General features: G+C 36.8%; 6 protein-coding genes, 1 non-coding gene and 1 pseudogene across 10 annotated transcripts in view; 4 read left to right on the forward strand and 4 right to left on the reverse strand.

Annotated features, from left to right (window-relative positions):
* Positions 1–1,564, reverse strand: part of LOC133851786 (UDP-glycosyltransferase 91A1-like) — a 1,736-nt gene extending 172 nt beyond the window's left edge. Inside the window, exon 1 of the mRNA XM_062288362.1 lies at positions 1–1,564. This exon is cut by the window's left edge and continues 172 nt beyond it. Within this exon, the coding sequence (XP_062144346.1) occupies positions 62–1,465 (1,404 nt within the window). The 5' untranslated portion in view covers positions 1,466–1,564 and the 3' untranslated portion in view covers positions 1–61.
* Positions 1,565–13,184: 11,620 nt separating this feature from the next.
* LOC133852224 (putative UDP-rhamnose:rhamnosyltransferase 1) lies at positions 13,185–14,726 on the forward strand. The gene has a single exon (XM_062288926.1). It carries the CDS (start codon positions 13,206–13,208, stop codon positions 14,610–14,612), a length of 1,407 nt encoding a protein of 468 aa, XP_062144910.1. The 5' UTR covers positions 13,185–13,205; the 3' UTR covers positions 14,613–14,726.
* A 3,361-nt stretch (positions 14,727–18,087) lies between these two features.
* On the forward strand, positions 18,088–24,211 carry LOC133852706 (putative UDP-rhamnose:rhamnosyltransferase 1; annotated as a pseudogene).
* A 762-nt stretch (positions 24,212–24,973) lies between these two features.
* Positions 24,974–30,965, reverse strand: LOC133851702 (uncharacterized). Its single transcript, XM_062288249.1, has 6 exons — positions 30,581–30,965; positions 30,397–30,503; positions 28,000–28,820; positions 26,120–26,249; positions 25,319–25,653; positions 24,974–25,228 (listed from the first exon to the last, which is right to left on the reverse strand). The coding sequence occupies exons 1-6, from the start codon at positions 30,888–30,890 to the stop codon at positions 25,105–25,107; spliced, it is 1,827 nt and encodes a 608-aa protein (XP_062144233.1). The 5' UTR covers positions 30,891–30,965; the 3' UTR covers positions 24,974–25,104.
* Positions 30,966–39,721: 8,756 nt separating this feature from the next.
* TRNAR-CCU (transfer RNA arginine (anticodon CCU)) lies at positions 39,722–39,794 on the reverse strand. The gene has a single exon. It is a non-coding gene; the product is annotated as a tRNA-Arg (tRNA).
* Positions 39,795–47,750: 7,956 nt separating this feature from the next.
* Positions 47,751–52,518, forward strand: LOC133851752 (receptor-like cytosolic serine/threonine-protein kinase RBK1). 4 transcript variants are annotated; one of them, XM_062288316.1, is made up of 10 exons: positions 47,751–47,909; positions 48,033–48,117; positions 48,318–48,845; positions 50,438–50,695; positions 50,936–51,090; positions 51,169–51,248; positions 51,340–51,475; positions 51,581–51,730; positions 51,821–51,988; positions 52,019–52,518. In XM_062288316.1, exons 1-9 carry the CDS (start codon positions 47,904–47,906, stop codon positions 51,977–51,979), a joined length of 1,557 nt encoding a protein of 518 aa, XP_062144300.1. In that variant the 5' UTR covers positions 47,751–47,903; the 3' UTR covers positions 51,980–51,988; positions 52,019–52,518. The 4 variants fall into 4 exon arrangements, with proteins under 4 accessions (XP_062144300.1, XP_062144301.1, XP_062144302.1 ...); XM_062288317.1 differs by having other exon boundaries at positions 48,318–48,368; positions 48,399–48,845; positions 51,821–52,518; XM_062288318.1 differs by having other exon boundaries at positions 48,025–48,117; positions 51,821–52,518.
* Positions 52,519–53,331: 813 nt separating this feature from the next.
* On the forward strand, positions 53,332–54,239 carry LOC133851722 (uncharacterized). Its single transcript, XM_062288275.1, has one exon. The coding sequence runs from the start codon at positions 53,416–53,418 to the stop codon at positions 54,052–54,054; it is 639 nt and encodes a 212-aa protein (XP_062144259.1). The 5' UTR covers positions 53,332–53,415; the 3' UTR covers positions 54,055–54,239.
* Positions 54,240–55,209: 970 nt separating this feature from the next.
* LOC133851853 (AP2-like ethylene-responsive transcription factor AIL6) lies at positions 55,210–60,559 on the reverse strand. The gene is made up of 10 exons (XM_062288447.1): positions 60,186–60,559; positions 59,884–60,077; positions 58,747–59,290; positions 58,244–58,326; positions 57,079–57,087; positions 56,856–56,944; positions 56,559–56,632; positions 56,375–56,425; positions 56,156–56,232; positions 55,210–56,003 (listed from the first exon to the last, which is right to left on the reverse strand). The coding sequence occupies exons 2-10, from the start codon at positions 60,020–60,022 to the stop codon at positions 55,540–55,542; spliced, it is 1,530 nt and encodes a 509-aa protein (XP_062144431.1). The 5' UTR covers positions 60,023–60,077; positions 60,186–60,559; the 3' UTR covers positions 55,210–55,539.
* Between the last annotated feature and the right edge of the window lie 3,309 nt (positions 60,560–63,868).

Below are 63,868 nucleotides of genomic sequence, written 5' to 3' on the forward strand. Positions count from 1 at the left end.
ACAAAAAAAAAACAGGTGTCACTGGCAGCAGGTACGTAGATTGACCATCCGGTGATTAGGTTTATTCAACCTTCTGAGGTTGTCGATGGGTTTCCAGGTAACCAAGGAAACTATCCACGTACCGGTCCTGAGCTTCCCTGTCTCCAAACAACCCCTTCATCTCCTTGGCCTTCTCCCTGTACTTCTTGCCCTCTTCCTCCACTATCACCAGCCTCAGCGACTCGGCCACCGAATCCCTCGTAAACGACCCATCCTGCTCGTTTCTCGGTATCAAATACCCAATCTTTTTCTCATCCAAAACCTTAGCGTTAATCCCTTGGTCTGCAAAGAAGGTCAACAGTATGAGAGGTCTCTCAAACAGAAGAGCCTCCACCACCGAGCTCCACCCGGAGTGAGTCAAGAATCCACCTACCGAGTCGTGAGCCAAAATCTTCAGCTGCGGTGCCCAACTCGTGCACACAACCCCTCGTTCTTTGGTTCGTTCCTCGAACCCCTCCGGTAACTCGATCACCTCAGTATCAGCTGGCCCCTTTCGAGTTCTTAGCACCCAGAAGAACGGTACCTCGGACTGTTCCAACCCAAGAGCTATCTCCGTGAGTTCGGTTTGACTCGGTTTCGCCTCGCTCCCGAACGCTACGTACACTACGGACCCCTTGGATTGCCTGTCCAACCAAGCTTTCATCCACCGCCACGTGTCGGTGTCGTCTCCGCTGTCGTATGCCGTGGTGGGAAGTTGACCCACTGGGAGAACCGGTTTTCCGTTGAGATCCTCCAAAAGGCGTAGCCACTCTGGCTCAAACTCCACGCAGCTTCTCACAGCCACTACGTCGCAGCCTTGAAGCGATTCTGTGAAACGATAAAAATCCGAAACGGTTTCCTCGACGCCGGTCACGCCATGGTCAAAGATTTTCAAAACCTCGAAGAGCCGAAACGACACCGTTGTATGGAATGGGACCCACCGGGGTGGGACAGTAAAGTCCTCGGGGCTCTTGCGCTCAGCCATACGTGCTTTCGTCCCTACGAAGCACAAACAGGCCGCAGTGACTATACTGAAGAAGGCGGTCGGGATGCCGAGGTTACGCGCTATAGCCGGTAACCAGTAAGGAGCAAAGTCGTGGAGAAGCCAGTCTGGACGTGAATCTTGGAGGAAGCGAGTCATGGACGCTTGGAGAGCATCGTAAGCCTTCTTGAGGAACGGGACCACGTTTAACGGGACATCTATGGTGGCCTCGGCATTTTCCGGGAGGTTGTCCACGCGGGGTAGTGGAAGCTTGACGAAGTTAATGAGGGAAGCTAAACTTGGGGGAAGTTTCGGGAGGCGATCGATGTTTCGCGGGGTGGATACGAAGGAGATGCGATGACCCTTTGAAGCAATGAGCTTGGCGAGCTCTAGGTACGGGATCATGTGGCCAAAGGCTAGCCATGGAAACATGGCTATGTGAAGCTTTTTCTCATCGTTGGCCATGGACACGACAGGCAATATTTTTTTTTTTTGGAAATCGACAGGCAATATTGGTTTGGAGTCGATAGTTAAGAGAATAAGAATCACTCAGTACTTGGTCCATATACAGAGAGAGAGAGAGAGAGAGGGAAAATTATTTGTTATTAATCATGGTTCTTTTTTTTTTTTTTCGATCAAGTTAATCATGGTTCTTAGTTCTTACTACTTCTTTCTCCCTTCAAAAATAAAAATAAAAATTACACATAAGTGTAGAATATTTGTTTAAATAATAATAAAAGTGATTGATGTGAAATAAAATATAAAAAAAATATTAAAAGTATTTTATATAAAAATGAAAATGTTTTGTTTTATAGTAAATTTTTTTATTTGATTAATAATAAAAAATTATTAATGTGATATAAAAAATAAAAATATAAAAATATTTTTGATTTGACTTTTTTGACTCACCAGACGGAATCTCCCTAAACCAACCAATTTTGTCGATCTACTGCTAAACTACTAAAACAAATTAAATGTCAATATCTCTCATTGACAAAAATATTTTTTATAAAAATAAAATAAAATAAAATTCTTAAAATTACAATAAAAATCATAAAAAAAATATATAAAAACAAAAAAGGAAAAAAAAAATCAAGGCAATTATTTTTGTTTAGTTTTTTTAATTTTTTTTTCTAAAACTGATTTTTTTAAACAAATAAAAAAAATAAAAACAAAAACAAAAGAAAATGAAAAACTAAGGCGATCATTTTATTTTTATTTTTATTTTTTTAAAAAAAAATTATCTTTTTAATTTTAATTTTTAAAACAATTAATTTTTATTTTTGAAAAAATAATCATCTATTTTTTTTAGTTTTTTCTTTTAATTTTATAAGAATAATTTTTCCTTTTTAAAAATTGTTAAGGTCATTTTTATCTTTTCATTGACTTTGAGAGGAATATTGACATTATTTTAATAATTTAAGAAGGAGATTAACCAAATTTATGGCATGTTTAAGTGTTCGATTTTTTAAAATTTGAACCTAACTATAATTTATTTAGTGTGTCAATTTTGAGATAAATAAAGTTTTAAAAAATATTTAAATAATTTAATTTTGTAAGATAAAATTAAAAAATTAAGATAAAGTCTTATTTATTTTTGAAAAACCTAAACATAGAATCAAAATTCTTCTTCTTTTTTTTTTTCCGAACATAAACAGCTTAAGAAGACATTGATAATGGACCCACAGTTTGATGGATATAAGTACTTAAAAAAAAAAAAAAAAAAGTAAAAAAAGTAAAAGAGCGAACTAATTAAATAAATGGAATGATGGTAGTTGGAGTACCATATGAGTCATATGACACTACTGCGTGCAGTAGCAGTACTGCACATGTGCGCAGGTCGGAGCCAGCCTTTTTAACTTAGGAGGTTAAATTAAATTTTTAAAAAAAAATATTGAACGGTCAACATTAAAAAAAAAAAAAGTGCGGTAAAATTTATTTATTTAATTTTTTTTTTTTTTTGTTAAATAATCCATTGGTAACCGAGTTTTAAACAATTTTAAATTTAATACATAAATTTTAATTTGTATCATAGATGGTATCTAAGTTATGGGTAAAAACTCGTTTGATACTCCTATTAAATTTTTCGTCCTAAAATTAACGGTTTGTAGCTGCGGTCGACACGTGGCAGACATAAATATATATAAATATATATATAAAATAATAATAATAATATTTTTTAAAAAAAAAAAAAAAAAAAAAAAGGAAAAACAAGATGAGGGGTGGCTCTTGGCCGGTCTGGGGGGTGGTTTGGCCACCCCATGGCAAAAAAAAATATGGGTTTTGGCCCATGACCCCATGGGCAAACCCTTCAAATTTTTTTTTATAGGGAAACCACCATCAAAGGCCAAAACCCAAAAACTTTTTTTTTATTATTTTTTTGCGATGGGGTGGCTCAGCCATCCCTCGGCCAAAATAGGGGTGGCCAGCCACCCCCCTCTTCTTCTTCTTTTTAAATTTTTTTTTAAAAAAATTTTATTATTTTATTATTTTTATATAATTTTTTTAAAGATTTTTATTTTTTTTATATAATGCAACGGTTGACACGTGGCAGACTGTTAATTTTAGGACGGAAAATCTAACAGAAGTACCAAATAGTTTTTTACCCCTAACTTAGGTACCACCTATGATACAAATGAAAACTCAGGTACTAAATTTAAAAGCTCTTAAAACTTAGACACCAATAAAGTATGTAACCCTTTTTTTTGGGGGGGGAGAGAACCTTAGGGCTTGGGAGGGCCAGCCCCCCAAGCTCCTTAGTAGCTCCGCCACTGGACACTCATATGAAAATGATTGATACAGTGACAACATGAAAATACCCGATAGAGAACGTCTGTAACTATAAGCAGTGGCCGAGGCACATAGAGCCTTTAGGCTGGTCTTCAAAGGTTCAAAGTTTTCTCAAGAAAAAAAAAATTAAAATTTTTTCTTTAAATTTTTTTTTTAAAAAAATTTGCCCTCCCAATTTCTTTTTTCAATCCTGCCCCTCAAATTTGACATCTTAACTCGCCTTATAATTGAGCCGGCCCTGGGCTATGTACGCTTATTAAATTTTTTTTTTTCAAAAAATGATTCTTAAATGATGTGTCAATTATGGATAAGATATACTATTTTGGAAAATGTGTCACCATCTTATAAGGCCATCTCCAGCAGAAGCTTCATTTTAACCAAAAAGTCAAATTTGACTATTTTTACCACTTTTTCTTCATCCAGCAGAATAGTCATCTTAATTTTTTTCTTAACTTCAGCAACAGTGAATAGCCACTACTGGCTATTCACTGTTCACATGTTTACTATTTTTTTATTGTTTTTTTCACTTCCCTCTTTCTCTCACTCCTCTCTCTCGCGTCTCGCCCACCGAAGAGTCTCTCGCCCACCGGAGATGACGATAGCCGACGCCGACGCCGACGCCTCTCTCTCTGTACTGACGCCGCTCGGAATAGGCACCGGTCTCCTCTCTAAGTGCCGACGCCGAGGTCCGACCGAGCCTTCCAAAGCTCCAAAGCCGAACGAGACCGTCCTTGACGACCCAGATGTCGCCGCCGTCTACGTTCGTTGCTGGCCGACTCCACTGTCTTCGTCTCCAGGAACTCCACAATCTCCAGCTTCCCCACCGTCAGATCGCCCACCACATGGTACAAAAACACCGTTCTCAATCCCCCGTTTGTCTGTCGAGAAACACCAAGGAGAAGTAAAGAAAAATGTTGAATCCGGCTTCCCCACCGACAATCGACCGCTCTAGCCACCATCGACCGCACCAGCAACCATCGACTGTTCTGAGTCTTGGGTGTGGGTGGGCAAGGCTGGTTTGGTTCTGGGTCTTGGGCGTGGGTGGGCAAGCTTGGTTTCAGTGGTTTGGTTGTGGGTTTGATGGGGTTGGCCGGTTGGGGCTGAGGACGGAAGAGAGAAAAAAATAAAATAAAACAATAAAAAAATATTATTTAAAAAAAATAAAGAGTGGGATAGATATTATTGTTGGAGTGTTTTTAAGATAACCAGTAGTTAAAATAGAGATTGTCACTTTTTGAGTAGCTACTTTAACTCCAACTGCTGGAGATAGCCTAAGATGGTAACACATCATTTGGGAACCACTTTTAAGAAAGAAAGAAAAAAAAATTGAGAAGTAAAGCATTTTCCAGTGCGAAATATTCTTGTTGATACTGAAACATATTACTAAGAAAATTAATAATAAAATAAATAAAATAAAATTAGAGTAAATAAATATCTCATAATACTATAGAATCATGTCAGAGTGTTGTCTTTAAAGGTTGATTCATGCTCTCCAAAGTATATAACTCGGATGCGATCGAATTATTTGACATATAATCTCTGAAGATTAGATTACAGTGTTTACCTTCATTAAGAAAGCATTTACCTTCGTTAAGGACACTCTTTAGAACGAATTGATTTGCTTAAAAGATTTTGGTATTAATTATTGTGTTATTGGACTTCTAACGATTTATTTTTATATTGAAGATAAAGAGTCCCCAAAGAGGGAAATAATAAACGGGAGTCTTTTGACCGGCCCTCAACCGTCCCTTTTCAAGTTGGAAAGGGACTAATTTTAAAACAATTAATGTTTTCAAGTGAAAACATAATTTTTTTAATAAAATTGTAGAGATGAGATGGGCAGGGGACGTTCAATATTTCCTCCAAAGAAGAGATTTTTTTTGTTTTTTTTCAAAACAATTATAGATTATGATTGGGCTTTTTTTTTCTTCAAACAAACCTATCTTTGGGGGCCTTATTCCATTGAAAAAAAATCGTTTTAGTTTATGATTAGGCATTTTTTTCTTTTTCTTTTTTCAAACAAACTTGTCTTTGGAGACTTATTCCACTAAAAAAAAAAAAAAAAAAACATTTTCAAATTATGATTATGCCTTTTTTTTTTTTTTTTTCTTTTTTTCGAACAAACCTATCTTTGGGGGCCTTAGGCGACCTCCTAACTCGCCTTATGAGGTTGAGCCGTCCCTAGGTTACGTACACTTATTAATTTAATTTTTTTTTCAAAAAATAATTCTCAAATAATGTGTCAATTATGGATAAGATATACTATTTTGAAAAATGTGTCACCATCTTACGAGATGGTAACATATCATTTGGAAACAACTTTTAAAAAAAAATTGAGAAGTAAAGCATTTTTCAATGCGAAATATTCTCGTTGATATTAAAACATATTACTCAGAAAATTAATAATAAAATGAATAGAATAAAATTAGAGTAAATAAATATCCCATAATACTATAGAATCACGCTAGAGTATTGTCTTTAAATGTTGATTTGTGCTTTCTAAAGTATATAACTCAGGTGCGATCAAATTATTTAACATATAATCTCTCAATATTAGATTACAACATTTACCTTCATTAAAGAAGAGTTTACCTTCGTTAAGGACACTCTTTCAAGATTTTCTTAAAAGATTTTTAGTACAAAGACGATGGAAAATTGAGCGCAAAACGTAAAAACCAATCTGTATCCTCAGTATCGGGGAACCATTCTAAAAGCAAACTTAAAAAGTACCTGTCTTTAGCAAAAGTGGAAAACTATATACGTTTTTTTTATTATTATTTTTTATGCTATTCTTGTGTTAACCGAATCTTCTGCTTTATAGAAGAAGTTAAGCTCATTTTTCTTTAAAAAAACTCATGACCATGAAATAAAGATAAAAAAATAAAATAAAATAAAATATTTGTAACAAATAATACATATGACAAATTACAACAGTAATTTCCAAAACAGGACAGGGGAGGTCATGGCCGGGATGGCCTACGCCTGCTCTGATTCACATCTTTCTTTTCTTTCAATCATCTACTTTTCCAATTGTCCGAGCTGACGGCTGGCATGTGCCCCAACAAATAAATAACAATGTCGGGGCATGATCCCACACTATAATGGTTTGTCTCACTAAAATATATTTTTAACTATTTTGATAAATTAATTTGTTGAAATTGTTAAAAAATAAAAAATTCAAGCAGTTTTTTTTTTTTTTTTTAATAAATAGTACTCACCAATAATAAGCATTGTTCATTCACAAAAGAATAAACAAATATTAAAATTATTCTTTCCTCTATCCTCTCTCTCTTCTCTCAATTTCTCTCTCAACTCACGCCCCCGGCACGATGATACAGAGGCTGGATGGGTTCTACTCATCGTCGTCTTCTTCCCCATCGTGGGAATCCCGGGACGAGCTCTGCATGTAGTCTTGTTGATTGATTCAATACTCCCTTGTGTTTTCCTTGTATTCTTCATTCTTCATAAAATATTTTGACAAGATCTGCACGTAGACCAAGTCAAAGCCTTACCATAATTTCTCACCTTTCACATTGCCTCTTTTTCTCCCAGCTGTGAAAGGGTTTTGTCCAATGGAGATCTTCTATTTACAAAGCTTTGCACTGTGAATGGGTTTCGTCCAAATATGATTTTTTTAGCAGCAATAAGCTTAATTTGAGCTTCTTCTGCAACGCATGTGGTTTTTTTTCACTGTTACCTATGGTGATCTACTATTACATACGAAAGCTTTGTATTGTTACCTATTGTGATATTTCCTCTCTCATGAGATGAGATTTTCATCTAATTAAAGAAATCGTCTTAATGGTCTGATTTCTGGTGATGATGGGTTGGGGATGATAAAAAATCGTCTGATTTGTGATTCTTCCTCCTTTCTGCGACGTTTTATTTCTCTCGTCTACAGTATTCCTCTCATACAGCAGCTGATCATTTGATTCTTGGTGATTGTGAAATTTTCGATTTATGTTTCCAGCAAATGGGTTATGTCGGTGGAGATGGTTTTTAACAAAAATGAATAAAAAATATTAAAATAGATTTTTTTAATAAAATAATAAAAAGGTTTAGATAAACTGATCATGGATGAACATCTTGAAAAATGATTAGCTAATTTTTTTTTTTTTAAAAAAAAAGAAGTTTTGATTAGCCATTTTGCATAAAAACAGGCATAAGCCATTTGGAAGTGTTTCAAATAAGTGGACGGCTAAAATAGAGAAACTTCTAATTATTTTTGCTAATAAAATTTGGTAAGGCTATTAAGAATGTTTGTATAAAGAGTTTTGTTGCGTGATTTTGTTTGTCAATATGTTTGAAATGAGGTGAATTTTTTTTTTTTTTTAAATGTCTCATAAATTTCTGATCAATGCGATTTTTTTTTTTTTGATGAATTAAAAGCTTTATAACACTTCAAATTACACTCCAGTAAAACTGGCATCAATGTTTCAACAAATTCACCTTGTTGTTAGAAGTAGCAAACCAGCAAACTCAAGCTCAAAACAGAGCAACACCAACAAACAAACAAAAAACACAACCAGACCTAAACAAACCAGAGAAAAATAAAAAAACAGATCAGCGGCAGTAAACCATTCGACCTGGAAATTTGGCCATCACTCTGGCTCTAACCTCCCACCGAATTTTAGAGATGATTTGCTCTTCAGTTCTAGGAGTTTTACCATGAAGAATAGTATTCCTTTGAAGCCATAAATGATAAACAGCAGCCCCCAAGCATAGTTTTCGAACACTGCTCACCATATTATTGCCCTTCAAAGTTACAACACTCCAAACAACAATCTCATCCCAATTAGATGGATGGTTACTCACCAAACACTCACTCATAAGAGACCTCCAAATCCTTTTCCTGAAACTACATTCAAAGAAAAGATGGCTTTGACTCTCCATGGAAGCTCTGCAAAAAAGACATAAGCTATCACTAACAAGACCTCAACCACACATCTTCTCTCGGATAGTAATAGCTTTATGGAAAGCTAACCAAAGAAAGAAAGCATGCCTGGGAATAGCATAAGCAAACCAAACAATGTTATACCGATTAACCACAGGATATCTAATCCTCAGTTTTTCCCAAGTCTCTGCAATAGAAAACTGATCAGACTTTGAATCCCAAATGGCTTGATCAAGACCTCCCAACTCCACCTCAGGCAAGCGACTTTGGATAGCAACAATGGCATCAGACCTAGTACTAAGCCAAAACCAAGATCCATTTTTAATAATTGAATCCAATTTCGGTCCAATACCATGATCTGCGTCATAAACTGTTCTCTGCCCATAGACATTAATCAAACACCCAGCCGGATGCCAATTGTCATACCAAAGAAAAATCTTCCGGCCATCACCCACCTTATACCTAATAATCCTCTAGCAATATCCCTGAGTTTGAGGATTTTTCTCCAGCACCAACAAGCATTTTGAGGGATGGAAACTTGCCAAAAACTCCACCCTTTAAGCCAATTTTCATGTACCCCAAGCAACCCATAATGAACTAGATCTGGAAAAGAGAGACCAAATGTGGTTTAACATGGACACCTTATTCCATAAAGCTAAACTCCTAATCCCCAAACCACCTTCAGATTTTGGAGTACAAACACGATTCCAAGCAACTTTAGCATTGGCCTTTATTAAACTTCTGCTCTATAAGATGAATAATCTTCATAGGAAGAATAAACACTCTAGACCAAAAAATTTGGACGCTAAAGAGAATGGAAGTTAAGAGCTATAACCTCCCTGCAAAAGATAGGTGTTTAACAAGCCAGGAGTTCATCTTTGCTGTAATCCTTTCCACTAAGACAGCACAATCAGCAACTGAAAGTTGTTTAGTGGTCAAAGGAACCCCCAGGTACCTGACTGGGAGGCTGCCTTCTTTCATCCGAAGCAACTCCAAGAGACAATTCTTTTCTTCATAGTTCAGACCAGCACTAAAAAAGGAACTTTTCTCAAGGTTGGCTTTGAGACCCGAGAGGCATTCAAATTCATCAAGAACCTTCTTAACAACTCCAACATAAGAAGAATTTGCAGCAAATAAAATAAGAAGGTAGTCAGCAAAACACAAATGAGTCAAATTAATAGTTTGACATTTCGGATGAAAAGAGAAACCAATTGAACCATTAGCAACCTCATCCATTAAAAGAGAAAGGATTTCCATGGCAAGAACAAAAAGATAAGGAGAGAGAGGGTCTCCTTGTCTAAGCCCTTTCTTACCTTGGAAGAAACCAACAAGTGAACCATTAAGAGAAATGGAGAAACTAGGACCGGAAATACAAGCTTTAACCCAAGCAACATAGGTTGTAGGAGCACCAAAGCAATGTAAACAATGAAGGATGAAGTCCCAACTGACCGAGTCATAAGCTTTTATAAGATCACCAACTCACTTTTAAAAAATTAGTTTTTGATGCATGAGTTTCCGTGAAGTCAAAATAAGTCATTCCATGAGTTTTCCGTCTAGTATTTTTAGACCGTTAATGTTATGTAAGCTTTTTTTTAATTTTTCTAAATCTCCTTCGAATATATATATATATATATATATATATATTTCACTTTAATAAAAAATATATATATTTTTTTAAAAAAAAAAAATAAATTTATAAAGAAGTCACCCCACCGTTGGGCACTCCCAACGGTGGGGGTGCCCCTTTGGGTGGCCTGCAAGCATCAAAAGGCTAAGGTCATGAATGAATCAAATTTCTGCAAAACCAAGCAGAAAAAATACCCATGAAAATCTGTAAGACCCAAAGAAAAAGTAAAAAAATCATCAGATTTAACAGGTTTTTTTTTTTTTTTTAAAGATAACAAAAACAGATCGGCCCATATAAACATTGGACACCTCCCAAAGATTCCTCCAGATTTGTCGACCACCTTTGTTAACTTTCGTGAAGCTGCCCTTAGAGCACTTCTACTGAGCTCCTCAAAATTTCAGTAAATTTTGACGAAAAATATCATTTTTGTTATTTTAGCTATCTAATTTATAAAAGCTCTAAATATTAAACTCTCCAAATATTCTATACCTTATAATAAATACTATTTTTTATTTCCTTTTCAACTAACTTACTTTTTTTTTTTTTTTTTTATTTGGATTGTTCTAGAATTCATATCTCAATTTCCATTTTCTTTCTCTTCTATCACGCACACTTCTATTATTTTCTTCTTCTTTCTCTTATTTCCTTCTTTCTCTAATCCGATTCATCTTCCTTCTTCGCTTTCCACACCGAGAGACAGTGAGATAGTGAACGAGAGAGAGAGAGAGATTGAGATCAAGGGAGAGAGCACACCGGGAGAGATCAGACCTGAGAGATCGGGAGATAGAATTGGAGAAGATCCGACCGTCCAGAGCCGCCGATTTTCGGTGGGTTACATGGACTGTCGCCGGAAGAGCAGGAGGCACAACGATCGGTGGCCTGTGGAGTGATTTTCGGTGAAATCGCTCTGTAACCTGTGACCAATTGGAACCCATTTTCTAGGAGATCTAAGACTTGAGAGACCCAGCCCGATTGTGGAGGACTCGTAGCAATCCGACGAACCCAAAGACCCACGTCCATGGGTCGTCGGCCAGAACCCATCTCTGGTGGACGTGAGGTGATTTTCCAGTGAAAATCGTGGCATTCCAATGGGTTTCCGATGGGTGTTTTTCGGTGAATTGAGAGCTGACTTTTGGTGAATTTTTCTGTAATTAAACAGAAAATTCTTAATGTAATTTCTTGTGTTTTTTATTTGGATTATTATTAATTAATTTGGGCTATTATTGATTAATGGGTTTTAATGATCCGTGTGTATTTTTGGTGTTGATCTCCCTGTTCCGGCCGATCGTGTTTCTTGTGTGTTTGCTGTGATATTTCCGGTTGTCTCCCGTGTGATTTTCGGTTGCGTGTCTTCCCTGTGATATTTTTTGTGTTGATTTTCTGCTCATCAACGACCTTTCCAGCGAAAATGGAATAAACAAATGCAAAATAACAACAAACGATCGACTTTGCCCTCGTATCATTAGACGAGGGTTTTTGATAATCATCAATTTTACTGTAGAGGCGACGAGCTCGTTGGAGACGAGATTTTGAGCCAAATCATCTGATTTTGGTGATTTGTACAAAACCAAAAAACGCAAAAGCCACCACGGACGTACCACATCATTTACACTTTTTTTTCTTTTAAAAAAAAATTATATATATATAAAGTAAGTCTAAAAAAGAGATTTAAAGACAGCTCAACACTCAAAAATTAATTTAAAATGTCTAAATTTAAAAATGGTTATGCAATGTCATTATAATTTTAAATAATTGTATGACGATTATTTTATAACCGTAAATCTCCTTTGGCGGAACGGTTAGGGTTATAAAAATATAATAACTTTTCACAGAAAGATTGATCTTGTCTGAATAGAACTGTATTCAAGCCAAGCTTGACACTGAGTCACTGACAGATTCAGCTCGAATACATAGAATAGAGGCTTGAACTTGGCTCGAACTCAAGCCGAATTTTGAAGGATTGTTCGAACTTGGCTTGTTAATAGTCTAGCTGATCCTCCGATCGAGCTCAAGTGGCTCGAGCTCGATTGAAATTTTATAATAAATTTTACTTTTTAAAAAAAAAAAAAAATAGTAGTATTTTAACTTTGATCTATATTCCCGTTCTAAATAAAAAGTTTGTAGTATTACATATATTATGTTTACTATGTTAATATTTATAACATATTTATACACTATAATTATAGAATCTTTTATATATATATATATATATTTATATATACGAAGACCGTATATACACAAACGAGTTAACGAATTTATACAAGTCAACCTCACGAAGTTTTTTTGAGCTGAACCTATATCTTATTTAATATACGGACAAATTATTGTATTAGGAAATACTTATTTATTTTCCGAACAAAAATATATGAAATTTATGAGAGCGGAAATCAAACCGATTTGAAGAGTAGCCGTCTTCATCCGACAATAATCTGCTCTAGATCTTGCGGTCGTTGTTGAAAGACGAGTGCTTTGACTGATGAGACCCAAACGAAGTACTTTGTTAAATATGGGCCATTCAATATTAATTTTGGGGGTGTTTGGCAAAGGAAGGAAAAGAGGAATGAGTAGTGCATTGGTCAGTCTCGAACAGTGAGCTTAGTCTATTCAAGTGAGCAACTTCAAATTTAAATTTACTAATTTCCAATTTTGCCCATAAAAAACGTCCACTTTTGTTTCATCTAACCTGAGACCTGTGAGATGGACAAAATTGGAAATGTGCTGTAGACTGTAGTTTCAGCTGCAGCACAGAAGCCGAGTCTACTTTTCCTAAGACCGGCAGTTGGCCTGGGACCAACATAAAACAGTACATCAGTTCATGATCCTGCCACTATCTCAATTCTCAGCCAAGGAGAAGAGACGAGATATATATAGGATAAACTCAGAAGGCCATAACCATGAACTCCATGGCTGAGCAGAAGAAGCTTCATATAGCCCTGTTTCCATGGCTAGCCTTTGGTCACATGATCCCTTTTTTAGAGCTCGGCAAGCTCATAGCCCAAAAGGGTCACTGTATTTCATTCATATCAACCCCTAGAAACATTGAACGCCTCCCGAAGATCCCACCAGATTTAGCACCTTCCATAACTTTCGTGAAGCTGCCCTTACCCCACGTAGAGAATCTGCCAGAAAACGCAGAAGCAACCATGGACGTACCATACCACATAATCCCATACCTTAAGATAGCCCACGATGGTCTCCAAGATCCTTTGTCTCATTTTTTAGAAACTTCGGCTCCTGATTGGATTATTCACGACTTTGCCCCTCACTGGTTACCACCAATCGCCACCAAGCTAGGCATCTCACCGGCTTTCTTCAGTATTATCAAGGCATCATCCTTGTGCTTTCTCGGACCGTCAAAGTCGAGTACAAGGACGGAGCCCGAGCATTTCACTGTCCCTCCCAAATGGGTCCCCTTTCCAACCAAAATAGCGTTTCGATTCTTTGAGGCCAAGAAAATCTTTGACCACCATGAAGTCAATGATTCCGGTGTTTCAGACGTGTTTCGTCTCGAGATGGTACTCTCAGGCACCGAGGCCTTGGCTATTAAAACCAGCATGGAGGTCGAAGGTGAGTGGTTGAAGCTCCTTGGAGAGCTTTATAATAAACCCGTAATTCCAGTGGGCTTATTGCCACCCTCGGCGCAAGAAAACGGAGACAGCAACAAAGATTGCAGATGGGATGTGATTGTTGAGTGGTTAAACAAGCAAGAGAAAGGATCGGTGGTTTATATAGCACTCGGAAGTGAAACTCAACCAAGTCAACAAGACTTCACAGAGCTGGCTCTTGGACTTGAGCAATCGGGATTGCCCTTCTTTTGGGCTCTAAGAAAACGAAGCGGCTCTGTAGGTGGGGATTCAGTTGAGCTACCGGAAGGATTCGTGGAGCGAACCGAAGGTCGTGGGATTGTTTGGACGGATTGGGCGCCTCAGTTGCGAATATTAGCTCACGGATCGGTGGGGGGTTTCTTGACTCACTGCGGTTGGAGTTCAGTGACGGAGGCATTGCAATTTGGACGCGCACTCATTCTGCTGCCCTTCTTGACGGACACAGGATTAATAGCAAGGTTTTTGGAAGAGAGGGAGGCAGGAGTTGAGGTGCCCAGAAATGAGCAAGACGGGTCGTTTACAAGGGACTCAGTGGCCAAAACGTTGAGGCTGGTTATAAAGGATGTGGAGGGAAGGATTTATCGGGACAACGCCAAGGAAATGGCTAACATATTCGGAGACATGGACCTCCAGTCCAGATACACCGACAAATTTGTTGAGTTCCTTCAAAACCACAGCCGTGTCGGTGTAGCATGAATTTGCCTTCTTGTTTAGCCTACTCTTACGCATGAATAATGTTCCACGTGTGTGAAGTTGAAAATATTTTTCTTCGTTTTTATTGATAGAAGGTACTTGTTATTTTGTATTCTCTCAAAAAAAAAAAAAAAAAATTAGTAGTTGAATTCGTAAAACTCACACCTTCATTTATGAAGGTTCTAAAAATTTAATAGCTGATTTTACAAAAAGTTGGATAAGAGATGGATCTGAACATACAAAATCTAGATTGAAACTCCCCTGAAAATGATTCAATCTCATTTTATGTTGATTGAAACCGGGTGAGAACACACAAGTTGCACCGTTACAAATTCAACCATTGTAGTTAGAAGTGATAGTGTTCTAATAAATAGGGACATAAGGACCCTAAAACGAGTGGAGCGAAAGAAAATAATTAAGATTTTGTACATAAAATTGTCATTAAATTTCATCATTGCATTATATACTTCTAAATAAATCAGTAAATATTATATTATTGAAACAGTTAATTCACTCAATTATAGTATGAGATTGTGGTGATATCCACAATCACATGAATGATTATGCAGTTTTGAAGGAAGAAGATCAGGTTGGCTAGGACTCATATGTTGATCCTGATATCTATGGATTACTTTTGATAGCTTTAATATTCCAAGCTAACATTTGTGTAGTCAGTTATATTTATTTGTAATTAATTGCGTTACAGCCAATATTATTTTACGTAACATGTTTAGAAAGACGTTTGTATTTCGGTAAGTTTTTATGTATGTGTATGTGCTGTTTGTGGCGCTTGTTTTGATGTACTTAGAGTGCTTAATATGTGTAGAAGAAAACTGTGTGTAATTAATATATTGAGGTGATTCAGTCAGCTATTATGTGTTGTGTTATCAATTCCTAAGTCTCTAAAAGAAAAAATATATTTCGCTGCGAAAGTTCATCTCTGATGTAGTAACGTCACGTAGAAACCGGAGGTTTCTGTTTACGAATTTGCTTGTTCAAATTTGGAGTGTTACAATGAATATCACGGCAGAAAATCAAAGAAATGGCGACCCGACCCGACCCGGATATGAGTTTCAAACTCGGCTGAAGCTAGGAATGATGGCACACGTTTTTTTTTTTAAAAAAAAAAAATAATAAAAAATAGAAGATCAATTCGGTAGACGGTAATTAACAAGCCTTAATAAGGGGTAAAACAAACAAATTTGTATTAAAAAAAAAAAAAGTAAAAAAGTCATGTGCTACGCACTTGTTGCAAATTCCATCTAGTTTGACGGAATGACAACATTGAAAATTTTGAAAACTTTGTAAGAACACATTGCAAATTTTTAAATTTTAATAGCCAAATTAAAAACGGGTGACATTTTCGTGGAAATGAATTGTATTTAACCATTTATGTTATTACTAATATTTTTAATTTTTTTAATCAATTTTTGTTCGACTCTATTTTTTAGCCTCGGCCCCGAACTTAAATCCTAACTCCGCCACTACTTGCTATGCATTATTCTGACCTTTCTATCATTTTCTAACTTTCTATTTTTTAAAATCATTATTGAATCTGTGAGACCGGTTGTTGAATATACATGAGGCCCATACAAGTAATTTTAAAAGATGGAAGAATAGGATAAAGATATTTTCCCGCATTTCGCATCCTCTGATTTTAATTATTGCTTCTTCAACACTTATTATTATTACTATTATCAAATAATGCTGTGATCAATGGTGTCACCTTGATGGCTTGATGTAACTGGAGAAGTGTTTTTTCACTGGACGGTCAGAAGAAAGTAATGGAATGTGGACCAGACCGATATCAGCTTGTGTCGGATAACGATTACGATGGCATGGGTTGATAAATTATTAATTATTTTAAAATTTTATTAAAAATTAAAAATTTAATTATTTAATAAACATTTTAAATGAATTAAGTACCACGTTTAATTATAAATCTAAGTTTAGCCCGTATTGTTCTATCAAAATGTTCTAAGACCGGCCCCAGCCGTCTTGTTTAACAAAGAACTGTACAAAACAGAATAGGGAGTTATTAATTTTAGAATTAGTAAAAAGTGATAATTGTGATATAAAGTAAAAAAAAAAAATTTGTATAGAAAAATGAAAAAAAAATTGTATTGTTATAATTTTTTTTATTTAAATAATAATAAAAAAATATTGATGTGATATAAAAAAAAAAATTTAGAATGTTTTGATGTTCATTGTTATTAAAAAATATAAAAATAAAGTGAAATTTTTTTGTGTTGTTTGCCAAACAAGATTGAAACATGTCACGTCAAATCGATCAAAAATATCACATATTTTATATGATTAATTAATATTATTTTATTTTTTTTAAAAAAAAAAGTGGTTTTCAACATCCTTATGGTCGGTCTGGGGTAGAGGCACCCCATAGCCTTAGGGGTGAGAGAGAGATAGAGCTTATGAGAGGAGAAAGAATTTTTTTGGGGAGAAGAGAAATAAATCTTTTCGGTGAAGAGGAGAAAGAAATGTTTTGGGTGATGAAACCATTAAAAAATAGAAAAAATTGTATTATTAGTCCATATGGTTGTCCTAAATTACAAATTCGTCCATGTGGTATCAAAATTAATTCAAAGATCCCTATGGTTGGCCTAATTTACAAAGAGTTCACTTGAGTCAAATTATGTTAAATTTTTTGACAGATTTTGTTTGGCACTTGTCAGCACCAATAAGACGGCGACACTTGTTGATCTTAATAAAAAAAAATATTAAATATATAAAACATAAGAAATATTTTTTTTTCTAAAAGAAAAATTGAAAAGAGAAAAAGAGTGGTTGTTGAATGTTGGTTGGGCAACCACCCCCAGCCAATGGGGGTGGCCACACGCCACCCCCATAGGTGGTCGAAGGTGGCCTGAATGAAGGCCACCCCAAAAGGGATCTAAGGGTACCTCGATGGAGTAATTTGTAAATTAGGCCAATCATAATAATCACTAAATTAATTTTGATACCACATGGAACGATTTATAATTTAGGCCTAGAACAAAAATCAATGATGCAATTTTTCCTAAAAACTAACTGTTGCTTTATATTATAATATTCATTCAACTTGTACATCTTTCATTTTAAAATATATGTTGGAAGAGAAAAATGGTTTACAATATAGCTGGACTATACCATCAGAACAAGGATCATTCAGAACATTGCTGGAAATGCTTTGATAGTACTGTCTCATCACTGACCAAAAATAATACACACATTTTTTTATACATTTTAACACTTTTATATAACCAAATTTTAAATCTACTATTGAATTGAAAATACCTAATGATATGAGATGAATAAGAAATATGAAGATGGTAGGAGGAATACCTTTTATTTCTTACCTATATTTTCCACGATCGCTTGTGCAAAAGCCGTAAGCCAGTGTCCAAGCTTTCCCCAGCCCCTATATACAGATATCAACCACAGATCAACATAAACTTGAAAAACAACCACAATCATGAACTCCATGGCTGAGCGGCCTCATGAGCTTCAGAAGCTACACATAGCCATGTTCCCATGGCTAGCCTTTGGTCACATGATCCCGTTTTTAGAGCTCGGTATTGGAACAAAGAAACTCTTCAACCGATGACTCTTCTAAAGATGTAGAGTTAGTTTGTGATTCTATAAATATAGAGTTATATAAGAGTTAGATCTCTTCTATATTATCAGAAGAGTGATGTGTTTAATTTAGTCTCTAGAGTACACGGCTGTTTGGTACAATCCTAGTTGATGAATACTTGTATTTTTCATATTGTTCTATATATATTCAAGCTACTGCACTACGGTACAGTAGGCAGCATTATGCAAAATATCTCTAAATTCTATATGGTATCAGAGCCAATCTAAAGACCCACGTCTATGACTACTCTAGTTGGTTCCGGTTCTATGGAGAGTACCCAAACTTCCCCCTCGATTTCCAACTCCATTATCTCTCTCGCACCGCCGGCTATCCAAAATGTTCATCATCATGTATCTCAGAAGCTAAGTCAAGACAACTACCTCCTCTGGCAGTTTCTGATGGTCCCCTTTCTCGAGGGACAAAACCTCTACGGTTATGTCGATGGGACAAATCCCCTACCTCCCCAGTTCATTGCCGACCTAACGTCCGATCTGCTGGTTGCCAACCCCGGCTATCAAGCCTGGTATCTCCACGCTATCCGTCGAAGCTTTGCCGCACATCATCAGTCTCTCCACTTCACGCAAAGTTTGGCTCACCTTGGAGACTTTTTTCTCCGCTCAATCGCAATCAAGAATTATGCAGATCAAACTGCAATTGGCAACCCTCAAGAAAGGTGACCAACCCATGTCAGCCTACTTCCAAAAGGCACAAGGCTTATCTCACCTTCTTGCGGCAATCGGCAAGCCCATTGAGGCTTTCGAGCTAATCACTCACATCCTTGTTAGGCTCGATGTCAAGTATGATCCTCTAGTCACATCTGTGACCACAAGGCAAGATTCAATCTCTTTAAATGATCTATATGGTTATCTCTTATCCTTTGAGCTGCGTTTGGACCTCCATAAATCGGCTGTGGACGTCAATATCTCAACTGCAAATACTACACAATGCCAGACTACTCCATCTCAGAGGAACACCCGTGGCCAAAACTTTGGCCAATGCAACAATTTTCACGTAGCAGAGGCCGTGGCCGTGGCCGAGGAACTCCTCAACAATTTTCCTCTTATGGGTCTGGCTCCTCACAACGTCCCACTTGCCAAGTTTGTCAAAAACAGGGTCATACCACTACTTCATGTTGGTACTGCTTTGATCAAGGCTACTCGACTAATTCTGCTCCTCTAAATGCCAATTTGGGCCTCTGCTAATTCTACTCCAGACTCTCAATGGTACCCTGATACCGGTGCAAATGTTCATCCCACCAATGACCTCTCCAACCTCAATTTATATGCCGACAACTACATTGGACCTGATCAAATTCGAGTAGGCAATGGTCAAGGTTTGAAAATTTTACATTCTGATCATGGCATTTTACCTACACCTTCAACTACTTTCAAATTACTTTCTCTATTTCATGTTCCTCAAATACAAAAGAATTTGATTTATGTAAATCAATTCACTCGTGATAACCAGGTTTTTATTGAGTTTCATCCTTTTTATTTCTGTGTTAAGGACCTTCTATCCCGCAAGCTCCTCCTCCACGACCCGAGTAAGTCCAGACTTTATCCATGGCCAACCTATCAAGCTTCCTCCAAGTCTCATGTTGCCTTCATTGGGGAAAAAGTTTCCTTGGACCAGTGGCATATTCGATTGGGCCATCCCGTGTCTCCTATCACTAGTCAAGTCATCAAGTCAAATAAACTACCTATGACCTCTTCCAAGCTCCCTTCCATCTGCTCTCCATGTCAGTAGGGAAAGAGCCATTGTCTTCATTTTAGTAGCACTCCTTCTATTTCCAGCATTCCTTTACAATTGTTATTTCTTGATGTATGGGACCCAGCTCCACAAACCTCTGTAAATAACAATCGTTTTTATTTAAGCATTGTCGATGATTTCAGCAAATACACATGGTTAATATCCTCTTGAATCAAAGTCTGTTGTCTGTCCTACTTTTCTTCGTTTCAAACAACTTGTTGAAACCTATTTTGGTACTAAAATTATCTCTGTCCAAAGTGACAATGGTGGTGAATTCAAACGCCTTCAAACTTCTCTAAATTCTATGGGAGTTTCCTACCGTCTTAGCTGCCCGCCTGCCCCTACACCCATCATCAAATGGGATCTGTGGAAAGAAAACATCAGTACATTGTTGAGATTGGGCTATTCCTACCGCCACTGCAAATGTTCCCTTTTCCCTATGGGACTCGGCCTTTGAAACTGCCACCTATCTCATTAACATGCTTCCATCCAAAGTCACACATCAAAAATCTCCCTATGAATGCCTGTTCAACATATCACCCGATTATAAATTTTTTTCTAAAAATATTTGGCTGTGAATGTTAGCCCTTCCTTCGTCCTTATAATTCCAACAAACTTGCTTTTCGATCCACCTCATGTGTCTTCATTGGTTATAGCAAAAATCACCTCAGGTACAAATGTCTTCATATTCCCTTTGGTAAAGTCTATATTGCTTGCCATGTTGTGTTCAATGAAATTAACTTTCCTTTCAAAAATTCCACTCCTATCATCTCCTCCTCAACTCCACCCGAGTCTACAACTATGTCTATTCCTGTGGTTCACTTGTTCCTCCATCACCTATTCATACTTCATATCATCATAATGAAGCTCCTCCAAATCCTTCCTTAGAGCTGTCTCCAAATACCTCAAATTCCCCAGAAATTGACAATATCCAAGCTCTAATACCCTTAAACTCTCCCATTGATTCCGAGCTACCATATCCTCCATGTGTTCATGCCATGACCACAAGATCTCAAAATAAGATTTTCAAACCTTCGATCCTTACAGATGGCCAAATCAAGTATCCCACTCCTAAGGCTCTCATGGCCTACTAGCACTACATGAAATTGAACCTACTTGCTTCACTCAAGCAAGTAAACATGCAAAATGGCGTACTACAATGAATGAAGAATTTAATGCTCTACTCAAAAATGGAACTTGGTCTCTTGTCTCCCCTTCCCCAAACATGAATATAGTTAATTGGCTGCAAATGGGTTTTCAGAATTAAAAGAAAGGCAAATGGGACAATTGAAAAGTATAAGGCACGTCTAGTAGCAAAGGGCTTTCATCAACAACCTGGAATTGACTTTATTGAAACATATAGCCCTGTAGTTAAACTTATAACTATTAGAACTGTATTAGCACTTGCTGTCTCTACAGGTTGGGCAATAAATAAAGTTGATGTTAGCAATGCGTTTCTACATGGTCTTCTTCAAGAAACTGTTAATATGGCTCAACCACCCGGTTTTCAGCATCCATCTTATCCCACGATAGTTTGCAAGCTGCACAAGGCCTTATATAGCTTAAAACAAGCCCCACGTGCATGGTTTTCGCGCCTCAGTGCTAAGCTTCTTGAACTCAAATTCCAAAGCTCCAAGGCTGACTCTTCATTGTTTACTTACAAAGCAAATGGTATTATCATTTTTATGCTTATATATGTTGACGATATTATCATCACCAGTTCCAACATAGTAGCTATTTCACAACTTATAAGTGTTCTACACTCTTTCTTTGCTCTCAAAGACCTTGGACCTCTACATTACTTATTGGGAGTTGAAGCTACTTGGCATGAGGATGGTTTACATCTTTCTCAACAGCGCTACATTTATGATATTCTCACAAAGACAAATATGCTTCTTGTCAAGCCTGTCTCTACTCCAATGTCTGCCTCTACAACTCTTAGTTGATTTGATGGTTCAACAATTACGGATACTACTCTATACCACAGCATAGTCGGCTCTCTTCAATATTTATCTCTTACTCGGCCTGATATTGCTTTCGCAGTCAACAAAGTCTCACAGTTCATGCAAGATCCAAGGGATTCTCATTGGTCTGCAGTAAAACGCATCCTGCACTATTTGAAGTCTACAATTGATCATACTTTTTGCATTCACAAGAATTCTTCACGGCAGCTCACAGCCTACTCAAACTCTGACTGGGCTGGCTGTCCGGATGATCAACGTTCAACTTCTGGTTATTGTGTTCTTCTCAGCAAAAACATCCTCTCATAGAGTTCAAAGAAGCAACCAACAGTATCTCGCTCAAGCACTGAATCCGAATATAAAGCCCTTGCAAATGCCTCAGTCGAGTTAACATGGATTCAGACTCTTCTTGGTGATCTTGGTGTACAATCTTCACGATCACCAATTTTGTATTGTGATAACATTGGAGCTACATATCTCACGTCAAATCCTATTTATCATGCTCGCACTAAGCATATAGAAATTGACTATCGTTTTGTATGGGACATGGTTGCCTCCGAAGCTTTTAATGTTCAGTTTATCTCCAGAAAAGACCAGCTTGCCGATATTCTCACAAAGCCTTTGGCTGCAGCCCGATTCATCATTCTCAAGACCAACCTCAAGGTTCAGTTGCCTACAACGTTGAGTTTGAGGGGACGTATTGGAATAAACAACTCTTCAACCGATGACTCTTCTGAAAATGTAGAGTCAGTTTGTGACGTGTTTAATTTAGTCTCTAGAGTACACGGCTGTTTGGTATAGTCCTAGTTGATGTATACTTGTATTTCTCATATTGTTTTATATATATTCAAGCTACTGCACTACGGTACAGTAGGCAGCATTATGCAAAATATCTCTAAATTCTATACTCGGCAAGCTCATAGCCCAAAAGGGTCACCGTATTTCATTCATATCAACCCCTAGAAACATTGAACGCCTCCCAAAGATCCCTCCAGATTTATCACCTTTAATAACTTTTGTGAAGTTGCCCTTACCCCATTTAGAGAACTTGCCAGAAAACGCAGAAGCCACCATGGACGTACCATTCCACATAATCCCATTCCTTAAGAAAGCCCGGGATGGCCTCCAAGAACCTTTATCTCATTTTTTAGAAACTTCAGCTCCTGATTGGATTATTCACGACTTTGCCCCTCACTGGTTACGACCAATCGCTACCAAGCTAGGCATCTCACAGGCCATTTTCAGTATCTTTAGCGCATCAATATGGTGTTTCTTTCCAATAGGGTCGAGGTCATTGGACACGGAAGATCCAAGTACAAGGACGGAGCCCAAGCATTTCACTGTCCCTCCCAAATGGGTCCCTTTTCCAACCAAAGTAGTGTATTGGTTGTTTGAGGCGAAGAAAATGTTTGACATCCTTGAAGACAATGCTTCCTGTGTTTCAGACTGGTTTCGTGTTGAGATGTTGGTCTCAGGCACCGAGGCCATGGTTGTTAAAACCAGCATGGAGGTCAAAGGTGAGTGGTTGAAGCTCCTCGGAGAGCTTCATGATTGCATACCTGTAATTCCGGTGGGCTTTTTGCCACCCTTGGCACAAGAAAGCGGAGACAGCAACAAAGATAGCACATGGGCTACAATTGTTGAGTGGTTAGACAAGTAAGAGAAAGGATCAGTTGTTTATATAGCACTCGGAAGCAAAATTCGACCAAGTCAACATGACTTCACAGAGCTGGCTCTTGGACTTGAGAAATCGGGATTTCCCTTCTTTTGAGCTCTAAGAAAGCGAAGCGGCTCTGTCGATGGGGATTCAGTTGAGCTACTGGAAGGATTCGAGGAGCGAACCGAAGGTGGTGGGATTGTTTGGACGGATTGGGCGCCTCAGTTGAGGATATTAGCCGAATCGGTTGGGGGTTTCTTGACTCACTGTGGTTGGGGTTCAGTGACAGAGGCGTTTCAATTTGGACGTGCGCTTATTCTGTTGCCCTTCATGTCGGACCAAGGATTGAATGCAAGGTTTTTGGAAGAGAGGCAGGTGGGTGTTGACTGTTGAGGTACCCAGAAATGAGGAATATGGGTCGTTTACCAGTGACTCGGTGGCCCAAACGCTGAAGTTGGTGAAGAAGGATGAGGAGGGGAAGATTTATCGTGACAAAGCTAAGGAAATGGCCACCATCATCGGAGACAAGAGCCTCCAGTCCAAATACATAGACAACTTTGTTCAGTTTCTTGGGAACCACAGGAATGTCAACAAGAGCACGTAGAATTAATCTTCTTTTTTTTTCTTTTTTTTTTTTTGTTCTTCTTCAATATTAGACAAATTATGTATTGCAGTTTTATAGTTTAATATCGATCGGTGCCTCCAAATGCTAGCTATCACAGCCAATGGTTCTACAGAGAGTTTCATAAGATCCTCAATCTTTTAAATTTTCACATGTTGGAGAGGTTTTATATACTATATTAATGAGTCTAATTAAACCCATAGACTTGATATTTTGAATTAAGGAAGTGTCCTAATATATTTATTAAGGTTTTCGTCACCTCCAAAGAAAATACTTAAATTAGCAAATGTTTATAAATTAGGAAAAAATATAAAATTAGTTCTCGTGGTTTACTTGATTTTTTTTTCCTAAATGTCGATGTGGATACAAAAAAGATGTGAATGCAACTTAAAACCCATCAAGAAGAATTTCCTAACTAGATGTTAAAGATAATCGTCCGAAAAACAAAGAACATTTTTCTTTGTATCTTTTATTGATTGAAGCTGACTTGTTATTTTGTATTCTCTCTTTCATCTTTTTCAAAAATTAACCATTAAATTTGTAAGACCCACACCTCTATTCATGTAGGTTCTGCATATATAATGGTTGATTTTAGAAAAAGATGGATAAGAGATAGGTGAGAACATACAAAATCTTGACTGAAACTCCCCTGAAAATGATTCAATCTCATTTTATGTTGATTGAAACCGGGTGAGAACACAAGTTGCACCGTTACAAATTCAACCTTTGTAGTTAGAAGTGGTGTTAAAACGGGTAGGAAACACAACAATGTAACCCAAAAAAGGTGCAGCCGCTGGACATTTTTCGATTAATTAGTAGAGTTTTACAGGGAGTCTATCTACATACTTTATCACCAATAAAAGCTCTCTAAATATCTATTTACTCGAAGGGGACATCAACCTACTTTCCTCAGTATCATGCTTTGATGAAGCACCCCCACCCATCAATTCCTGAAAGCCCTCCACCTTCACCGGTGGTGCTCTAACAATGCCCATGTTCCTGCACGCAAACAAGAAAACATTCACTCAACGATTTCTTATGCTAATGGCACATTTGTGGAAAGCATTCTTCTTTAGAGTTTATTCTTACTGTGTCTGAATTTGGGGCATTTGAAGGGAAGCCATCTGTCTAAATTGACGGCCAGGTTGAGCATGGAGATTCGACGACATTGCAGCAATCTGTTGCGACTGGAACTGCATCTGGGGATGTCTGGCATTGATAGAGTTGAAGGCATTACCATCCATTGGTAATTCTGATGGGGCTTCAATCTTAACTTGTACCATTGGTCTGTCCTTCTCCATATCCATACCAGGGCGAGGAGTGGATTGTTGGCGTCTTCGTATTCTATCCACCTGCTGTTGGTGAAAAGCCAGATTCTGGGGATGAACAATTTGCTGCATCTGTTGATGTATTTGTCGAGGCATCTGTAGGTTCACCAAAAATTGCGATGGCATCAGCATACTAATAATGCCAAACTATGTCCTCAACTTAGGAGAAAAAAAATAATAACGCCACATCAAGCACGTCAACATTGAAAATCTACTGACACAAAGAAACTCTAAAAACTGAAGGAGATTTTCAGAAATCTGGAAACCAGCCCGCCAAACTTAGACTACACAAAAAGCTTGTGCTTAGAAAATACTGAGGGACCACAGGTGCAAAATTTTTTAGAAATATCATTTCTTTCAATGATCCCCAGGGAAGGAAAAAGAGATCTGGGGGTTTGTCACAATGTTAGACACCATAACTTGATATAGACACAAAGATCCAACTGCAAATTAGGACCAGCTAGCTGAATTTTGCAATTCCATGAACAAACCAGCAAATTATACAAGGAACAGAAGCAATACACAGGTAAAATTCAGAGGAATTGAAAGTAGATGCACATACTTGCTGGGGTAGTAGGAGGGAACTTTGGTGCTGTGACTGCAACTGTGGCTGGATTCCCTGTTGTTGCTGAGTTTGTTGTACAAAATTCCTGGAGCCATCCTTTACATGCTCCGCCAATGGCCCCAAATTACTTGTGAGAAAAAGAGAAATATGTTAGGTAAGGAATAAATTAGAAAATTGGTGTTACCATTGATATTACTAATGAAAAATACAAGCGCGCACAAATATGAAACAAATTATACCTAAAAGAAGTGTGAGATTAAATTCAAAGCCAAACCAATTTCCATATATTTTGACCCTGTCAGACTTGTATACTAGATCATTTGTCAAATTATGGCAAATGGCATAACACAGATTTTGTGGACATTGATTTTACCTGAGCCTATTTTAACATTATCAGCTATCCAATTAAATGTTGAACCATTTAAAGCCATCTGGTTGGTCTAATCAAGGCTTCAAGAGACTCTGCAATCATTTATGGCCAGAAGATCAGCCCGGATTAATTTGTTTTTCACTTTTTTTAATTGATTTAGATTAATTGGATATAAGTTGCTGCAAAGGTGGGAGACATAAAGGTACACTTGGACGAGAATACCTGTGCAGAGGGCATGAAATTGCCCTCTTGCCAAATTAGTCTGTTTAGGAACCGCAAATCAATAAGCAAGGCTATGAGAATAGCAGCTAGTTACTTATAAAAAAAAATTTTAAAAAAAAATGAGAAAAGCAGCTAATTCTTTGGTACTCTTGATTCTCTTATATACTCTTCGTGTACGACGAATTTTCTTTTGTTTATAAAATTATTATTATTCATAAAAAAAATAAGCAAGGCTATGAGAGTAATTAGATGTGTGTGTGTGTGTGTGTGTGTGTGTGTGTGTGTGTGTGAGAGAGAGAGAGAGAGAGAGAGAGAGAGAGAGAGAGATAGAGTTCTTGAAAGCCCTAATATATGCAACTGGAAAAAAAAGAAAAAAAAATTCAAAATAGCACTTGATTCTAAATTATGCATCTGATTTCAATTTTGTCCTTCAACTATCAATTGTTTCAACCTCCTCAAAATTTTAAAAATGGTTCAATGTTATCCTTACATTGTCTCACAATCACCATGCAAATGGAAGTTATTGATATAGAAGATGTTTTATACATATGTCATGGTAAATTAAGCTACCTACTGGTGTCAAAAAATCAAAACATATAGAAACGTTACATACACATTGGAAACCACAATATCTTTTATTAATTTTACTATTTTTTAAAAATTAAGTTCACGTCTCCACATAATTTGATTTTCCAAATATTGTCTAATATACTATCTGAACATTATAAGAACATATGTATAAGAAACATATGTCAAATCAACAATTGGCGTTCGTTTAGTGATAATAAGGCTAGGAAGGGTAACCTTGACGCTAAAACTTAAAGGATTATATCGATAAGATTAATAGTTCAGGAGGAAATTAGAATCTGACACAACTTAACTACCAAAGCCCTATTTTTTAACCTAAAATAAACAAAAGAGAAACCATTTGGCCCTCGCAACAGTTTCTTAAGAGAGCAAAACAAATAAAACAGACAAACATCACATTAAGCAAGAAAAGTTTCATGATATTAAAAAGTCGAAGAAAAGTCACAAAATAAACAACTAGAACATTTTTCAAATTGAAGCCAAAATAAACAAATCCAAGTTGTAATTCAAGACCAGCTGACCATGCAACTATGAGTTGATCATATATACATGTAGGAATAGGCAGCCACAGACGTGTAAAACTAATATACAACATATTGCACTTATCTCTCTGCAATTGAAAGTGAACAACACCAACATGAAAGGAAAATAACAATTATATAATGATAATGCAAAGTAAAAGAGATATCAAACTTACCCATATCCCAATGTTTTAAGGAACATCTTAACTAATTCAGTAGCCGAACACTGCTTTCTGTAACTATCAGCAAGAACTTTCAATATTCGGCCTAATTTACATACATGACAGCTCAGCAACTGAGCGAAGACTTCCACTGGAACTTCTGTGGCACCATCAAACCCCACACTTGTCAACATTCGTGCAATTACCTTTCGAGACATCTGTGACGCTTGCTCTGGACCAATACGCTTCCTGTTCCCTTCAGACCCAACTTTTCCACGAGATAAGCTTCCTCTGTGTTCCGTGCTTAGGTACTCAGGCCTGATACCTAGCCTCTCAATCGTCACAGGGCTCCTGGTCATAACTTGAGGCAAGGTATCAAGAACTCCATACAACTCCACTTTCTGGTTTTCTTCCACTCTATCTATGGGGGAGAGTGCACTATCAGGCACGCAGTTCAATGTGAACATTGTCTCTGGGAAAAAAGGTGTTTCATCTTCAACAAAATTACTGCCATTTAGAGCAGAATTTGGATGCATGTTTGATGCATTTTCCACCATGGAATTTCCAAAGCCCATGTAGTGATCCTCCTTAAAAGCCATGCGCCTTTTCTTATGCTTCTCAAGAAATCTGAGATAAGCAGACATCTCTTCAGGTGTACGTTTTTCTCGTTCATGGTCCCCAGATGACAACCTATAGGGTTTGCTAGCTCTATACTTCTCAATAAACTGATTATACCATGTTTCAGGCAGTTCTTCATTCCTGAATCTCTGGGGTACGTTATCAATCTCAGATTCACCATATCTTGATCCAATGCTAAAAGCTGCCCTTGATTGAATCTGCACAATTGAGTCCATATGTTGGCCAACCCAATGAAAATTGTTCAAAAAAAGGGCAAGGTACCATCTATAACCAAATGTTCTCGTGACATTGAAGATACAAAAGATATGATAAGTTGATGGCGGAAGCACAATATCCTATGACTTATTAGGAATATGCATATTCGAGGTGACCTGGCTCGATAAAACCTTTTATGATTACAAACACACAAGAACATTGGTATGTAATCTCCTCTATAAGAAAGTAGTTTGATAATTTTTTTTTTTCTTATAATCAATTGACCCCAAGGGAGTGTGAAAGGGAGATTCGAACGAATGACTTTCACTTCACGAGGCGTGGTCCCAGACGATTGAGGTACCCTTGGGGTCCAAGAAAGGAGGTTGATAGTAGAAAAAAGAAACCATACAACATCAGCTTTTATATAGAAAAGACATATATATATATATATATACAAGACCATACCCATGACCCAAGTAGACACAAAACATCCAAGACCATGCCTATGAAGCAAAAAAAAATCTGAAAATATATAGAACCTTGAAAAACAAGAAAAGCAAAAATGAGGAATAGGGTCAGCCCTATCATCCAACAACATGAAGTGAGTCAAAAAAAATATCCTTAAAATCGAGCAAAGCTTCAAGCCCCTCAAGTGAAGGTTTATTTCTCCCCAAACAAACACCTCAAAACAAAATTGATGGTGCTGGTCTCCATGCTAGGTACTTCCGGCTACTACCAAGATACCAGTGCCAACTAGCAAGTGTCTCCTAGACTGGGTGTGGCAGAACTGAAGACAACCAATCAGAGAGAACAGAAAGCATTACAACTCCTAAGTGAATAGAAAATTGTTAATGCAAAAGAATGTTATCTACTGACTCTCCCCACCATTTACACATACAACACCAATTCACATCAGCTTGACAACAATTAAATAATATGCCCTAGTTTGTGTAATTATTGTGATGCACTTACTAGACAAGCGGACAAATAGGTCCTCAGTATATGCTCCAGACAAGTAATATGGTTTCCTTGATAAAACTAATCAGGGTCAAATGCGGGATCAGGATTGTAAGGGTAAGCTCCATAATGAGAAATTTCTATGATAAGTAAACTACATGATATGTAACATTTCAGAGTTGGGCTATATCAATAAAATGGATTCTTTGGAGGTTTTATAGCTCTCAAAAGAAAAGCTACGAGACCAATTATGCTTTACAGGTAGCACAACTTCAAGAAAGAGAATTTCTCATAAAATGAGGAGGCTATAACCGCACAATCGACTTGAGATAAACGACTAAAAATACAAGAAGTGGCATACAAGCAATGAAGCAACGGGGTTAAAGGTAGCCCAAAGTGACAAAATATGATAGGAAAACCGACTAAAGGAAGCTCAAAAACGATGTGAACTGGGGTAGAACTGAAATTGAGTCTTACTAAAGGAATAATACAGCTCTACCCAAAGTAGAATAGCGAACCAAATTTCCCGTAGCCACCCTAAATTTCGGTGGGAACTTAGAAAGTTTCACCGAACCAAATGCAATAAAGCAATTCGAAGTGAATGGAATTGGGGAATGGAACCTTGGACGACGCCGTATTAGACGAAACACCACCTTCCCGCTGTTGAGCCCCATCTTGCGCTGAGTTCTCCAGCGTGAAGTAAACGTCATCGCCGTGCAATCGCAAATCTGCAACCATAGCGTCAATCACAAACCAAATTTTCCAAAAACAAATAAAAACGCTGAAAATCCGATTAGAAACTCACAATTCGGATTGAGCTTCGAAACGACAAGGGAAGAAGACGCAAGCGACGAAGACGAAGAAGGATTGGAGCGGAGGAAGAGAGATACGCAGGCCTTGTCGAATAGGAGCGCTCTAGCGCGGAGTTGGAGCTGGATCTGAGCCCTAGATTTGGTCTCGTCGGCTCGCATGAAGGCCTCCCATGAGGAAGGCGAGGCCAGGCAGTGGACGAAGCTGGCGTAGTTTGACTCACCCAGCCACGCGCACCACACCCCGCAGCTCTCGAGCTTTCTGGCCAGCTCGTAGCCGCGACCCTCCTCGCCCAGTAGGGCCATCGTTTTGGGAGGGAACTGAGCGCTAACTAATGAAGGACTCGCCGTCTGAGAGATCTGGAATATTGACGCGTTTTGCCGTTTTGGTCATTAACTTTATAGTGCAAGGTGTTCTCTAAGTGACGCGGCAGTATCCATGTCAGCAATTAAATTAAATTGAGAAAGAGAAATGATCCCTACACTCATTTCTCACAACAGCCTCACAATAAGTTGATGTGGCTTGTAATATTTTATTATTTTTTTGTTTTTTTTTGTTTTCTTTTTGTAAAAAAATAATAAAATATTACCAGCCACATCAGCTTGTTATGGGGCTGTTGTGATAAATGAGTGTAGGGATCATTTCTCAATTAAATTAATGTGACGGAAAATAATTTTTATACATCGCATTACTCTACATCAACTCTATAATAAGACATATAGGGTATAGGACCTATGAATATAGGTCTCACATATGTGGGTTACACACCTAATATGTCTTGGTGTATAATTAATGTAAGGTAATGTGATGTAAAAATCACATGTGTCTTGATGTGGAGTTAATGTACACGTCCCTAATGTGACACCCCACGTAAATTAGGAGCGCTACATAAATGTTTAAAAACAAAATAATAATAATAATAATAATAAGAAAAAATTACATTTAAACCTCTTAAATTACCAACCGTTTTGGAAATAACCTCAAAACTACCAACCCTTCAACTCTGGCTCCCCAAACTACCAAAAAGTTTCAAAAATACAATTTTTGTAGAAATATGTCTATAATACCCCTGCCATGTGTCATTTTTCAATTAAAATTTTTTTAAAAAATAAATTAAAAAACAAAAATAAAATAAAATATGGGGTGGTCGGCCACCCCATTTTGCCACTACTGACAAGCTCATAAATGTAATTGCCGCCTAGAGTAATATAATGATCAATATCCAACAAGGACTACTTTTTTACGTCGTCACGTTATTTTAATATAATAACTAAGAGGTGGCCACATAGACACTTTCAACCGTGATCATGATATATGAGTGGTCAACCATCACCTTGGAAGGTAATGGATGGTCGATTATTGCCACCAAACTTTTGAGGGTGGTTGTACAACTCTCGAAGCCATCGGTGATGGTAGCGACCAACCCCCATAAGCAAGATTCAGTGCTCGCGACCACCCTAGTCTCGGATCTGGTATATAACAAACCACGTTAGATCAATTTGTTCGACACTAGATTTAGTGGTCATGATTATCTTGTGTGATAGTTGGAAGTAGTGTTGATTAACAGAGAGGGAGAGGATTTGTGAAACAAAATTATTGGCTAATGTTACAGTGTCACGTTGTATTGCCACGTCAATGTATAAGGCCGATACGTGAAGTTGTGGGTACGTCTTATGTTTAAAAATATATACAATACTATTAAATTGACTGCTTGGGCCTATTTCTTCCTCTCTCTTTTCGTGAAGATGTAGTTTTATGTAGGGTTGGCAAAATTGGTTATTGTGTCGGGTTCGGGTCGACCCGGTTGATCCGACAACCCATTGAGATCAACCTGAACCCGACATAATTAGCTAAACGGGTAGAGCAGGTCAACCCGTTTAGCTAATCCGGTCGTAAACATGTTGTAAATGTGTTGGCGGGTCAAACCGTTTAGACCCTATAACTTTGTGTCGAGTTCGTGTCGGATTCACAAGTCGTATCAAAAATTGTCAACCATAGTTTTAAGATTCGCATTTTGCTTTCCAACTGTCATGTTGTATTTATTGATTCTAAAGAATACAATTGGATATGCACAACATCAGTAAATGTCACAGAGAAGATTAGGATACTCCAAGAGATTAACATTATCTGATCTACTTGTAGGATGCGAATAGGTTATGCTAAATTGGCCCTCTATTTACAATGCATTATAAATGAAATGGGTAATTACTTTTTCCCACATAAATTATTAGTCATTGTCAATATGCTCCCTTGTACTGATACCCTCACCAAAAAAAAACATCGAACTATCATTTACTTACTAAAATCCTCATTCCGTCAGTCAACTTCGTTACAAAATTTGAAATTACTCAAATACCCTAACTTTATAATCAAAATTTACATATAATATTCTCAAAATTAAACAAATAAATAAATAATAAATAAATAAATAAATAAATAAAAAAAAAAAAAAAAGGAAAAGAAAGGGAGTGGTCGCTCACCACTTATGGATTGCATCTGGGGTGGCTCATGGGCCACCCCTGGCCAATGGGGTGGCCACACGGCTCACACGGCCATCCTGAGCTTGCTTTGGGGTGGCTCGTGGGCACGAGCCACCCTAGATGCAACCCAGAAGTGGCGCATGGCTACCCCCCTCCCCTAAGGGGGTGGCTACTGGTCTTTTCCCTTCCTTTTTTTTTTTTTGAATACATATATATATTTTTAAGTTTGATTTTTTTATTAAATTATTGTTTGAAAGTATTTATGTCTTTAAACGAAATTTAACGTATAAAAATATAATATTTCTTCCGATTTAACGAAATTTCCTGATGGAATGAGGATTTTGGTAAGTAAATGGTAGTTTGATGTTCTTTTCTGGTTAGGGTGTCAGTTCATGCAATGGCGGAGACAAAGGAGGGCCCCTAAATTTCTGAAGTTTTTTTTTTTTTTTTTTTTTTTTTTTTAATTTTTTACAGATATCTGAAAAAAAAAAAAAAAAAATTAAAAAGAAGAAAAAAAATGCTGATGATGATGCCCGTCCCCCCTGCTGATAATAAAAGGAAAAAAAAAATACATGGAAAAACCAACCGTCAAAGAAAAAAAAGGCCTATTTTTTTGCAATCAGGAGAGGGAGAGGAAAAAAAAGGCCCAATTACAATACACAAACGATTTTGTTAACCCAAAAAAAAAAAAAAAAAAAAGTGCTTTATTTCTCAACAGAAAAACCAACAGTCAAGGCTCATAAACACGATTTTGCAAAAAAAAAAGAAAGTAATTTATCTATCTGTAGACTCTATAACTCCCACATAGAAAAACCAACCAGTACATGTTTGGGAACACAACAATTTTATAAAAATAAAATAAAATCATTGCCCATTCAGAGACTCTAAAACTCCCACATAGAAAAAAATTAACCATTAGAATCCAAGAACACAAATATATATATATATATATATATATTTAAAAAAAAAAGACACAAACACACAAATCAACAGTCTCTCTCTAGCAACAGTTTCCCCAATAGTCAGAAAGTAGGAGACATATAACCATCGCTACGAGCTCGCCCGCTTGACCACAGCCAGGTCTCGCATCATCCTCTCCGCCTCCCCTTTTGAAAATCTCTCGCACTGTAAGCTTTCATTTTTGTAAGAGGAAGAAATAAGACGAACAAAAAGAGAGATAAGAACAAGAGAGTAGTAGGTGGACGTTGAGGTTTGAGTTTGAGTGTTCGAATAGTCTAGCATCGAGCAATGCGTGAAGTGGACTGAAGTGATGGAAACAGTAGAAAGCTGACAAGGAAGAAGGATCTGGAGGCTTAAGGCGATGAAATATGATTGAATGCCACCCCCACATACCACTTCTTACCACCTCACTTACGTGGCATGTGTTTTTTATTAGTTTAACAAAAAAAATTGAAACTCATTATACTCTCCTTAATTCCCCCTCCCCCCCAACGATGAAACCCTTATCCTCTCTCTCTCTAGCTTGCTCTCTGACCAACCGTCCCTTTCCGGCTGCTCACTCGCTCGTTCTCTGACCGACCGTCCATTTCCTCTCCTTTTTCCGGTGGTTTCTCTGTCTCCGACAACCTCTTTATCGGAGCTCTTTGTCTCCAGCGGTGGAATCCATCTCCGACGAGGTTTGTTTGTACTCTCTCTCTCCCTCTGCTCTTGTTTGTAAGTTCATCTTAATATTTAGCTTAACTCTTGTGCACATAGCAGACTTGGCCATTCTCTCGGTACCTTTCACTTTTTCCTAGTCTTGTGTTTTTTTTTTTTTTTGTTTTTTTTTTTTTTTTTTGTTTCTTAGGGAATTTTTTTTTCTCTTTGTTGAGTTGTTGGTTGCAGTTTTGTAGCTGTTGATCTATGTTTTGGTGTTTAGAGCTTTTTGCTCTTGTTGCTGGTTGGAAGAGTTGTTTGTTTCTTTACTATTTTAATAATAGTTTCATTTATTCATAAAAATTAAAAATTAAAAAAAAAAGTTCATCTTAATCGTGTTAGCTTGGAATAACTTTGTTACTGTTACTTGATTGTGTCATTTTGATTGTTAGGAAGTGATTAGACAACTCTTGAGTTCATAAAATTAGTTTAACATAATCTAATTTTTTTTTGTTAGTTTAACATAAGCTGATTTATAGCATCCTTGTTATATCAAACTAAACTATACTAAATACGATGTAAGCATGTTTTTGCCAAAATTACTATTTTTAGCTCTAGGTTATGCCTTCTTGGTGATACAAATATGCAAACAAACTAAGTTGGTCCAATTACAAACATGTTTTAAGTAGTGGTTGTAGTATGAAATTCTTTGATAGCCATTAAAAAAAAAAAAAGAGTTCAATCAAAATGAGAATTTATGAATTAATTTCTTTGATAGCCTTTCTAGCTATTCTGACAGTAATATTACTAGTGCAGAGCTCGAAAGTTTCCATCTTTTGATGCAGGTCATTACTTCCACGTTGGGAAATCATGTATGATTTTAATGGAACAATGTAATAGTTGATTTTGTGGACATTTAGGTTACATTGTTATGGATCTCTCTTTTTGGATCTCTTTGTTATGGAGCAATGTAACAGTTAATTTTGTAGACATTTAGATTCCATTGTTATGGATCTCTTTTTGGATCTCTTTGTTATGGAACAATGTAATAGTTGATTTTGTGGACATTTATGTTACATTGTTATGGATCTCTCTTTTTGGATCTCTTTGTTGTGGAGCAATGTAATAGTTAATTTTGTAGACATTTAGATTCCACTGTTATGGATCTCTTTTTGGATCTCTTTGTTATGGAACAATGTAATAGTTGATTTTATGGACATTTAGGTTCCATTGTTATGGATCTCTCTTTTTGGATCTCTTTGTTATGGAGCAATGTAATAATTAATTTTGTAGACATTTAGGTTCCATTGTTATGGATCTCTTTTTGGATCTCTTTGTTATGGAACAATGTAATAGTTAATTTTGTGGATATTTAGGTTTCATTGTTATAGATCTCTCTTTTTGGATCTCTTTGTTATGTAACAATGTAATAGTTGATTTTGTGGACATTTAGGTTCCATTGTTATGGATCTCTCTTTTTGGATTTCCTTGTTATGGAATAATGTAATAGTTTATTTTGTGGACATTTAGGTTCCATTGTTATGGATCTTTTTGTTATGGAGCAATGTAATAGTTAATTTTGTAGACATTTAGGTTCCATTGTTATGGATCTCTTTTTGGATCTCTTTGTTATGGAACAATGTAATAGTTAATTTTGTGGACATTTAGGTTCCATTGTTATAGATCTCTCTTTTTGGATCTCTTTGTTATGTAACAATGTAATAGTTGATTTTGTGGACATTTAGGTTCCATTGTTATGGATCTCTTTGTTATGGAGCAATGTAATAGTTAATTTTGTAGACATTTAGGTTCCATTGTTATGGATCTCTTTTTGGATCTCTTTGTTATGGAACAATGTAATAGTTAATTTTGTGGACATTTAGGTTCCATTGTTATAGATCTTCTCTTTTTGGATCTCTTTGTTATGTAACAATGTAATAGTTGATTTTGTGGACATTTAGGTTCCATTGTTATGGATCTCTCTTTTTGGATTTCCTTGTTATGGAATAATGTAATAGTTTATTTTGTGGACATTTAGGTTCCATTGTTATGCTATTCAAAAAAAAGTTCCATTGTTATGAATCTCTTTGTTATGGAGCAATGTAATAGTTGATTTTGTGAACATTTAGGTTTCATTGTTATGCTCTTCAAAAAAAAGTTTCATTTGTGATTATTGAGGTGTTCAAAGCAATCCATAATCAATTTGACTAGAATAACAATGTTATGAAAAGAACAGTCAAAAGTGATTCGTTATGAGTCACTTGAAATACTTAAAAATTGCAAAAGAAATGAATCTATATTGTATCCCCAAGTATTGCACATCACAAAAATGGCTCTAGGAATGCAAAACTAATTCCAAGTTATTTTTCTATAAAATCTACATGTAAAAGATAAAATAAAACAAGATGATCAAGCTAACCATAGTTAGCACCTTGAAACATATAACAAATCAGGAGCATGCTCCCACTCGCAAGAAGTTCACATTCCCTCCTGCTAAAGCTGAAAAGTATGACAGGATCATATGGACGTTGAATGATCATTTTTACCATCTAGAAGATGTCACTTTTTTTTCTTCACCAACTCTTTCCCTTTTCAATTTTCAATTTTCTCAACAACCAAAGTGAAATCCAAGGCTGGAAATTTTCCACACACATAAAACACACTCACCCATTCAGAATTTCCTTTCCTTTTAGAAATAAAGAAAGCTAAAACTTTCACCTAGATCATTATCACATTTCACATTCTAGGAAACATCATGAGAATGTCCCAACCCAATTCATTATGTTACATTAGAAGTCCCGAAAATAAAATAAACCCCACCAACCCAGATCGGCCATTACATGTCATTTGACTGAAACTGAAATTGATCAACAAAGAGAAATAATGCCCTACTAAATCAAGGCCCACAAGCCTCCTTATTCCCACAAAATACCTAGAAATCAAAACTGTAGTTGCGAAATTGAATATGAAATGGAAATCGTGTGGCTTGTGATAAACTGGGGGAGAGGGAGGGGCTCGATCGGCGAGTGGGAGGGAGAGAGAGAGAGGGGGGGCGGCGGTTTGGGGGAGGAAAAAAATTGGGGGAGAGGGAGGGGCTCGACTAGCGAGCGAGAGGGAGAGAGAGAGAGAGAGAGGGGGAGAGACGATACAAACAAACCTCGCCGGAGACAAAGAACGCCTTCAAAGAGGCTGCAGGAGATAAAGAAACTGCCGGAAAAAGGAGAGGAAATGGACAGCCGGCCGAAGAGCGAGCGAGCTAGAGAGAGAGAGTTGAGAGAGAGAGGAGAGGGGTTTCAGCGTGGGGGAGGGGAATTGGGGAGGTGGGGGGAAAAATTAGGGAGAGTATTTAAAAGATTAGAGTTTCAAGTTTTTTTTTTTTTTTTTTTTTTTTTTAATAATAAAAAAATACCTGCCACATAAGTGAGGTGGTGATGAGTGGTATATGGGGGTGGCGCTCAATCATTTCCCTAAGGTGATACAATCATTTCAAAATGGTATTAGTTTTATTAAATTGTATTCTTTTTTCTAGTAACTTTTCAATGTCATTTGTGGTTGTGTTAATAGCCACACTTTATTTATTTATTTATTTATTTCTTTTTATAAAATAGTATTATATTATTTTGTCAATAAAACTTAAATAAGCAAATTAATATTAAAGGCGTTATTACGTAAAAGGGGTTAATAAAGTATTATTATTCATAAACACAAACAGTACATTTTACATTTTTATAAAACAATATTATGAAAGCTTCAATAAAAACTTAAATTCCTGAAAGCTTCAATTCAGATTTGATACTCAATGATTTTGTTTCTCAAAGGGCGCGTAGGATGCAATTTTACACACCTTGTATTTTGTATTTTCTTTTTTTCTTTTCTTTTCTTTTCTTCTTCTTCTTCCTTTTTTTTTTTTTTTTTTTTTTTTTTTTTTTTTTTGTATTAGTGCCTACATGTTAACTTATATATCAATTTGGCATATATTTATGAAGTTTGATAGATAGATAAATTTTTTTGTGATACATATATTATGTTATAATTTATATTTTGAATTGTAATTACCATACTTTTATATATTATAATAAAAATATAGTATATAAAAAGAACAAAAAAAAATTATTTATCACTATATTTTATAATTTTAATTCCGCCTCTACTAAGACAGATTCTTGGCTCTGCCACTGAGTTTATAAAAACATATTGACAATAGCTGGTAGTTCATGGAGGAAAAATATAATTACTCCTAAATGAAAATTGTTTGTTTCTAAGCATAAGAACTATTTTATTTTAGAATATCAAATATTGACAAGGCTCGTGATGTAGGTACATGAATCAAGGGGTTAATCCAAAATGGTAGTGTTATTATTATGGGGGGTAATTACCTTTTTCCCCCATGAACTACCAAAAAATGTGCGATGCCCCCATGAACTACCAACTAGACCAAAATAGGAAATTCAACTACCAAAGACAACCATTTTCCCCCCTTCCGTCAGTTAGAGGGGTTAAAAGAAATAGTCAACAGGTCATGTGTCGTTTTACATGGGGGCATTTTGGAAGATGATGGTAGTTCATGGGGGGAAAAGAGGAAGATGGTGGTAGTTTATGGGGGAAAAAAAGGAAGAAAATAAGGGTAAAACGGCGTGTGACCGTCATGTGACCCGTTAACCGTTTGTTTTAACCCCTTTGACTGACGGAAGGGGGGAAAATGGTTGTCTTTGGTAGTTGAATGCTCTATTTTGGTCGAGTTGGTAGTTCATAGGGCATCGCGCATTTTTTGATAGTTCATGGGGAGAAAAGGTAATTACCCCTTATTATAGAGATGTTGATTATGATGATCTAAGAAAGAAAGAGAGTATAGTGATTGCACTATGTTCAATTAATTATGGTAATTACCTTTCTTTTTATTAATATTCAATTGAAAACTACAAAGGATCATATTCACACCAAAAAAAAAAAAAAGATTTTTATTTTTAATTTCACCCTTATGGCTTTGCTTTACAAAACAAGTCTCGAGGGATAAACAAAAATAAATGATTTGGCAAAAACGACCACTGACCATGAGCACGCGCGCCAGGTAGGGGTCGAACCTACGACTTTCTGCTTAGGAAACAGACGCTCTATCCACTGAGCTACAGGCGCTCGTTACAACACTCTCTTTGCACTCTATCTATAAATAACATAATAGTTGCTTCCATGCTATTTTAATAGTATTTTTGATCCTTTCTAATGATTGAGAAATTCGAGACTGACTGCCAGGGGCTGGGACCGCTGGGTCCCCTCCTATTGAGAAGCCACCTATTTCCTCGAATGCGATGAGAGTCGGTTATGAGAATTATACAAACAGTTTTTTCTTGCATTTTATTTTATTTTATTTTATTTTTTTTTTATAGATACTTGCTAAACAGATTACATCAAAAAGAAAAATACAAAATAAAACACGATTGGGCTGGGCAACCCAAGAACAAAGCTAAGAATGAAAGTACGCGGGGGCAATGCTTCCGAAGATGCGGGCCCTTTGGCTTGAGGCACGGATGCCACAAAGCCTGGGTCACCAGTAAAGGTGATTTGAAGAGTGTATTGAGTCACAAGGACCCAAACACCTCGATTACAGGGGTAAACATAGAAAAAGTAAAACAAGTAAGCCTAAAAAAACAAGAAATTAAAAACAAACACAACAGAAATGCAGAAGCAAAAGGCGGAGATAGGAGGGGAAAATATCCATCCTAGTAGACCCGAGCCAACAAGGTCCAATGGGGTCGAAAAAACTGGGCCTAAAATCACAAGCCCCATGGGCCAGGAAATAGGAGGGGAAAATATCTGTCCTAGTAGACCCGAGCCAACAAGGTCCAATGGGGTCAGAAAAACTGGGCCTAATATCACAAGCCCCATGGGCCAGGTAAGTCGGCCAGTTCTTTATTACTGTTTATGCATGCTCGGCAAAGGATCAAGCAACGCCTCTAATACGGCCAATAGATAACATAATTTGACACCCAAGAACAATCGCAAGAGGTAAAGCATTTGGTACTATTACCTTGCCAAAGCCATACCACACTGGCGAATGGCACTTGACAAGGGTAGCATCTCACTAGAGGACAATAGCGGAATGCCATACTAGAATAGGAGCCTATCCAATCGCCAACGACATATGGGCAATGTCTTTTATCTTTTATGGCTAAATAAACATCTGGTCTGAATTGTAAAAACTTTATTTTTTAGATTTTAAGTTTCAATTTGCATTATAGATAATACTTCAATTTTAAGAAATTATCGAATTAGTACCTCGGTTAAGGCCTCCGTCCAAAAACTAACGGCCCGTCATGTGCCCACACATGAGGGTTGACACATGTCACAATATAAAAAATTACAAAAATAAAAAATCTTTAAAAATTAATTATAAAATTAAAAAAAAAAATTATTAAAAACTTTTTGTTATAAAAAAGAAAAGAAAAAGAAGATGGTGGCCAAGAGGGTGGCTGACCACCCTAATGACCGGTCTGGGGTGATTGAATCACTCCCATAGGTGATTTGGCCACCCCATGATAGAAAAAAAATAAAATAAAAAAATGAAGTGTTTTGGCCCTTCAGGGTGGCCAAACCACCTCCAAGGGCCACAGGGGTGGTTTGGTCACCCCTAGGTTGGTCTCGAACCACCCGCATGGGCTACAGGGGTGGTTCGGCTACCCCCAGACGGGCTGGCTTGGGGGTGGCCGAACCACCCCCATGGCCCCGAAGGCCAAAACGCTTCAATAATTTTTATTTTTTTGCTGCCATGGGTTGGCCAGACCACCCCACCAAGAGGGTGCCACCCCCTTGGCAAAAATGGGGGTGGCCGACCACCCCCATGGTGGCCAAGGATTGGCTCAGCCACCCCTCTTATTTTCTTTTTCTTTTTTTGGATAATTGCATCATTGGTTCTTGTGATATGCCATAATTACAAATCACTCTATGTGGTTTAAAAAGTTCATGGGAGGTCATTGTAGTAAACTATAATTACAAATCGATCCATGGAGTAAAATTCCCTAAATTTTTTTAACATATTCTGTTAAATGTAATGTCAGCTCTACGTCAAATCAATAAGATGGCGACACGTGTCTATCTTAATAAAAAAATATAAATTTATTAAAAAATAAATAAATAAACTTATTTTTTTAAAAAAGAAAAAGAAAAAATGGAAGGGCAAAGGGGTGGCTTGGCCCCTGGATCTTCTAGGGGGCCACCCCTTCCTTTTTTGTTGTTGTTGTTGTTGTTTTTTTTTTAATTTTAATTTTAATTTTTTTTAAAAAAAATAAGTTTATTTATTTATTTTTAATAATTTTTTTTTTTATTAAGATGGACACGTGTTGCCATCTTATTGGTTTGACGTGACGCTGACGTGGCATTTAACAAAATTTGTCAAAAATTTTAACAGAATTTGACTCCAATGATCGATTTGTAATTATAGTTTACCACAAGGACCTCTCACAAACTTTTTAAACCATAGGAAGTGATTTGTAATTATGGTATGAATAATGATTGTTGTACACCAAGTGTACAACAATCATACAACACCCCTTCACAAGGGGTGGGCCCCACACACTGTGGGACCTACCCCTTGTGAAGGGGTGTTGTATGATTGTTGTACACTTGGTGTACAACAATCACTCCCCTTATGGTATACCACAGAGACTAATAGTACAATTATCTTCTTCTTTTTTTCAATAATTTTTTTTTTTTTTTTTTTTTTTTTTTTTTTTTTTTTTTTTTTTTTAAGTTTTCAATTTTTTATATTACAGCACGTGTCAACCCTCAGGGATTGAGGGTTGACACATGGCAGACTGTTATTTTTTGGACGAAGAACTTAACCGATGTACTAATTCGGTCATTTCCCAAAACTGAAGTATTATATGTAATGTGAATTGAAATTCAATAACTAAAAAAATAAAGTTTCTAAAGTTCATGGACCAAAAAAATATTTAACCCTATTTTTTATTGATTTAAGTATCAGAGGCATCATTTGTGGCATCTCAGCAAGTCTTGGTGTTTACCCATACTTTCTTTCGCAGGCATTGATACAACATTATCAATATTAAAATGATTAACTTTCCTCTTTATCATTTTGTTGATTTGTTCTTCCAGCCTCCAGGAACTTTGGTGAATCTTGTTTAGAGTTAGTTTGACCTCTTGAACATTACACAATTCCATCAAGATTAATAGAAATGCTCTTTTGTTACAATATTTGTGAGATCGAGCAGGTGGAAGTAATTGTCCTTTCAAGTTTTTCAATGGTAATACTTAGGAGATCGAGCTTCTGTTGCAGCACTACATGACCTGATGCCCAGGCAGCTATGAGCTTGGATGGCATGCACTGAGCTATGAACTTGGCAGCATCATATTTATAAGTTTAACATTTCTGCTTCTATCTTATAATTTCACTATAATTATAGTGATTGCACTTTACTGATAATCAGTCATTGAATCACCCCTTATATACTCTTTATAAAATGCAGAGAGTAGCCCAAAGAACCATTCTCTGCTGATAGATTCTGATTCAGTCAGGCCTTATCCGAAGCACTTAACCCACATGCGGGTTTTATCATTTTGTAGACTCTGGTGGAATATTTGTCCAAATGCATGGTCTCACATGTATGCCAAATGTTAGCGACCCATTTTTGGTTGTTTATTATTAGGTTGTGGAGGAGCAACTGATCCATCTTTTGGGGCATACCTTAACTACCCCAACAGTGCCATCATCCCCAGATATCTTCACCCATTTCACTCTCTCTTCTCGGTTGGTGTTCTACTATTTTTTGTTGGTATTCTCTTGAGAAAAGTATAGTATTAAAAACGTACGTCAAAGAGAATTCAGTTAAACGCACTTCCCTAACTGAAGTGACGGCCTTTGGAGACTTGGTGAGGTTGGTGGGTTCATGTTCTCGGATTATATATGTTAACGGGTTTAGTTCACCCACTCTGTTTGATTGACTCTTCCCCACTAGCTTTTTATATGTACGACTTTATTGATTGCGATAGCGGCAGCTTGGTTAGGGATGATAACTAATTCAATTAACATCAAATTATCAAACTTTAGCTTGGTTAGGGGCGATAACTAATTCAATTAACATCAAATTATCAAACTTTCCTTTCAAATCATTTTGACAACTTTACAATGTCCTTGCTAATATCGAGGTGGACTAAAAAGGCTAAGAGGTTAAAGCTGTCTTAAAAAAGATAAGGTTTGTTTGAGTGTGTAATTTTTTTTTTTTGGGTTTTGTATTTTAATATTTTTTATTATATTTAAAATTGCGAGTACAAAAAAAAATTATTTTTTAAAATTATGTTTGGATGGTTTAAAGAACTTGAGATAAAATTAAAAAAAATTAGATAAAACTTGAGTATAGTTTGAATTTAAAACATTCACCCAAACATATTTTTCAAAAATAATACAAAAACATTGGTTACCCAAACATGCCCTAAAGTCTTCTTGAAAAATAAAAACATTTAAAATAAAGAAATAATATATACTACAACTTTATCTCATTGAGTATCGATCTTTATATATATATATATATATATATATATTACAACTCTGTTACAATGGTTCAAATAGCTGATGATCACTACCGCATCAGCTCAATGGAATAAAAGTAGGATGATATTATTCATTATCTTATATAGTCAAACATTAATAAAATTAAATGTCTCTTGCTATTTTGCTTTTCAAAACAAACAAATAAAGAAATATGAACAACAATTTATAAGGTAATTAATTTAAATAAACAAATGTTTTATTAAATTAAAATAAATATTAGAAAAATGTCACTATAATTTGTAACTTTTAAGCCTTAAAATTTATCGAGCATGCCTTGTTGATATAAGGTCATACATAAAAACCCTAATTAGGAATTTGGTTGGTCTCTTTCCATCAAGTACCTTACAAAATTAACATGACAGTTCACGTAATAGTTAAGGTGTGTTTGAGATTACGATTTTATGGACAATAAGTGGCTAAATGCGATTTTAAACCAAATTGCAGAACATAAATCGTTTGGAAATTGCGTTTTTAAAAATTACGATTACAAAATTTAAAAAATCTGCTTTTTCAAATTGCAGGTAAAATGATGTTTTTTAAAAACGCATAATTTTAAATGGTGATTTGCGATTTTAAAGGTTAAACTACGATTTTGCCAAACGCTTAGTTGTGTTTTTTTTTTAAAAATAATTTTTTCAAATCTCACATTTTAAAATCGTTATTTTAAATAACAATTTTTGAAATCGCAAACTCAAACGAATCCTTATTATATTAGTTACTAAAATGTGAATTATGATATTGCACTTCCTACGTTTAAAAACTGATATGGCAGTTTACCTGGCCTGTTAATTATGATGTTAACTACTAAAAGGTGGACAATCAAATATATATATATATATATAATAGTAAAAGTTATAAAACTTGGATCATTTTCCTTCCATCAACGTGGAATAAAATTTCATTGTATCAACATTAAAGAAGTATATTAGGTTGTTCGGGAATCAATCTTCCTTCCTTCAACATATGATAATTAATTATTTGAAGTCAAATGGAAGATTTTATTTTACTTTATTTTTTTAAAAATGGAAGAAATAAGTTTGGGACGGTCGATTAATCTACTGCATCCATAAAATGGTGATTCTCATTTTGTGAATCATGACGCATGCACGTGACTTTTCTATCCACATAGGATATTTATTATTCAGTACGTAATTAATCTTGCTTTTGTTTTGTTTATGGCTGATATAGATCGACAACATCGTTTTAGTTGAGTGGTGGGTAAAGATCCTACTGTTTGAGGTCTTAAACCCCCCCGCCAAAAATAAAAAAGAAAGAAAAAAGAAAAAGAAAAAGAATAATTTAGGTGAAGATAAAATGGCATTAATTCCTTTAATGTAGAGTTAATTCATTTATTGACCTTTTCTGCCAGGGATCAAGTGTATAGTTATTAATAGAGGATTTTTTGAATGAGTTACAAAATAGGAGATGGTCTTCTATTAATTAGTACTCTAAATTCCATTTGTTATAATATTTATTTAAAATATTAAGCCTATTATTTTTTACAAGCTTAAACTTTTAAAACATGTGGTGATTTATCATGTGCCAAAGTAGATGTTATAAGTTTGAATAACGACTCCAAAATTTATGTAATTTAACTTAAGTATTTTACGTATTAGGCATCATTTATTGAAAAGAAGTATTAGAATATTAATTTAAATGATAAAGTCTTTCATTTTTCTATCTTTTTTTTTTTTTTGGGGGGTGGGGGGGGGAATACATTGTAGTTAAGCATCTTCCTCTTATGTGAAAGCATTTAAATTAAGAAACTTAAACTGATCAACATTCAAAGGATCACGTGTTTAATTTTTTTTTTTCAAAGGACCACATATTATTTTAAAAAAAGCCATCATCTGAAATTAACCATGATTGGCCAAAAAAATTATGTCTAACAAGGATTAAATATTGGCGAAGTAAGACGTTTTAAGAATCATATCTGTTCGATTAAGTATTCGAATTGTTTGAACACCGCTCTCTGTACTCCTAATATTTATATAGATTATCTTATTACAGTGTAATAAAACAATTTTATTACACCCAATCGGGATCCGAAAAGAAGACACAAGTCTCACTTGCATGCATTGGTAATTTGGTGTCATCATCTAATAATGTTGTTGTTAGGCAAGACGTCCTCCTCAAAGCTTCCTTATAGGTTTTGTCTTCAAAGGACCAAGGCCAAGACATAATAAAGCTTCCTTCAAGAAGAAGACACTTTTATTAGTGGTAATATGCAATGCCTCCTTGTCTCATGTCCATGATGAATACGAAGACCTCATGCTTATAGTGGTGGTTCCTTCAAGCATGCGCTGATCATTATTCAACGTGATCATAAATTACACATTAATTTTGTTAAAAACAGAACAGAAGACAAATTAATTGGAGTTTGGTATGTTGAAATGCGACACTATTGAAATCACATTTTCGCTACAAATAAGGGGTGCGTTCGTCTTATCCATTAAAAAAAAAAACATGATTTTTTTTGAACGAAATATCTGAGTATTTAATTAATTAAAAATTACTAGTATAAAGTTCTTATATTACAAATTAAAGCATAAAGCTCTGCAAAATCATAGTCACATCTTATGAGGCTGCATTGTCATAAATACAAACAAAATTCTTACAATAAAGTGTTATTTATGACTTTTAACTTCCACTAACCTAAGTACAAAAATAGTTAATGAGTAGATATGTTCCGTTCCGAGCAGACTAAAAAGTAGTTTGGGACACTATTTTTTAAAAAGAGAAATGATTCCTACACTCATTTCTCACAACAGCCCCACAACAAGCTGACGTGGCTGGTAATATTTTATTATTTTTTTACAAAAAGAAAAAAAAAAAAAATAAAAATATTACCAGCCACATCAGCTTGTTGTAGGGCTGTTGTGAGAAATGGGTGTAGGGATCATTTCTCTTTTAAAAATATTAATTTTACTGAGAACTTATTTACATTTTAAAATTACTATTTTTTTAACCATACATTTTTAAAACTGCTAAATCAAACTAATATAAACCTCTTTGTGCAAATAGCAGAATTCACCGGAAAATCTATGAAGGATTTCGTCCTGTCATCCAAATGTTAAGAAACATTCAAAAATAAAATAAATAAATAAATAAATAAATTAGAAAAAGAAACCTCCAAAACATTTTTGGCAATGCACCCATGTGTCGTACGGACATGGGTGTTCACATGACCATAGAAAAATCAAAGAAAATAAAAAGATTTTGGAACACATACATAAAAAATATCTTCCTTCTCAATTCCGAAGCTGCCCTTGAAAACTTTGAAATATTACATACATTTATTTTCATGGGTCGTTATATTTCCCCCCCCCCCCCCCCCCCCCCCCCCCCCTCACGAGGCACAACGCTGTCAACCGTTAGTCGCGGCAAAAATCACGAACGTAAAGACCAACGGCCAGGATTTCATCACTAAAACAATATTTTTTTTTTAAAAAAAAAAAAAAAAGAGTTTAAGAAATAACACTGGGAATTTGAAAACATACGTTAAATAAGGGGAAAGGTGTATAAATATAGCATATATTCCAAACACCCTCGAACCGGTTTTCGCTTGCTCTGAACCTCCAAGAATAACCACCTCCCAAAGATATACCATTTTTAACGACCTTGTCTCTCTGTCTCGTCCTATTCTCTGGTCTTGATCATCTCTGGACTCCCCGAATGTAATGAAGGTTGTTCTTTTTTGTTTGTTTGAGTATTTGGTTTTTTGTTTTTTGTTTTTTGTTTTTTGTTTTTGTTTTTGTTTTTATTTTTCCCCTTACCGCCTTATGAGGCTCTTTCTTCCAGGATTATAGGTGGTCTGGGTCTTAACCGGGTTTGGATTCAAAAGTTTCGGGAAATCTGAGAAGATCCAGGACACCTTAACCATGTCTGTTGAAGGTAAAACATTTGTATTAATTTCAATTTTAGTTATCTTTGAACGTGTGAAATCAAACGTCTCTGAAACGGCGTGTCATATAATTACTGGCTTTGATGAAGAGCAACGTTTAGTTTTCTTCCCCTTTGTTTTCTCGGGAACCAAACGAAGGGTCGGGGTTTTCCATTGCTGAAGTTGCTCTTTCATGTTATGGCTTTCGCAGAGACCAGAGGCGAAACAGAGGAAAACCCAGAAAAAAACCCAGAAATAGAAACAGAGCCAGAGCCAGAAATAGAAGCAGAGCCAGAGCCAGAGCCAGAAATAGAATCACATGTTGCTATAAAAAAGTTGGAACTTTCCGACGATGACGAGTCGTCCCCAAGAGGTGTACTGGAAATCCCTGTTCTGGGTACACCGGACTCGGAACACAGTGGGAGCAGCAGCTTCAGCTCGTCGTGTGTCTCACCGCCCCAAAAACCGACGGTGACTCCTCAACTCCGAGAGAGCCACGGTGGGTCGCAGTGGAAGTCAGTGATCGAGGCCTTGAAGAAGAAATCGAGGAGGAGGTTCTCGACCATCCCGTCGCTGGGTGCGAGCCACGAGGTTTCGAAGAAGAATCTGAGGTGGAAGTTGGCTCGGATTCGGAGCGCCGAGGAAGGGATTGATAACGGCGGGGTTTCGATGCCCAAGCCGTCGTGGAGGAACTTTGACTATGCCGAGCTTGCGGCTGCCACGGATAATTTCAGTCCCGGTGAGAACAAACATCTTCCTCTGTTTTTTGTCTCTTTTCTTATTTTTGTGCTTTTAAACGTATTCTGCGTTGAAAGGATTATTCTAAAAAATCTAAATACGACAAATACAATACTTTGTCATCTAAGCCTAACTTTGAAGTTTCTTAACATAATCGGAATCCCTCGAGTCAAGTTTCGAATTTAAAATTGTTTATTTGTAGACTAATAAAATAGACAAAAATTTAAGAATTGTTTTAACATATCTAATATCTATAGCTAAAAGCCACTTAAACTTTTACCAACCCAAATACCAATCAAGCCGCAGACGGTACGTTTGCTGACTAACTTTGTCGTATTTATGGATTAGGATCTTTGTTATATTATAATCTGGCCAGCTTAAAAGATGGGGTTATCCCAAATAAATGAGTTTTTAGACTATCTGAAGTAGATTCTGCAAGCCTTCTCTTGTGCTGTTTAAATTTCTGTAAAATTTAAACAGCCTAATTATAAAAGATCCTTGTACAAAAATAAATTAGGTCAGCCTAATAACATAGTCCTCATCTCATATTTATAGTCTCTTATTGTAAACCATTGAATGTGTTTCGGGCTAAGGAGGAGGAGAAGAACAACAACAAACCATTGATTGTATGAATCTGCACTCCCCTGGCAGAACTAGTACGGAAAATGATAGGCAGGGGACACTCATCCGTCCCCTGTCCTATTTTTAATAATAAAATAATATATTATATTTTTTTTTCATTTAGTCTTTTGATTTTTTCACATGCTTGTTGACCGAGAAATTGCGAGCAGACGCCAATTTGTGGGACCGGCCTAAAACTTTTCTTTGTGGGGCGACTTTTTGACCAAATTTTGATTGGATGCCAAAACACGAAAGAGATTGTGGGTCCTGGCTGCTTGAGCTTGACCCCTGTACCTAACCTCGGAAGTCGGAAAAACCTAGGCATGCCGGTGGTTTGTGTCGCCGGTGGGTCCTTGCTCTAGTTGACCACCTGCGGCAGCAAGTTTTGAGTAGGTTTGGAGAGTAAGTTGCTGATAGTGAAACATGTCTGCAAAGAACTTGTTTGCTATCTCAAAGATGTTTTCTCTTGTTTTTTCATGTTTTTCTCATTTAAGTCTAATAGTACGCCACTCACTTTTTATTTTATTTTTTTTCAGAGATTTTCCTCAATATTCCTTGAATTTGGAACTAAAGATTAACCCAAATCTTCTTTCGGTCTCACTCTTTTTTCTTTTCTTTTTTTTTTTTTTTTTTTTTAAATTTTAAAAAAAGAAAACTTTTGAAGGGGTCAACTTTATGCAGTTAGCTGCTGAACTTTAATGTGATGACTGCACCTTTAAGTAAAGGTTGTTGACAAGCTTTTTGTCAGAATTGGGTCATTGTTTGCAACAGTTTTCTGGCCTACATGTTTGACTAGTTAAATCAATGGTACTAGACGTAGACGTAGAGGCTAGAAGACATATTCAATGATTTGAGGCCACCCACGTTGCATCCATCTGATTGAATAGTACTCATGAGTTCTAGATAAATTGTCAATATTTATTGGCTATTATTTTGGAGTATGGCTCTAATTTTTGTGTCAAAATTTGACAGAGAACTTGATTGGGAAAGGCGGGCATGCAGAGGTGTACAAAGGATGCTTATCCGATGGTCAAGTTGTAGCAGTAAAAAGGATAACAAAAAAAGAGAAGAAAGATGAGGATAGAATTAGCGATTTCTTGTCAGAGCTTGGAATTATTGCACACATAAACCATCCCAATGCTGCTCGATTGCTTGGTTTTGGTATTGATGGTGGTCTACACCTTGTCCTTCAATTTTCCCCGCATGGCAGCCTTTCTTCTCTGCTATTTGGTGCTCTCTCAATCTCTTTAATTCTCGATTCTTTTTACATAAGACAATGAACGTACATGGCAATGTTCATCTTTATAGCAATTTGTGTTGTTCATTCTGCCACATCGATCTCTGCTTCTGTTCTAGACAAAGTTTTGAACTGATGGAAATTCCCCACTTGAACCCACTCAGAACAATAATGTTAAGCAATGATCATGGATTTATTTGGCTGATGAAGAGACATCAACATCATCATTTCAGGTTCATCCGAGTGTCTGGAGTGGAAGATGAGGTTTAAGGTGGCTGCAGGGGTAGCGGAAGGATTGCAATATCTCCATCACAAGTGCCACAGGCGTATTATTCATAGAGACATCAAAGCCTCTAATATATTACTCACCCAAGATTACGATGCTCAGGTATTTTTGTTAGCGATCAAGGACTGCATTAAAAATGGAATAAGTAGAATTTTGAGACCTCATATCTTTGACATGCAGATTTCTGATTTTGGACTCGCAAAGTGGCTGCCGGAAAAATGGGCGCACCACGTTGTCTTCCCCATTGAGGGCACATTCGGGTTAAGAATGCTGCAGCTTCAATGATTTGCTTGTAGCATTTCTCATTTCAAACTTCAAAGGGTTAAAGTGTCATCTTTTTATGGACTTCAGGTATTTGGCTCCTGAATATTTTATGCATGGAATTGTTGATGAGAAAACCGATGTATTTGCATTTGGGGTTTTGTTGCTGGAGCTCATAACTGGTCGCCGTGCTGTTGATTCAAGCCGACAAAGCCTTGTCATCTGGGTATGCTTTTGCTGATGTTATAACCAGCATATTTGCAGTTGATGAGAAATCTTCTACAGATATAAATGACTAGTCTTTCTTTCTTTTCTTTCTGACTATGCATAGGCAAAACCCCTGCTGGACAGGAGTAGTGTTAAGGAATTAGCAGATCCTCGACTAGAAGATGCTTACGATCCCAGTGAGATGAGACGTGCCATGTATACGGCTTCGGTGTGCATCCACCACTTACCCGGCATGCGTCCACAAATGAACCGGGTATGATATATCATGTATGCTATCTCTTCAGTTTCAAGTTACCTGCTAGACTGATTAATTACTGATACGCAAATTTGGGCATTCATGCAGGTTGTTCAGCTACTAAAGGCGGATGATGTAAATCTCGAACTGAACCAAAAGCCGTCGGCGTCGAGATCGCTCCTCTTCAATGCTTGTGACCTGGAAGACTATACTTGCACGAACTATCTCAATGACCTCAATCGTCACAGGCAACTTGTGATGGAGTAATCCTCAGCATCTGCCCTGGAGTGTTCCTTATTGCTCGTCTCTGTGACAGTTGTAAATTGGTATGGCCCTGCAGTTTTATATAATGTGGGTGAAGCCGGAAGTTTCACCAGCTGGTGTTTTTCCTCAGTCTTTAAACGTGATGTAGCTTTGTTGTCTGTCCTAAACCTATAGAGCTAAGTAGTGAAAGCGGCGTATTTAAGATCCCCCAATCACATGGGAAACCTCTCCACAAGCAACAAAAGAAAATTTGTGTACAGGGTGTTTGTGTTGCAATTTGCAAAGTTGGAAATCCAATCTATTTAAGTTCTCCAATACCTTGTTTGGAAGTAAACTATATTGGATTTCTTCTTCTTTTTGTTTTTAGCACAAATTCATATGCTAATTTAGGATTCGGTTATGTGAAAATACTCAAATATTGTACCCTTTCTTTTTTCTTCCATGAAATTTATATTGGGTACGAACTCCAAACGCCCTTTTCAATGATCGGACTTTGTAACAGTTTGATTAACTGAATTGAATTATAGGGTTGATTTATGAAATTGTACATGAAATGGATGAATGAAACTAGAGAATATGATGAATTGATGAAAGAAATAGAAGAATAATGAAATCTGTATTGAAATTTTGCAATTCGAGGAGCCAAAAGCTCCTAGAGCAATTAAAGGTACGCACACTTCAATTAACTCTTCGTTAATAAGATATTTCACAATTGTACTCTTGGGCCTTATGTACAGATAGCCCCTAAGCTAACAAAGTAACAACTCTAGCAACTAAAATGGGCTTCATTTCTATCTACTAAATCTACATAAGGCCCAAGAGTACAATTGTGAAATATCTTATTAACGAAGAGTTAATTGAAGTGTGCGTACCTTTAATTGCTCTAGGAGCTTTTGGCTCCTCGAATTGCAAAATTTCAATACAGATAGCCCCTAAGCTAACAAAGTAACAACTCTAGCAACTAAAATGGGCTTCATTTCTATCTACTAAATCCAAGCCCATCCAACCCACTAATAGTACTGTTACAGACTTAATGGCAGCCATGATCGGATCTTTTTATTCATTGAAGAATAGCTTCAATAGAGGTGGCTCAAAACACAGGAGATGTTTGGGTAGTATTTTATTTTTTTATTATTTTTTAAAAACATGTTTGAATAGGTTTTTTTTATTTTTTTTTTTAATTTTATGATGAGGATTCCCTCGAGCCCTAAAGTTTTCTAGTTTTATACAGCTTGGGCATTGGACCAACCGCCATGATAACGTTGTCGTCCTCTAAATGAACGGTCCAGATCGGTTTACAAAAAAAAAAAAAAAAAAAATCCAAAGTCCATGGACCATGGACCATGGTGATTCCAAATTTTCAGAAACAAATCCTACCATATCCGTCGAATTCTAGAGATAGAAAGAAAGAATTCTAGAGAGAGAGAGAGAGAGAGATAATGGCACCAGAAATTGTGCTCCAATTGGCGCTCCTAGCCCTAACCCTAGCAATATTCATCGCGATCCACAAGCTCCCCAGAGAAGCCCTAACCAAGCTCCGAACCAGGCACCGAGCCACTCTCCAATCTAACCGCCACTTCGCCCACGGGTCCCAACTCCTGGCTCAGGCCCGATCCACGGCACACACTGCCCAGTCCCTGGCCCACGCAAAGTCCGCTCTGATCGAAGCCCAAAAGGCCCTCTCTCTCTCCCCCAAGGATCCGGAACCACTCGTCCTCAAAGCCCTAGCTCTGGACCTCATGGGCCACAAGAGCTCCGCCCTGAGATCGCTCGACCTTGCCCTGTCATCCCCGCGCGTGAGGTCTCTCGCGGAGAGGGAGCGTGGGGACGCGCTGGTGAAGAGGGCCGAGTTGAAGCTGTCGACGAATCGGAGGCGACGGGTTGACTCGGCCGTGGAGGACCTGGTGGAGGCGGTTAGGCTAGGCGGAAGTACCAAAGCCACGGCGTTTTGTTTGCTGGGGGAGTGTTACGAGTGGAAGGGGATAAGAGAGGAGGCTAAGAATGCTTTTGAAGAGGCCTTGCGCGTCGAGCCTGGGTCCGTCGCGGCTCGTCAGGGGTTGGACCGCTTGGGCCCATGAACTTCGGGTTTGGTTCGAGGCGACCTTTCGTTGATCGGCTGAAAAATTAAATAATAATCCAAAAAAAAGGCGTAGCTCTTGTGAGATACGCTACTTTTTTTCTTTTTTAATTTTTTTTTTTTTGTATAGAAACCACGTGTATTTGAGTGAAAAAAAAAAAAGAAAAAGAAAGAAGAGACACTCTTGGCTTTTGTAGAATGGTTTAACAATTACAATCTTAAATTCTTGGTGTTAAAAAAAATAAAATGAGGAATCTCCAAATTAGCTTAAAATGTTAAGACAGTTCTTCTGTAGAAAAATGTTAGGGGCACTAATTTTTTTACTAAGAGATCAATATTAAGATATAAGTACTAAGATAATGTGGAGCTTATTCATTAGTACCCTAATATTTATTTTTATTAATTATTTTGATTCTCTTTAATAAATAAAGAGATGTTAGCTCGGTACTTATAGTATTTCTCTTTTTTTCAAACCTAATCTTTTTGAGAGAATTTTATTGGAAAATGATTTTGGGAATTGAGAAAATGATGGAAGAACCCATTGCAAGAAAATTGTTGGTAGCATCCGAGATCCACATTCCAACCTAAAATGGGCCAAAGAAATTGTACAAATAATGCAAATGGCAGATTGAAATGGGCCAAGTTAGAGAGGCCCATAAAGGAGGACTCCATGAGTTACGAATCTTTTCAAGTACCTCCCATAGATAGCACTGTAGATGAAGTGATGTCCATAGAAAGCCATTGGGAGGTGGGGACTTTTGAAGCTTCACTTTTTGGCTTTGCTCGCTATAAAAGGCTCACGCCCTACCTGCATGATATCCTCCACGACAGCCATTACAGGCCTCTAAACTCTGAATCATGTAGTCGAATAAAACGACAGCAGATCTAGCACAGGCCAACCAGCTCAAGCTTGTCACCCCAACAAGATAAAAGTCCCAGTTCTCTTTTAGAGAGAATTTATATAAAATATATGTTATTATGTTTAGAGGGAATTTCTTAAAAGTTCTCCCCTGATGGTGATATTGATGGGTACTTTCAAAATAGTGAAGGGATGGGGAAAAAGAAGAAAAGCGACAAAACAAGAAGACTAATCTGGTACGATATATAGCGAGCTCGTGCAGCATAAGATTCTACTCTGACCAACGACCATTCAAGAGGAACAACTGAAAATGAATTAGAATCTGAAAAAAGCATCATAATAATACAAGAAGGAAAATACTTAAAAGAAATTTTTTGCAACTAGTACTGATGCCCTGTTCCAAAAGCATTCCATCTGAGCACTGTAAACCATTGAGAACCATAAGTTACTTACAAAATCCAGCTTCCTACATTAAAAAAGAACTTTAGCCTTCAGACAAAAAACCTCCTCGCCCCAGGGTTAAGAACAGGCGAATCAGAGCGAAACTGTGAAAGGGTCAGAGCTTCTGGTAAATGTTAGCTGCATTGTCACCATCAGCAAGGTGATGATAACCTATTTGGTCACATGTCAATAGGGCTGGTGATGGTGAGGCCATAAGAAAAACTCAGCCGCTGCAGGTGGAAATATATGATTAACTGGAGTTGCAGTAGTTGACAAGCCGGGGGAGTCGGAAACGCCGCCGATGTTGTTAGGTTGAAAGTGCTGCAACAGGTGATGATGATAGAGTGCCGTTGCAGCATCAATTGGAATTCCACAAGGAATGGAAGATATGGGAGGCAGCGGCTGAATGGCAGCAAAATTGATACTGTTGCTGCCACTGCTACACTGGGGTTGCTGATGATGAGTATGATTTAGAGATGGTTTCTGTTCTGATTCAAGCTTCAACCGCTTGGCTGCTCCACCGATGGGTAGAGAACTCTTGCCAATAGCTTCCACATCATACCTGTTCATCTCAAAATTTGTCACAGCATTTGCACCCCTAAACTTTATGGCTGCGATATCATATGCCTCTGCTGCTTCCTCTTCAGTGGCTGTCACCAATGAACAAAAACAATCAAAGTGATTAATTATTTAGCCGCATACATCTCTCATAAAGAGTGATCACATTCAATTCACTAAGACTAGATGATCACTTCAATTAGTGACCCCCCAATGTAGCTGAAGTTAAAACTCAAAAATTTACCAAAAGTTCCAAGGTACAGGTCTTTGTTTCCGGCAACTCGGCCTATCCTCGCCTGCCATCGACCCTGCTGATGATGCCTGGAAGATCAAAATAATACACACAGCTCGTTAGTACGTATTGAATAGACTCAAGCAAGCACTGGAAAATAGCTTCTACAAACTAACAATCATATTATCATCATAAAAATCACCCCTTTCAATTGCATATAAATGTCCAGACCTTGTTACACCCCTGTATATTGAGGCTCCCCTTGAAAAACCGCTACTTTTCCTATAAGAAAAGAGGGTTGAAAAAAATAAAGAAAAAGATTAAAGCAACTATACCATTAACCGTAGATAAGATGAAACAAAAAAAAAATAAATAAATAATAATAATAAGAAATAACAGGTGCTACTAAGCTTACCTTCTCAGTGAAGCAATGAATTCTTGCTTGCTCACATGTTTCATCTCTTCCACCTCTTTGGCGTAATTAGAGACCTAAATGCGAAGGGACTGTTAGTTAATGTGATTTGAGGGGTATTTTTGTTTTTTTGGTTTAAAAAAAATATTCCGATGTGACAAAAACGTGAAACCTTTCATTTTTCTTTACTAGTGTTTTCTATTTGATTTGTTTGTTAATGTTCTTGATTTTAGAAACAAAAATTTTAGCAGCTGAGTTTAGTTTTTCAGGCAGAATACTAAGAGTGTGAATATATCTTACAGGGAAGTTGGTGGTTGCAGAGGTACCCCAGTATTTTAGTGCTGCCAAATCATAAGCTCTAGCTGCCTTTTCTTCCTTGTCATATCCACCTGATCGTATGCATTAGGTCATTATAAGTTATAATCAACAAATTAATACTATGGAATTCGCCATTCCAGAATCAGATCAAATATGTACAGTTTCAAAAGCAAATGCAGAAAAAGTAACAAGGAGAATCTCTTACCCAAGTATACTGTAGACCAAAATCAAAGATGAACGATAGCCACATATCCAAGATCCAAAGTAACATGCAAAAAGTAAAGAAAGAATGTCCACATTAGCTAACAAAATGGTCAAAATTTTCTGCCAGATGATGATTATTTTACTAGACAAACAAATAATAAAAAGAACAACGTGAATTGCATGCAATAGCATTATGTCCGGAGATCAACATCTAGAAAATAAGTCATTTTCCATTGCAGAGAATTGCCATACTCTCTCCATCACCAGAAGGAATGAGTGTAAGGGTTTTTTTTACTACAAATTTCTTACAAATTGACGTAAGGCTAATGCTAAAAATTTGATTTGTTAATATAATTAGTTAATAACTTATTAACTATACACTCTTAATCATTTCTTAAATTATGGACTGGCAGGTCAGATTGTAATGAATCTAGTAGCAAAAGTTTGATTTTTTCTTGATTCTCAGATATGGGTCCTCATTCTAGGATTACTCTTCCCGAACTGTACATGCTTTTTGGGAGTTTTAACCTAACAAGAATAGTTGGGCCTACAAACCAAACCTGATCCAAGCAATGAATTAGAAAACTTTTGGGACCCGAATCTTAACCCACATTAGAGACCCACTTTCAATCAATTTCGGCGACAAACAGTGGACACTTTATTTAAGTTCAAATTCGAAATGGGTGCGGTGGTCAAAGCCAGGCTTGCTGTGGTGGATCGATGAAAGCAAAAGCAAAAGTTAAAAGCCAACTAGATATCAGACTAGCGTTCAGACACATTATTGAAGTCTGCAACGCATCCTGTGAAGGAGACGGTAGGTGGGTGCGCGGGTCGCATCAGCAACCTTGCAGGTGGATTACGCGCGGACCCAGCGTCCGAAGAAGTGAAAGAAAGAGGACAAGCACACAGCGGCAAAAGGAAGACCAAATGAGAAAAAATGGCGGCACATCCGATCAAATCAATTGAAAGAAAGAAAGAAAAAGGAACAGTGTACCATCTGTGCATGTATACCATCAGTCAATCATGTATTAGACAGGTGGGAAAGAAGTGTAACTGGGGTTCACGTCCTCCTCAATCAGTAATAAATACCCATGAAAATTTCTCAGTCATATATATATAAATAATTGAGAGAGAAAGAGAGAGAGAGAGAGAGAGGGGGAGAGGACCTTGACGTCCCTTTCTAGCCTGACCCTCCCTTCTACAGCTGTTGTCCCACAGATGCGCTTCATATCTACCCGTCCACCTGTGTCTGCATCAATGCGCAAAAAACAAAAGTCAGAAAATTTTACAAGTCATTCTCTCTGTTCCAATTTAGGTACCTTCAAAAAAAAAAAATACAATTCAAAAAGTCTTCAAGAATGGAAAATGAGATTTAAACAGGTTTTTCATATTTAGTATTTTAATTAAAATTACTGTTTATCTCGAATGATATTTAGTACTCAAACGAGTGTTTTGTGGCTTTCTGCTCGCTATGAGGGGGTACACATCTCCATCAAAAATAATCAAAAGCCCAATACCCAATCGGTGGCATTATGTACTTTTTTCCTACGGACAATTAGCTTTAACATTTTACCCAAACCCCACAAAATCAATATACCCAAACAATACAAAATCCAATATAACGATACTGGTAATAATCGTAAAAGATTATGATGTTGTTGGGAGGTACCTGGTGACCCCCCTGTAGATTGAAGTTCGTTGACCAAAAGTATCAGCAATCTTCTTAGTGCTATCAGGCTCAGCCGGGACAATGGCGACCTTCTCAGAGCTCTGAGTGACCCCAAGAGACAAAGCCCCCTTGGCACAGTTTGAGAACGCCAACTCGCTCCCAGCTGACTCAATCGACTGACCCACAAACTCGGCACAAGCCAGCTGAGTCCTTGGGACTGACGCCGAGTCATCGACTTCCGAGCCCGAGTTCGTAGAAAAAGCTTGGAACCCAGCGAATGCTTTGAGATCTTGTTGATCGTTGAAGTAGGCTGAACCCTGGTCGTAGATTTGGGTCAGCGACGAGTCCTGGGTCTCGGTTTGACTGTCCGAGTACCGGACCATCGACGACGAGTCGCCGAGGAAGTCTTCGAGCTTTGGAACCGGATGGTTTTGGCTCTGTGGGTCAATGAAGCTGGTGAGAATAGATGAGTCTGCTAAGCTTGTTTTGGCTTGGTTTTCTTCTCCTTCTGTGCAGAAAACTTGGGACTTGGGGTTTGTCCAACCTACACGAAATATGCAAGGGGAAAACTCAGAATCACGAACCCTGAGTCCACTCAGCCATACCCGTTTGGTTGCTTAAAATTAGTGCAGGAATAGGAAAAATGGGTCATAGATTTTTTTTTTTTTTTCATACTAGTATTTATCGCTACAGAGAAACGAAATAACAGTATCCTTGACTTAACTGAGACTAATGTAATCATATTCGAAAGTTCAGTTATGTCAGGAACTGTTGAAGAGAACCTTCAATTTTTGAAAACCGGGAAAAAAAAAACACAGAACAATGATTCATTCAAAACGGTATTATCCACTGTTTCTCTCAAATCTCTCAGCAACCAAAACAGACCTCTAGAAAAAGTTTGGAAGTGAGATTTTTAAGTCGATGATTTGCAGATCAGTATTGTGCACTAATCGCCCGCTGGACTGCTATGAAAATCAAAGAAACTAAACTTTGAAAACCCATAACAAGTAGTATTTTCACAAGAACTATTGAGAAAACAGCAAGATATTATCATCCTTCTTTTTCCCTCAATTTCTCAGCTGCCAAACACGACCAAAAGCGTCTAACACTGAGAGGGGGAAAAAAAAGTCGGTTTACCGTTTGCATAGAAGTTATCGATCAAGTAGTGAGGAGAGGCAGTGGAGGAGCTCTCATAGGTGATGTACTGAGACTCGGAGGACCTCAGCATTTCCATCGGAGACAGCGAGAAAGATAACCAATTACTCGCTGGAGCCATTATCTGCTTCTGCTTTACAAACCTTTGCTTTCTTTTATTTCCCTTCCTCTTAAATCTGAACAACCACCAAACACAAAAACATTTTTTGACATATAAAAAAAAATTTTTTCAGGAAACAAACAAACAAAATAAAACCAACTTTTAAACCCGAAACCGAAATTACCTCAGCCGTTACCAAAACCTCCTCATCAAGGTCCAAAAAACACACTTGAAGCCGAAGTAGTACGTACGATAATCACGAAGCTGAGTCACTCTAAACCCACTTGACGAGATTGACAAGCTCAAAAAGCCCAAGGTGAAATAACTAGGTTAGTGGAAAAAGCTCCTAGCAACACAATGCATGCAAACACAAACCAAAACCCATTTGCCAGGGCTCACAGAAGCGTCAAAAACTGGAACAACCCTCACTTTTCACAGAGAGAGAATCTATGGAGCGAAATAGTTTTTAAAGAGAAACTACGGCCTAGTTGATGCTGAGAGAGAGTGAGAGAGAGAAAGTTTTCTGCTTAGTGAGGGAAACTGATGGAGAGTTTCACACACACACAGAGATATAAATATAAATATATGAACAGTAATACATAAAAAAACTGAAGGAAGTGACTTTTGGCTCTGCGGGGAAGAAAATTTGTCTGAAACAAGGTCGCGAAAGATCCGGGCTAGCGGAAATTGGAGACTTTGTTTAGGGGGGCGGGGGGAGGGGGCTAGTTGCGTTTTTTTCTTTTTACCGTTAATGCCCTTGCTCTTATTTTATCAGATTTATAAACACTTGTCCTACATGCAGCTTTCCTGCTTTCGAACTACTGGTGCGTTGATGTCGGTCTCTGGTTGGCGGTGACATCTTCGTATCCAAAATCAAATTTTATGTTTTGGGTTTTTGAAAATCTGACACACATTTTATATGCCATGCACAAACAGTAACAAAAGCCAAACAAAAATCAATTCATTTATGCTTCCATTATATTAATCATAGGACAAGACAAATTTTAAGTTCATCTAATAGAAGAAGAAAAAACATCGCATTTTACATTAATTTTTTAAAATTATTATTATTATTATTATTTTTTTTTTTCATGATGCGGTACATTTGCACAATTAAAAAGGTCTAATCAAATAACCAGTGAAAATTTAGTGAACAACATTTAGTGGTCCTGCAGCTGCATTTATTATTCTGCTGAACCCTAATGATTTACTTAGTTAGCCGGTAACCATCTATTATGATTAATTTGACTGCACAAGACCAGAGTAATGGCCTAACCCACATGCACCATGCTTTCCAAATCAAGGGTTTAAACAAATTTAATACGAAGTTAACTAGTCAAATTAAAAGTTTTGATTTATTTAATTAAATAAATCAAATCATAATTAATTTGTATAATTTTATGTTCATATCTCGATACGATTTAAATTTAATACATGAACTTGAATTAATTATCACCACTATTTAAAAGACACATTAAAGGAAAATTGAATTGTAAGTATAGTAGCTAGATGATTAAATCCTAGGCTCATCATACAATGATTAAATTGATAATGACTATGCATTTCCTTTTATTTTCATTTCAGAATGATTTTTTTTCCAACTTTCTTCGAGTTTGGCACTTTTAAGATTAATTAATCTGAGAAATAATTGAAACTTAATTTTTACCATAAAAAAGAAGCCTTTTCTTCATAATTTCTTTTTTACCTTTTTTTTTTTTCCTTGGGCACGTTACAGTTTCTTTTTATCACTTTAACTTCAGTGGCAGAGAAAACAAAGTATGTATGAGATGTTACCCACCCCTTTCAATTTTAAAGAATAAAGTGAACAGGGGGGGGACAGAAAAGTTAAATTGTAAAGAATAAAAAAGAGAGAGAAGGCTAATACACAGAGGAAATAGTCTGATTACCCTCTGTTTTTAGTCAAAGCAACAGAGAAATCCCCGGTAATCATGTATATTTCTGTTTTAAACCATTATTTTTTTTTTATTATTTTGTGATCCCTGATTGCTGAAAAGGCCAAACTAATTAGGCCAAGAAAAGCTTTGGTTCCAATGAGATCGAGGAGTGCGAGACCAGTAACCGGGAAAATGGGCAACAGTAAGCCCGATCATCAGGCTCCACCTCTCATCGGTGATTAAGAAGGTCCCCCGCTTTCATGGCAACCGTACGTGTATTAAGCACTGTATGTAACCCTCTCGTGTGCTACCACGTCTAGACCGGCAAAACCTATGCAGCATGTTTGATTAATTTCTGAAGCATCCAATGTACTCTTAATGTATGATGAACACAATCACCCAATGCCCAAATCGTTATCCCTTTTGTGGGGTCGGGCCGGAACTTAATTATCTAAACGCTATAAAATCTTTTTAATATATTGAGATAATTTTATAAAAGGGTACTGAACTATTATGCATTTTGACAGAAAAGATGTCAAACTATCATTTCTTTCGAATCGGAGTATTAAATTATAAAAAATCCTCAAATAAAGGTATTTCGTCAACTTTAGGCTTTAAATCTTGATGGAATACCTAAATATCCCTCTTTTTTTTCTAAAAAAAAAATGTTACGATTTAAATGTTGGTCAGAATTTAACGAAATTTACAAAAATACTTATATTTGAAATTTTGAAATTTTTTATAAAAAAAATTTAAAAAATAAACACCAGGTATTTTGAGATTTTTTGCATGATTTTATGTCAAAAACTTAGGAAATACCTTTATTTAAGAGTTTTTGATAACTTACTACCCCGATTTTCAAGAGAAATGATAATTTAATATCTTAGTGTCCAAATGCATAATAATTCGGTACCTTTCTTTTTATGAATTTATCCTTAATATTTTCTCTCATGTTGTCGATAAAAGATGGGCAGGAGCCCATAACGCCTTTACTAAAAAGAGGCAGGAGCGGTACTCTATAAATGGAGAGAAAGCTATCTCCTTTAGTCATTAATTACTCTACCCGTTTTGTAGTCCTCTCTCTTGCCTTTTTCTTTATTTTATTTTTTCTAAGCAACAACAAAGGAAGGAGGATGAGGACGATTACACCAAAACAAAACACACCAAAAAAAAAAAAAAAATGTTGGACAATCCAAACAATAAGCCTTACTATAATAAGATTAGTGTGGGTAGACATAAATTAAAAGGGAATATATCAAATTAATTATATGTATTATTTCCACATATGCAAAGAAAAATGGCTGCTAGCATGACTAAAAAAAAGAACCACAACATCGAGAAGGGTATTGATGGAGGTCGAATTGAAACCACCGATGGAAGGCACCACCACACTGTTCAAAGAACACCACAAAACGATATACAACCACATTTGGAGATCATTATATGCAAAAATAAGAAAACAACTATGAAGATCCAAGGTGGGAGAGATTCGGGAGCTGAAGCCCAGGTGTGTGAACCAAAAGGGTACAGGAAAGGCAGCAGAGCTTGGTGAACACGTGCTATGATGGAGGCGACAGGCAGAGCGAAGCAGGCCGGAGATGGTGATGGTGAGGCACGTGCACAAAGAAATGGGGTGGAACACAGTACATCTAACTCTCAAGTTGATGGCTTGCATCTTTTTTGTGTTATTGACTTAAACATCGGAGGTGATTTCACGTGCACTCCCCATAAGCTTCTCTGGTCATTCTTGTCTCTTTTGCAAATTTCCTTCATCGGGATGCAATGAGTGTGCAGTTACTATATTAACAATGCCTATTAACATATATTTCTTTCATTATTCTTTTAGGCAATCGTAAAACATTTTAAATGTGTTATGCATAACTACTAAGTAATAAGTAATAACATTCACATTTCAAAATTAAGTGGAATATGCATGTTTCAGTCTTAGTAACATATAAGTTTATGAGGTTAA

Source organism: Alnus glutinosa, chromosome 12 (genome assembly GCF_958979055.1).
Source record: "Alnus glutinosa chromosome 12, dhAlnGlut1.1, whole genome shotgun sequence".
NCBI lineage: Eukaryota > Viridiplantae > Streptophyta > Magnoliopsida > Fagales > Betulaceae > Alnus > Alnus glutinosa.

What these genes read in the sequence shown, in the direction of transcription:
- LOC133852224 (XM_062288926.1), top strand. Translation starts at nt 13,206, where the DNA reads ATGAACTCCATGGCTGAGCAGAAGAAGCTTCATATAGCCCTGTTTCCA.
- LOC133851702 (XM_062288249.1), bottom strand. Translation starts at nt 30,890, where the DNA reads ATGGCCCTACTGGGCGAGGAGGGTCGCGGCTACGAGCTGGCCAGAAAG. An exon ending in CTTAAAACATTGGGATATGG is followed by an intron (nt 26,250 to 27,999) that starts GTAAGTTTGATA and finishes TTTTCTCACAAG; the next exon opens with TAATTTGGGGCCATTGGCGG. An exon ending in CCCTCCTACTACCCCAGCAA is followed by an intron (nt 25,654 to 26,119) that starts GTATGTGCATCT and finishes GTGAACCTACAG; the next exon opens with ATGCCTCGACAAATACATCA.
- LOC133851752 (XM_062288315.1), top strand. An exon ending in CCCAAGATTACGATGCTCAG is followed by an intron (nt 51,091 to 51,168) that starts GTATTTTTGTTA and finishes TTTGACATGCAG; the next exon opens with ATTTCTGATTTTGGACTCGC. An exon ending in TGCGTCCACAAATGAACCGG is followed by an intron (nt 51,731 to 51,820) that starts GTATGATATATC and finishes GCATTCATGCAG; the next exon opens with GTTGTTCAGCTACTAAAGGC.
- LOC133851722 (XM_062288275.1), top strand. Translation starts at nt 53,416, where the DNA reads ATGGCACCAGAAATTGTGCTCCAATTGGCGCTCCTAGCCCTAACCCTA.
- LOC133851853 (XM_062288447.1), bottom strand. Translation starts at nt 60,022, where the DNA reads ATGGCTCCAGCGAGTAATTGGTTATCTTTCTCGCTGTCTCCGATGGAA. An exon ending in CGATAACTTCTATGCAAACG is followed by an intron (nt 59,291 to 59,883) that starts GTAAACCGACTT and finishes TATTTCGTGTAG; the next exon opens with GTTGGACAAACCCCAAGTCC. An exon ending in ATATACAGGGGTGTAACAAG is followed by an intron (nt 56,233 to 56,374) that starts GTCTGGACATTT and finishes TTGATCTTCCAG; the next exon opens with GCATCATCAGCAGGGTCGAT.